This window comes from Dipodomys spectabilis, unplaced genomic scaffold (assembly GCF_019054845.1).
Source record: "Dipodomys spectabilis isolate Male_0828 unplaced genomic scaffold, ASM1905484v1 ptg000573l, whole genome shotgun sequence".
Lineage (NCBI taxonomy): Eukaryota > Metazoa > Chordata > Mammalia > Rodentia > Heteromyidae > Dipodomys > Dipodomys spectabilis.
Window position 1 is genome coordinate 1,080,670 of NW_024871250.1, and position 70,232 is coordinate 1,150,901.

General features: G+C 48.6%; 5 protein-coding genes and 1 pseudogene across 5 annotated transcripts in view; 4 read left to right on the forward strand and 2 right to left on the reverse strand.

Moving 5' to 3' along the window:
- Window positions 1–5,057: 5,057 nt before the first annotated feature.
- Window positions 5,058–5,978, reverse strand: LOC122100288 (olfactory receptor 7A10-like). The gene has a single exon (XM_042670637.1). The coding sequence runs from the start codon at window positions 5,976–5,978 to the stop codon at window positions 5,058–5,060; it is 921 nt and encodes a 306-aa protein (XP_042526571.1).
- A 13,577-nt stretch (window positions 5,979–19,555) lies between these two features.
- On the reverse strand, window positions 19,556–20,500 carry LOC122100289 (olfactory receptor 7A10-like). Its single transcript, XM_042670638.1, has one exon. The coding sequence runs from the start codon at window positions 20,498–20,500 to the stop codon at window positions 19,556–19,558; it is 945 nt and encodes a 314-aa protein (XP_042526572.1).
- A 15,262-nt stretch (window positions 20,501–35,762) lies between these two features.
- LOC122100290 (olfactory receptor 7A10-like) lies at window positions 35,763–36,710 on the forward strand. Its single transcript, XM_042670640.1, has one exon. It carries the CDS (start codon window positions 35,763–35,765, stop codon window positions 36,708–36,710), a length of 948 nt encoding a protein of 315 aa, XP_042526574.1.
- A 5,557-nt stretch (window positions 36,711–42,267) lies between these two features.
- On the forward strand, window positions 42,268–43,218 carry LOC122100291 (olfactory receptor 7A10-like). The gene has a single exon (XM_042670641.1). The coding sequence runs from the start codon at window positions 42,349–42,351 to the stop codon at window positions 43,216–43,218; it is 870 nt and encodes a 289-aa protein (XP_042526575.1). The 5' UTR covers window positions 42,268–42,348.
- Window positions 43,219–50,969: 7,751 nt separating this feature from the next.
- Window positions 50,970–51,980, forward strand: LOC122100292 (annotated as a pseudogene).
- Window positions 51,981–62,456: 10,476 nt separating this feature from the next.
- LOC122100332 (adhesion G protein-coupled receptor E2-like) overlaps window positions 62,457–70,232 on the forward strand; it is a 16,999-nt gene continuing 9,223 nt past the window's right edge. Inside the window, exons 1-9 of the mRNA XM_042670706.1 lie at window positions 62,457–62,534; window positions 65,903–65,953; window positions 66,124–66,240; window positions 66,717–66,872; window positions 67,636–67,782; window positions 68,233–68,361; window positions 68,527–68,573; window positions 68,670–68,756; window positions 69,047–69,224. Coding sequence (XP_042526640.1) covers window positions 62,477–62,534; window positions 65,903–65,953; window positions 66,124–66,240; window positions 66,717–66,872; window positions 67,636–67,782; window positions 68,233–68,361; window positions 68,527–68,573; window positions 68,670–68,756; window positions 69,047–69,224 — 970 coding nt within the window. The 5' untranslated portion in view covers window positions 62,457–62,476. The remainder of the gene's footprint in view (window positions 62,535–65,902; window positions 65,954–66,123; window positions 66,241–66,716; window positions 66,873–67,635; window positions 67,783–68,232; window positions 68,362–68,526; window positions 68,574–68,669; window positions 68,757–69,046; window positions 69,225–70,232) is intronic.

Sequence of the window (70,232 nt, forward strand, 5' to 3'; positions counted from 1 at the left end):
TGTTACTTTCCCCCAATTAATTGAAATACTGTGCTTACAAAATACATCAAAAGGCTGTGTTTAGTCAAGGACTTTTGTGTGTATGTGTGTGTACCCATGTGCTTAGAGCATGGCTCTAATCCCCAGCACTGTGTTGACTGTTGGAATCTCCTGGCCACGGGTCAAGTGTTTGATTCTGGCCTGCTTTTCCAACAGAAGCATCATCCCTGGGAGCTACTGCTGGCCACTAGGAGCTTTACACTCTGTGGGACAAACAGGTTCCCTCCTGCCTCCTGTCCCCTCCATTTGTGTTGCCAGGGAAAACAAGTACTGAAATCGAGGGGCCACTCCCCGATGCATCAGATGGCAAGGGTCCCCCCTAGAGGCTCCCATAATCTTCACCCTTGCGTACCACCCAACTTGTTTACTTGTCAATTTATAGGCTAATTCTAGCTCATTTTTTAATACTAATAATCTACCAGGCAAGTCTGTGCATATTTTTTTCTGGCCAGGGTCCCGCCTGGGCCAAATCAATCCATTCTGAGATGGAGTTTGCATCTGCAGATGAGGACCCTCCTCCAGGATCAGTCAAGGCAGTGACAAGATTCCACTCCTGTGTGGATGAGAGCGGACGTCCTCCCTTATCTAGCCTTGTGGGTTGGGTCATGAGCCACGGACAGAAGGACAAACGTGATCTTCAGGGGAGCACTTTCCAACACATTGCTGTGTTCACCTTCATGACTTTGCCATTCCATCTGAATGCTTCTGTCTCCTCTGAGAGTCATCTGTTGACATCTGGTCTACCAATGGGCCCCCTTCTCTTAGCCATCCTGAACCCATTTGTGCAAACATGGGTTAAGATTCCTCATAGCACTGACTGCAAAGAATGGAAAATAAAACAGAGAATTCTTAGCTGTCATCCTAGCTACTCAGGTGGCTGAGATCTGAGGACTGGGGCTCAAAGTCAGCCCAGGCAGGAAAGTCCGTGAGACTCTTATCTGTATATCAGATTCTGAATTCCAAGCCCCAGGAACAGCACAAGAAAAGAGGGGGAAGATGATAGGTAATGCATATAGAAAAATCTGGTCACTACAGTGAAGGACATAGTGCTGGTCTTTAGTAAGTTAAAGCCAGACATGCTAGTCATAGCATATGACTAGCTAAATATAAGGATTGTGGTCTGAAGCCAGCCCAGACAGAAAAGCCCATGAGACTCTTATCACCAATTAACCACCAAAAAGCCAAAAGTGGAGCTATGGCTCAAGTGATAGAGCACTAGCCTTGAGCAAAAAAAAAAAAAAAAAATTAACAGAACAGTGCCCAGGTCTTGAGTGCAGGCCCAAATATTGGCATGTGCACAGACACAGACACACACACACACACATACACACAACTATATTATGCTTAATTTAATTTCAATTTTTATTAACATGTAATAGTTCTATGTATCAGTGTGATATATCAACACCTGCCTGAAGTGATCAGAACATTGTAATTATCTTTTCCTTTCTTTTCATATTTTTGTGCCAGCCCTGGGGCTGGAACTAAGGATGTGGGCACTGCCCTGAGCTTCTTTTCCTTCAAATCATGATCTTTATATCTCAGCCTCCTGTGTAGCTAGGATTACAAGTGTGAGCCACCAGCATCTGGCTTTTTCTCTTCTTTTTACTGCTCTGTATTTGTCATATTTCAAGACTTCATGTTCTCTATATTCATTATATTCTCATCTTTACATAGGTTGTAAAGATGTATAAACATATAAATACATATATATGTGTATAGAATAAAGAATACATAAAAATATACTAGGCTTAGCATACTATAAAAATATCTTTATATGTAAGGATATATATTGTTTCACATATATAATATAGAGATAATATCATATATCATATATCTATCATATTAGGTGTATATGTACATATATATATATATAAAGGTATTGTGATTATAACATGGATGAGATGTAGTTCAGAATTTCCAGGAAGCCATGCTGTGGATGAATTGAAACACACAGTAAATGAGAGGCACTGAAAGGAAAGCAAATCAAGTACAGAGTTAGGGGAGTTTTGCATGCTATTCCCATTCTTTAGAGATCATCTCCATAAATAAATGTCCACAACAACATCAACAGAAGAAGCCCACACAGCCCCTCTGCTGAGAATTGCCTTCCGTGTGCAAATTTCCATTCCGTAAACAACTTAAAACAAGTTGTAACTGTTGACCACCTTTAAAAAAAAATATACACCACGCTGAATTTGTCCAAAGTGAGCACAGTTGGTTAAAAATAATGAAGGGTTGATCAAATATATAACTTCAGGGACTCTGGGACAGGAATGCCTGAGGGATTACAATAAATAAAAGCAGAAAAACTGAAAATACTGGATGAAGTAAACCAGGCTTACTTAGTTCTTAGTCCCTGGTGCCATGCAATTCATGTGAACCTGACCCCGGCCACCCATCCTAAGAATGTAAATGAAAGAATTCATCAAGTACTGCAGTGCACCTCACCAGCAATGGTCCTAGAGGACAGACTGGCTGCAGAACTAAGGAAAACCCAAGTTCGTTGCTAACATTTAGGTCCTAAATGTCTCCCAGAGGCTCCAGTGCTAATGATTTCATCCCCACATTGGAGATAACCCTTTTGGAGTGTGGTTTGAAAGGTTTGGGGGTCATGTGGGCTCAATTCAAATAGGATATTGGGAAAGCATTGTCTTTCTGTGTTTTTTTTCACTTCCTGGGTCACGAACTTGATCATCTTTCACTTCCTGGGCCATGAACTTACACTGTGTTTCACATCCTGGGTCATTCTCGTAGCAGTTTTTCTTACTTCCTGGGCATACGTGGACTGAGCAGCTTTTCCCTGTCATGTGCTTTCCAGTATTTGTGATGTGCTGTCTCACCACACACACAAGGCCAAGGGAAATAACTGCTCGTGGCCTGAAACTTCCAATACTGTGAGCCTAAATAAACGTCTGCCATTTTGTTACAGTAATGGAAAGCTGAACTCACACGTAGAATGCCATAAAATTGGGTGACCAACACAAAGAGAAATCCACAGGAAGAAAGCACGGTTCTGGCACTTTCCCCAGGCTGATGAAATTCGGAGGAGGAGGAGGGGGGGGGAAGGAGGAGGAGGAGGAGAAGGGGGGGGGAGGAGGAGGAGGAGAGGGGGGGAGGAGGAGGAGGAGGAGGAGGAGAAGGAGGAGGAGGAGGAGGAGGAGGAGGAGGAGGGCTGTGAGTAAGAGAATTGTAGGAAAAGAGAAAAAAAATAATACCACCTAAGATAATGGTCATAGAGGAGGCCTTGGTGTCATTGATAAGCTTTTCAGATCTGGAAGCTTCAGAACTTCGAGGAAAAGACAGAAAGTGTGAGGTTCTTGTGTTTGTGCCACATAGCGGGGAGGAGACATTGGGTTGTGTGAAGTCTCACGTGTAGATCAGATTTCCATCTCTACCTCTCTCTGTGAGCCTCAACCTCTCCGCTGCAGCCCTTCCTAAAGATGCCAACCTTTCCCATCACCCCAAATCTGCTATTTCATGATCCAACCTTCCCACATCAATCTGAAAAACCAACGCCAGAGGAGAAAGCAACTCGCCTGCTTGTCCAGGATGTTGTACAGGCACAGCGCATCTTCCTGCACACTGTACCTGTCATACTTGTGGATTTGTTGCACATGCGTTTGTGTGTTAAAAAAAATCAGAAATCACTAGGCCCTCACTCCACAGCTCAGATCCGTCAGAGTTATAGTGCTGCGTGTGCTTTGCCTCCGGGGATTTTGTTGGGTTTCTCCGATGGTGGTTCCCTTTGGTGCATGTGCTTAAAAATCCCACCGGCTAGTCTGCCTAGGATTGAAGAAATCTTGCCAAGGGAATTCTAAGTAAACGATAGATAATGAAGTTATATGGCTATGTGAGGAAAAGTGAAAAAGGAGTTCAAGAGGAAACGAACAGCTGGGCACCAGTAGCTCACACCCACAATCCTAGCTACTCAGGAGGCTGGGATCTGAGGATCGCAATTTGAAGCCCGTCAGAGCAGGGAAATCTGTTAGACTCTTTTCTCTAACTCATCACCAAAAAAGCTGGAACTGGAGCTGTGGCTCAAGTGGTAGAGTGCCAGCCTCAAGCTGAAAAGCTCATCAAGTCTGCCTGGCCCTGAGTTTAAGCTCCAGAATTGGCACAAAAGTAAGGATAAAAGACAGATGGTTCAACAGATACCTTTGGGTGTTGAATTGCCTGGTGAAATGTGGCACCGTGAGAACACTGAGCCAGGATGGAGGAGAATTTTAAATATGAGAATAAAACTTGCTCCCCAGCCAGGGCACACCACAATCAGAAGACACGGCCCTCCATCGGAAGTCCACTAAAGAAAGCCACAAGTGACAACCCAGGTACTTTCCCAACTAAAAGACTACATGGGGGCCGGGCACCAGTGGCTCCCGCCTGTCATCCTAGCTGCTTGGGAGCCTGAGATCTGAGGATCGCAGTTCAAAGCCAGCCCAGGCAGGAAAGTCCGTGCAACTTATCTCCAGTAAACCACCAGAGAACTGGAAGTGGTGCTGTGGCTCAAAGTGATACAGTGCTTGCCTTGAGTGAAAAAACTCAGGGACAGCACCCAAGCCCTGAGTTCAAGACCCATAACCAACCAACCCAAAAAAAAAAAAAGATTATATGGGGCTTTAGTTTCCAAACTAAATTTCACACATAAATTGGAAAGTTTGATGAGTCTCATTAATTACGTTGTTTTGCATAATCTACCCCATTTGAAATGAAGTTATTTGTAAACACCAAGCTTGCAGGATGAAGAAGGAATTCCAGGTGTATGTGATTCAGAAGAACCTTTGGAAAGATTGGGGAATGGTCCCACGGACAGACTCAGAACCCAGACATGGGATACAGTTTAATTGAGAAAGTGCTGCGGCTGAATTGCAGAAAGAAGCCGAAAACAGAGAAACTCCAGGAACGTCATAGAATGGGGAAACTTCCACCATCAAATGAAAAACCACATGAATGAATGAGAGATCCCACATCCGGCCTACGGCCACCACTGCTCCAGTCCCCGCACAAGGGGTCTTGCTTCAGGTACAGAGTCTTCTCAGGGCGCTCTTGAGGTCTTGGTTCCTCAGGCTGTAGATGAAGGGGTTCAGCATGGGGGTGACCACGCTGTACATCACCGAGGCGATGGCAATGGAGTGAGAATTTTGGGTCACCGCGGAGCTGAGGTACACCCCGAGGACGGTGCAGTAGAATAAAGAGACCACAGAGAGGTGAGACGCGCAGGTGGAAAAGGCCTTGTACTTGCCCTCGGCCGACGAGATGGCCCGGATGGAAGACACGATCTGGGAATAGGAATACAGGATGCCCGCCAGGGGAAAGCACACCAGCAGCAGCACGCCAAAGTAGATCACCACGTCGTTGGGGAAGGTGTCCGAGCAGGCCAGGTGGACCACCTGGTTCAGTTCGCAGAAGAAGTGGGGGATTGCCAAGTGGGTGCAGAAGGTCAGCCGCAGCACCATGAAGCTCTGCAGAAGAGAATCCGTGATGTTGATGAGCCAGGAGCCCAGCACCAGCCCCACACACAGCCGGGGGCTCATGATGGCCGTGTAGCGCAGCGGGTGACAGATGGCCACGAAGCGGTCGTAGGCCATCACCGTCAGCAGGAAGATGTCCAACCCGGAAAAGAGGACAAAAAAATGTGTCTGGGCGATGCACTCTTCGTAGCTGATGGCCTGGCTGTGCGTGTGGAGGTTGAGCAGCATCTTGGGGATGGTGGTGGAGGTGAAGCAGACGTCCACCAGGGACAGGTTGGAGAGGAAGAAGTACATGGGCGTGTGCAGACGGGGGTCGGAGGCGGTGGCCAGGATGATGAGCAGATTCCCGAGCACGGTGATCAGATACATGGATAGAAACAGCCCAAAGAGACCAGGCTGCAACCTGGGGTCTTCTGAAATTCCCAGAAGGAGAAATCCGGAAACACGGGAATCATTCTCTGGTCCCATGTGTTTCGATGTGCCTTCGTGAAGGAAAAAACACGAAGGGGGAAAGAACTGAGTGCAGGGTGTAAACGTACAAGTAAAAGGAAAGAGCTAGGACGAGGTAACTGAGTGATCACGCAACCTTATCAGAGAGAGGCAGGTGCAAGGAGAGGGAAACATAGGAGACGGATGTGAACAGGACAAGTTAACTTGCACTGGGTGTTCTAGAAAGACCAGGGGAGGGAGGGTACAGAGTTATCTACACAAGTTTGTACCTGGAAAGAGCCATGGCCAGTGCAGAGGCCAAAGGAAGGGTCTCCATTCAGACCCCCAAGGCCCAAAGGAAGGTAAGGAGAAGAGAAGACAGCAAGGGATGGAGAGTGGTGGAGATAAAGCCCCACCCGTTACCTCTGAGACCTCAAGACACGAGGGGTCGCTCAGCAGGTCGTGTTGCATTTCCATCCTAGATAACCACGGGGCTCCCTGGGGACGCCGAAGCATCTCTTGGCTATTTCCATCTGTCAGTGTCTGTCCTGGCCACGAGGCCTCCGGTCCCAATAATAAATACGATGCTCCCGAGATGGATAACTCACATCATCAGCAACGACCTAGACACAGAAGGGCATAATAGAGAACATTCTCTAATTTAAGCACCAGAAACAGATTTAACATTTAATACTAACACTAATGGGTGTATAATTCGTACTTAATAGATACTACTAATCTATGACTAAATAAAGTTTGTTTCTATACCCTCGTCTCAGTACATACAGGCATGTACCATGGGTGAGTTTGTATTCTTTGTGTTTTATTTTATTTCTGCTATCTTCGAGGTTTTTTCCCAAAGGGGTTTTGACTCACTATAATGATTTGTGAGTACAAGGCTTTTTTTTTTTTCAGTGCAGGTCCTGGGGCTTGAACTCAGGGCCTGGGCCATGTCTCTGTGGTTTTTTTACTCAAGGCTGGTACTCCACCAATTGAGCCACAGCTCCACTTCCAGCTTTTGGTGGTTCATTGGAAATAAGAGCCTCACAGACTTTCCTGCTCCTGCTGGCTTCAAACATGATCCTCAGAGCTCAGCCTCCTGCGTAGCTAGGATGACAGGGGTGAGCCACCGGCACCCGGCTGTACAATGAATCTTGATCAGTGTCCCCTGTCCCATTGTTCTCACCCATCTCTCCCAGCTTAGAGTTTGTATTCTAATTAAGATGGAAAAGCACCGAGTTAAAAGCTGAGCTGAATGATTCTCCATCCCAGGGAAAATGACATTGGGAATTGATGCACATATTTTAGAAAAACTCCCAGGGTTCCATGCATATATAGACACACAGAAAGGGGGGGGGGCAAGAACTCCAATGGTCTAAATCCTTTGAACAACTAACTTACAGCCTAACCAAACGAATACTAGGAAATTGGAACCTGGGGCATCAGGAGAGATGAGGTCAATGGGAGGAGGGTAGATGAACGAAGAGAGGAAACAATCATAATATTCTGTGTGTATATGTGAAAACAGAATTAGGATGGGTGGAGAAGGGAAGAAGGGAATGAAAGAGAATGAGGGAACAGCTGATCGCAAGCAAAAGGAAGAAATGTGCTCATGATCCAGCATCTGTAAAGGCACCCTGCTGTCTATCACCTCTAAAACAATAAAAAATAGAAGAGAAATAGAATTAGGGAAATTGAGGGGATGGGTGGGGGGAAGATGGGGGAGGAAGAAGTGGTAATATTGGAGATACATTGCACCGGCAAACTGACATGGTGAATTGAAACCCCTTTGTACAACTACTTAAAGATAATTTTTTAACCAGGCCCCGGTGGCTCACACCTATAATCCAACTACTCAGGAGGCTGAGATCTGAGGATCACAGTTCAAAGCCAGCCTGGGTAGGAAAGGCTGTGAAACTCTTATCTCCAATAAACCATCAGAAAACCAGAAGTCTACTGTGGCTCAAGTGGTAGAGCGCTCGCCTTGAGCTGAAGAGCTGAGGGACAGCGCCCAGGCCCAGAGTTCAAGGCCCACGACTGACAAAAAAAAAAAAAATTTTTTTAGAAAAAAAAAAAAGAATCTGAGCTGAAGTGAAGACCTCATTCTGGAAGTTAACTGGCACATTTTAAAGAAGCCATTAAGGAAGCACCAAATTTAAAAATGTGGACCAAAACAATAATAATAATCTTGAGTAAGCAAGACAATACGAAAAGTATTTTGCAATGGGAAATGTTTAATTGCTAGGCACTTTCAATCACCAAGAAACCACTGGAAATTTTCTGATAATAAGCTGGAAAGAATGATCCCTGGAGAAAATGGACCATACGCAAATCAATATGGTCAACCTGTATCAGAAATCACTTCATTCTTTCGCTCTTCACGAGCAGCACCCCTTGGTAACTTCTCTTAATTGGCAGCTAAGGTCCTTGAAGACTTGGATTAGAGGAAAATCACTCTCCTCCTCTCAGTTCTCTCCCACCAGGAGCTGGCTTTGCTGTCTCTTTCCTATCAAACTTGACCTTGCGGAGTTCTAGGTCTACTTCCCTGTCCAACCTGGTGATAAACACATCAACCTATTAATCAAACACTCGAACCAGTCACAGCCGCCTCTCAGCTCTGGAAAGGGTGTTTAAACACATTGTGCTGCCATAGATAAATGTTCCCGGCGTCCATCTCTCAAAACCCCTCCACAGATTCTCACCTGGGTGAGTTGTTTCGGATGAAGTCTCAGCCTGGAAACGCTAATTCCTCCCTGGATTGTCAATGATGGAGACTTAAAAAAAAAAGTGATACAATGAAACAGGCCAGCAAGAAATGCCCACGCATCCGTCCCCTAGCCAGATGTGGACTTCAGAGGAAACAGCTGTGTCCTGTCCAATCCAAGGGGCTGGGGCAAGGGATGTGAATGTGTTCTTTAGATACATCTCTCTCTCTTGGTAATCCACTCTGGAATACAGCCTTTCCCTATGGGACTTTGCTTTGCACACAAAGCAATTTTTTTTTCTTCCTGACATTCTGTTCCCAAGACACCTGGGTGATTTTCAGGCGAGTCAATGTGTATTAATAATTTCCCATGAGCACTTGTAGCTATCAATTCCCAACACCTCATCTCAACCCTCAATTTAAAGTTTTCTCCAAAGTCGAAGGCAGCTGAGCCACTGATAGTTAGCTCTACTCAGTGCCCCCACAAACTCTTTATTTTGTCAGTCATAGGGCTTGAGCTCAGGGCCTGCTTGCTGTCCCTGAGCTCTTTTGCTCAAGGTTAGTGCTCTACCACTTTGAGCCACAGCACCACTTCTGGTTTTTGAGTGGTTAATTGAAGATAAGAGTCTCATGGGGAATTCTCTGCCAGACTGGCTTTGAACCGGTATCCTCAAATCTCAGCCTCTTGAGTAACGAGGATGGCAGGTGGTACCTGGCCCCCAAAACTTTTTATAAATATTGGGGAGATAGCCCCTGTGATCTCCAGAAAACTTAATATTGCTTTCTACTCAAGAAGGGGTGATGTGGGATTCTGTGACATAAAATCACTACTACAATCCTTGACTTCATAGTATTGCCCAAAATAATCCAAAAGTCATGTTTGAAATACAAGATAAGAGTTGTCATGTCATTTGTATTTGTGTGTGTGTGTGCTGGTACTGGGGCTTGAACCCAGGGTCTGGACACTGTCCTTGAGTTTATTCACTCAAGGTTGGTGCTCTACCATTTGAGCCACAGCTACACTCTGGCTTTTCTCTGGTTAACTGAAGATAAGAGTGTCAGGGACTTACTTGCCCGGGTTAGCTTTGAAACATGATCCTCAGATCTCTGACTTCAGAGTAGCTAGGATTATAGGAATGAGTCACTGCTCTGCGGCTATTCAGGTGGGTTTCTTAATTTTTGACAATTCAAAAACATACAAATTCTGTAGATCGTCTTTATACATCATTATAAAAATCCCATGATTTGGGGCTGGAAAGGTGGCTCAGTGGTAGAGTGCTTGCCTGGCATGCATGAAGCCCTGGGTTCGATTCCTCAGTACCACATAAACAGAAAAATCTGGAAGTAGTGCTGTGGCTCAAGTGGTTAGAGCGCTAGTCTTGAGCAAAAGAAGCTCAGGGAATGTGACCAGGCTTTGAGTTCAAGCCCCAGGACTGGTAAGAAGGAAAGGAAGGAAGGAAGGAAGGAAGGAAGGAAGGAAGGAAGGAAGGAAGGAAGGAAGGAAGGAAGGAAGGAAGGAAGGAAAAAGAAAAACAAAAACAAAAAACAGAATTCCATGATTTGGTTTAGTTTGGGGTTTTTTGATCCAAGACCAAGACTCGAACTCACTGACATTTGCTCTCACTCACTGGCTGGCACTCTACCACCTGAACTATGACTCCAGCCGCCATAGTTTTTTTTTCATAAAAGTCTATTCTTTGTGGTCTGTGCAATGGTGACCCTCAATCTACAGTCACACAAATGAGGCTCAGAATTATGTGAGCTTCCCCACTTGGTTCTTTATTAGTAAAGAAGTCAATATAGCCAGGCACCAGTGGCTCACGCCTGTAATCCTAGCTACTTAGGAGGCTGAGATCTGAGGATTGCAGTTCAAAGCCATCCGGAGCAGGAAAGTCTGTGAAACTCTTAAAACTCTTATCTCCAATAAACCACTCAGAAAACCGGAAGTGGCACTGTGGCTCAAGCGGTAGAGTGCTTGCCTTGAGCTGAAGAACTGAGGGACAGCGCCCAGGCCCAGAGTTCAAGCCCCATGACCTACCAAAAAAAAAAAAAAAAAAGAAGAAGAAGAAGTCAATATATAAATTCTAAAAGAAGAGACACAGTGAAAAGCAATAAGGGTAAGGACGTGAAACATAGCTGTTGCTTAATAGATTTTTAAAATACATAAAACATAATTTGACAGGACTCATAGTTTGAGACATCATTGAACCAGTAGCTCACACCTGTAATCCCAGTTACTTAGAAGACTGAGATCTGAGGATCATGACTCAAAGCCAGCAAGGGCTGGAACATCCCTGAGACTCTTGCTTCCAATAATCCACCAAAAATCTGCAAGTGGAGCTGTAGCCCCAGTGGTCAAGCCCTAGCCTTGACTAAAAAAGCTTAAAAGATAGGGCCCAGGCCCTGAGCTCAAGACCCAGTACCAACACACACAACATATTTGGTTGAATTTCCTGAGGTTCATGGGTTGAATGAGAACTGTGTTCACCAATGTGGGGATGAAAGGCTAAAGTCTGAGGCAGTGACCACTTGTTGCTTGTTTCTGTCTAGCAAAGCAACACGTGGTGATAATCAAAACACCTGGTTGATTGTGTGCCTATATAAGACCTGCAAATCCTTAGCTCGGGGCTCTCCTCCTAGGCTCCACTGTGTCGGAGTGTAGGATGAGGCCCGAGCTGCAGCCTGTTTAAATAAAACAGCTGTAGTACAAATTGGAGAGAGACTCGACAAATGGGACTACCTTAAAATAAAAAGCTTCTGCACAGCTAAATCTATCACAACCAAGCTAGAAAGACAACCAACTAATTGGGAAAAAATATTTACCAACAATATATCAGACCAGGGGTTAACATCTAGTATATACAGGGAACTCAAGAAACGAATCCCTCCCAAACCTAACAAACCAATTACTAAATGGGCAAGGGAACTAAAGAGGGACTTCTCAGAAATAAAAATGGCAAAGAAACACATGAGGAAATGTTCATCATCCCTGGTGGTGAAGGAAATGCAAATCAAGACAACCCTGAGATACCACCTTACCCCAGTCAGAAGGTCCCACATCCACAAATCAGCCAATGACAAATGCTGGAGGGGATGTGGAGAAAGAGGAACCCTATTACACTGCTGGTGGGAATGTACACTTATACAACTACTTTGGAAAGCAGTCTGGAGGGTCCTTAGAAAGCTAAAGATTGACCTCCCTTACGACCCAGTCATACCACTTCTAGGCATCTACCCTGAACAACAGGAACCAATATACAAGGACATGTGCACCTCCATGTTTATTGCAGCACTGTTCACAATAGCTAGGATATGGAAATAACCCAGATGCCCCATCACAGATGAATGGATCCAAAAATTGTGGTATCTATACACAATGGAATATTATGCAGCCATTAGAAATGACAAAATAATGGCATTCACAGGGAAATGGATGGAGCTAGAAGGAATCATGTTGAGCGAGGTAAGCCAAGAGCAAAGAGACAAATGGTACATGGTCTCCCTGATAAGTGGATGCTAAAGCCAAAATGTTAGGTGATACGACAAAATTGACAGGACTTAAGAAACAAAGAACTCCCACTCATCTGGTCGAACCACCACTAAATATCCCCATGCTGCTGATCACATGTATGGTGTATAACATGAGAACACTGTTATATGTTATAGACTGTGATAGACAATTTGCTCCAGGAAAGTTAGAATGAACTTGTGACTTTAAATGAGCATCATTATTCCACAATACTGTGAAATTTGGGAAATTATGTAATCACTTAATCACAATTAAAAAAAAAAAAGAACCTCGGGAAAGGTAGGGAGGGAAGGGATGGTAGGGGGAAAACAATGGAGGGGGTAACAATGCTCAATAAGAAGTGTACTCATTACCTTGCTCATGTAACTGTAACCCTCTGTATAGTATCTTTACAATAAAAAATTTTAAAAAAAAGAAAAAAAAACAGCTGTAGAGTCTGACTCTCGGTGGTCTTCTTGTGGGGGGTCCTGCGACCTTGGCATAACATATTAGTGGGGGCTCGTCCGGGATACTCCCAAAGACCCCCGAGACCTCAGACTCCCAAAGTAAAACAGCGCTGTCTTTGTTAATTTGTCTTGTCCTGTTGTTTGTCTATTTTACTTTCGTTTTCTCTTGTGAGGACCACAGCTCCGATTTGTGAGGGGTTGTCGAAGCAGACGCGCTTGCATGACAACCCTGGAGGAACTGGGAGACGTCCCAGATCCTCATGTGGGGCAGGGGTCCTTGTAACCCTGCCATGTGGGGCGGGGGTCCTTGGAACTCTGCCGTGGGGGGGGGGGGTCCTTGGAACCCCCCCGCGTGGGGCGGGGGGGGGGGGGGTCGGTTTGGTGTGGGCTGGAACTGACCAAGAGGGCCTCCTAACCGAGGTCCAATTCGCCCACTGTGGGTCTGCTCCTTCTGCTGTGGGGGAAGGGTGTCCCATTACAGGAGTCAGCGGACCAGTTCGGGCAATCTCCACTTCGTAAGCTTTTTTTTGTAACTGTCAGGCCTGCGTGTGTCTTGTTTGTACTGTTTATTGATTTTTGGACTGTATGACTGACGGGACTGGAAACCATGGGCACCACTCCATCTACCCCCTAGACTTACAAAAAGAAGCTGAGAAAGAGGAAAAGAAAAGGTACCCCTGGTTTTTCAGGGAGATAACTTGGAAGAAGAAATGTTTCCTCCCCCATACTCCCCTTCCCAGGCTCCTTTTGCAGAACCTGAGAATGATCAAGAGGAGGAGGGAACTGTAGATCCCTCGGCACCTGTCCTTAAAGTTTCTGAGGGGCCAGTCACTCGACGCCACCGTGGGATCAACCCCTCTTCTAATGCAGCTGCTTTTCCCTTAGGCGCTGTATGTCCAGTGGATGCGAATAGTCAACAGCAACTCCAGTATTGGCCATTTTCTACCAGTGATCTACACAATTGGCACACCCAAAATGTCCCCTTTTCTGAGAAACCCCAGGATTTAATTCGTTTGCTTGAAACTATTCTCTTTACTCATCAGCCCACTTGGGATGATTGCAGTCAGCTTTTACAGGTCCTTTTTACCCCCAAGGAGAGAGACCGTATCTGAGAGGCGGCCCGGAAACATATCCCTGGCCCCACAGGAGCGCCCATCACGGATCCTGCCCTGATCACTGCCTATTTTCCTGAGATCTGACCAACATGGGACTACAATATGGTTGAAGGTAGGGAGCGACTCCTCGTCTACCGCCAGGCTCTGTTGGCAGGTCTCAAGGCGGCGGCTTGCTGACCTACTAATATTGCCAAAGTTTATAATGTTAGACAGGGAGGAAGTAAAAGTCCGGCAGCATATCTTGAGCGGCTCATGGAAGCTTTTAGTCAATATACCCCGTATGATCTTGAGACCCAGGAGTTGGCTCAGATGATTATGTTTGCCTATATAAATCAAGCTGCACCAGGCATAAAGAGAAAGTTGCAGGCTCTAAACAGACTTGGTGAAAAGTCTATTAGGGATCTAGTAACCGCAGCAGAAAAGGTTTACAATAAGAGAGAGACGGAGGAGCAAAGACAGGAAAGGAAGGACAGAGAACGTGAAATTGAGCATGAAAAGAGAGACCGGACCAAGGAAAAGAGGCCAGACTTGATGGACTCGCCACTATCGCATGCTGAGCATACCTGGTTCACAGGCGGCAAGTTTCATTTGAGATGGAAAAAGGTACGCGGGCGCAGCGGTCACCACGGACACTGAGATAGTGTGGGCAGAAGCACTCCCCCAGGAAACGTATGCACAAAGAGCAGAGCTCGTGGCACTCACAAAAGCCCTACAGATGGGAAAAGGGAAGAGACTAAACATTTACACGGACAGTCGGTATGCTTCTGCCACCGTGCATGTCCATGGAGCCATTTACCAAGAGAGGGGGCTGCTGACAGCTGAGGGAAAGACTATTAAAAACAAACAAGAAATTTTAAGCCTCATCCGGGCCATATGGGAACCAGCAAATATTGCCATTATGCACTGCTCTGGCCATCAAATGGTAACTGATTCTATAACCAAAGGAAATAACTTGGCCGATCAGGCAGCTAAGGAGGCGGCCCTGCAGCCCAGAGCGGAAGTACTGACTCTAGTAGACCCAGGGCCACGAGCTTTGTCTCCTGAGCCTCAGTACTCCCAAGAAGACTTGGAGTGGATAAAGAAAATTCCCATGGCCTATAAACCCCTGGACAGAGGAGGAAACAAAGACTGGTGGAAAACTGGTGAGGGGAAACTTATCTTGCCACAAAGATTGGGCAAGGGGATTCTTAAGAGAATCCATCGGGTCTCTTACATGGGAACCCGAAGAATGCAGGACTTTCTCCGAAGTAAAATCAGGCAAGGAAATCAACTCATTGAGGACATTGATAGAAATTGTAAAGCCTGTCAGCTCACCAATGCCCCCAATCAACCGGTTACAAAAGGAGCTCGCCTCCATGGAGATAGGCCAGGTGTGTATTGGGAAGTAGACTTCACAGAAATTAAAACTGGAAAATTTGGATATAAATATTTGCTAGTTTTTGTAGACACTTTTTCAGGATGGGTTGAAACCTACCCAACAAAGCATGAGACTGTGAACATCGTGGCTAAGAAGATCCAGGAAGAAATCCTACCCAGGTATGGCTTCCCATCCACCATCGGGTCGGACAATGGACCGGCCTTCATTTCAAAAGTAAGTCAGGGAAGAGCTGTGGCACTGGGGATGGATTGGAAATTGCAATGTGCTTATAGACCCCAGAGTTCAGGGCAGGTAGAAAGAATGAATCAGACTCTAAAAGAGACCTTAACTAAATTGGCCTTGGAGACTGGCGCAGACTGGGTATCACTCCTTCCTTTTGCCCTGTTTAGAGTAAGAAATTCACCCTATCGGCTTGGCTTTACTTCTTTTGAAATAATGTATGGACACCCTCCACCCATTATCCCTAGCCTTCAGACTGAATTGCTTGCTGATTGGATGATACTGAATTTCTGTGTAAGCTTGACTATTTACAGCTGGTGCATAAGAGTATGTGGCCCCAGCTTAGAGCATTATATGATTCTGCTTCTATTCCTACCCCCATTTGTTTAAACCAAGGGCCTGGGTGTTTGTTCGAAGGCACAACCTGAGATCTCTGGAACCACGATGGAAGGGACCTTACATGGTGCTATTGGCTACACCCACTGCCTTTAAGGTGGATGGCATTGCTGCTTGGATCCACTGCTCCCACGCCAGACAGCTGACCCCTTTGCCCTGGATGACCGTGGGGAAACATGGGAAGTCTCCAAGCATCCTACCCAACCAATCCACATATGTCTCAAGAAAAGAAAAATGGACTGATTGTTATTGGTATACCCGTTCAAGATCAAGAACTGTTGGAGTTTAGTTTTGGGCCAGAGCCACAAGATTGTGGCTCAGGACCATAAGTCAAGGGGGAGAATGAAAGGTTAAAGTTTGAGGCAGTGACCACCACGTGTTGCTTTGCTAAGCAACACGTGGTGGTAATCAAAACACCTGGTTGATTGTGTGCCTATATAAGACTGAGCTCGGGGCTCTCCTCCTAGACTCTGCTGTATTGGAGTGTAGGACGAGGCCCGAGCTGCAGCCCATTTAAATAAAACATCTGTAGAATCTGACTCTCGGTGGTCTTCTTGTGGGAGATCCTGCGACCTTGGCATAACAGGGAAAGGGTGTTGAAGGCAGCGACTAAAACAAGATTAGATGGATAGAAAGAGGAGACATCTCAGTCTTGTCTAAGAAAGGATTTTTTTTTTTTTGGTCGGTTGTGGGGCTTGAACTCTGGGCCTGGGCGCTGTCCCTCAGTTCTTCAGCTCAAGGCGAGCACTCTACCACTTGAGCCACAGCACCACTTCCAGTTTTCCGAGTGGTTTATTGGAGATAAGAGTCTCATGGACTTTCCCCGCCCAGGCTGGCTTTGAACCATGATCCTCAGATCTCAGCCTCCTGAGTAGCTAGGATGACAGGCGTGAGCCACTGGCACCTGGCTAAGGAAGGATTTCTGCAGCTTACAACCATCCTGCCGGCCTGTGGTAGTGACCGACTCCAGGTGAGCCCCTCACCTGGACAGCTCCTGGTGCTGAAAACAAGCTTCGTCCAACAGCCAACAAGGTGACAGGACCGGAGGCCAACCCACACAAGCGAGCTCTAGCTGGGCCTTGAAGGAGTCAGGTCCGTGAAGGGGCCTAGGGGAGCCCAGAGGTCCCTCCTGCTCTCCAGCTGGAAACGCAGCCTGACCATTGTGAGACACTGCCTGGGAAACGTCAGCCAAAGCATGCTGGGAATTCTAACCCACAGAACAGAAGGACCACAGATAGAAGTTGTTTAGAACAGGTGTGTTATAATAAGCATGTGATACCATGCAATTATTTAGGTCTTCCTTTTCTATTTTTGTTTTGTTGGTCCTGGGGCTTGAACTCAGGGCCTGGGTGTTGTCCCTGAGCTCTTTAGCTCAAGGCTCTACCACTTTGAGCCACAATGCCAGTTGTGGTGGTTCATTGGAGATAGAGTCTTACAGACTTTCTCACCCAGGCTGGCTTTGAACTGTGATCCTCTGATCTCAACCTCCTGAGTAGCTTGGGTTACAGGCGTCAGCCACCAGTGCCTGGCTGCCTTTTTCTTTTTGATGAGCGCTTAGCTGTACATATTCTACACCGTGCTCTATTAGCACAATATAATCCACAGGGGGATTTCATTGCCGTGTTACCATGCATTTATGTACTTTACCATGGTCAAATTCACCATTCCTCCTACTTCTTTCCCTCGGTATCTCCTCTTCTAGTCATATGGACCTTATGCTATTTTCATACATGTATCTTCTCCTTACCCCACAGTGGCCACCTCTGAAAATCTGCCCCTCAGCCTTCATGTCATCTTATCATTGTCACCATGGCTGTTTTTAATTCTCTCTTTGAATGAGAGATCACAACAGGTATTCATCTCTCTGGGGTTAACTTAGATGGCTCAATGTCATCATTTAAGATGTGTCTCTCCGATTGGGCAACATAGATGAGAAAATTGACCAATACAGAGATATCAGGATGGTATGCAGTTGTACAGTGCTGAAATCAACTTGATCAGGAGAGGTAGTTTTAATTGGTGATCTATCAAGGAGTGGTACACACACACACACAAAACACACACACACACACACACACACACGCATGCACATAGTCTCTGATTTTTTTTCTGATAAAAAAAAAATCTCACCAATGTCCCAATTACAATATGATCACCACACACCACAGTAGTACGGCTGATGGCTTTTATTTTGTATGTATGTTGATCCTGGGGCTTGATCACAAGACCTGGGCACTGTCCCTGGGCTTTTTTTTTTTTTAATGTTTTTTTTGGTTTTTTTTTCGTGAAAATACTGTACAGAGGGGTTACAATGACATGGGCAAGATAATGAGTACATTTCTTATCAAGCATTGTAGCCTCCTCCTTTCTTTCCCCTTCCCATCCTCCCCCTGCCCCCCCCCACCCAATCCTCCCCGCTCCCCCCTACCACCACCAAAGTTGTAAAGTTCGTTTTCAACATAACGACTTGTACATCTCATTGTTGCAATGGGTCCACCTGTATCCCTATTTAAACGATTTGTTTTCCCTGGGCTTTTATGTTCAAGGATAATGCTCTACCACTTGAGCCACAGCTCCAGTTCTGGCTTTTTGATGATTTATTGGAGATTAGGATCTCAAAGACTTTTCCATCCAGGATGGCTTTGAATTGTGGTTCCTCTCTATCTTCTAAGTAGCTGGGATTATAGGCATGAGCCACTGGTACCCAACAAAAAGAAAATTCCCCCATGCCTTAGGGTGTTTTGCACTCCAATGATGGCTTGTGATGCCAGAGAGAAGCCTTCAGATTTTGCACAGAGTGGTGAGCATGTGCTTGCTTGGATGTCTTTCTCTTGTTTGTAAAAGTTGTTAGGGGAAGATGAGCAGTAAATAAAAAAAAAAAAAAGCAAGTTTGTGAAAATTCATGAGATAACCTGACATGTTGAATCAAATTCCTTCACACAGCTATTTAAAGATAATAAAGGGATGCGTGAATAGCAGCAGAACAGCGGAAAATGGATGAGGAATTACAAAGGAGGAGGAACACAGCAAGGGGCCAGCAGGAGGGAACACGGGCAGAGCCCGCTGCAGGCGTGCGCCGTAATATCATAGTTAAAACTGTCAGCATATGCAATGTGATACGCCAAAAATCATAAAACAGATTCGTTATTGTTTAGTGTGTCACCTGGTATTTGTGACGGGGGAAAAAAAACCTTAAAATTTTGTTTTTGGCCGGGACTCCAGTGGCTCTCACTGTAATCCTGTCTACCCAGGTAACCGAGAGCTGAGAGTGATGGTTCAAAGCCCACCCATGCAGAAAGCCCGTGAGACGCTCTCCAATTAACGATGAAAAAGCCCACCCATGCAGAAAGCCCATGAGACGCTCTCCAATTAACGATGGAAAAGACAGAAGTGGAGCTGTGACTCGGGTGGTCGAGTGTTAGCTTCGAGTGAAAAAGCTCAGGGATAGCACCCAGGCCCTGAGTTTATCAGGGGCAGTATCCAGAGCCTGAGTTCAAGACCCAGGATCAGGACAAATGTGTGTGTGTGTGTGTGTGTGTGTGTGTGTGTGTGTGTGTGTACGCACACACATACATATGTATAGGAGGAAGAGGGGATCGATAAATGGGAAATTCCAAATATGCTTTATTGGAAAGTTGGAAAATCACTGGAAAGTTAAAGGAAATGGAGCTGAGTAGCTGTGTGGAAAAGTGGAGAACCTAATTTGAATTGTAGCTAAAATCAGAGACAAATAATCCTGAGCAATGACAGAGGATAAAATATGCTGTGCACCCATCATCCGATCAGGTGCAACCTCCCGTACCGACTCCCGTAGTCACGGACATGCATTTCACCTCAGGAGGACGGGCACTTTTCTTAGCTCTTTCTCAAAAAGCCTTTCCAGAGCCCTCTTGAGGTCTTGGTTCCTGAGGCTGTAGATGAAGGGGTTCAGCATGGGCGTGACCACCGTGTACATCACCGAGGCTCTTGCGGTGGAGTGTGAGTTTCGGGTGACAGCAGAGCTGAGGTACACACCCAGGACTGTCCCGTAAAACAGGGAGAGCACGGACAGGTGAGATGCACAGGTGGAGAAGGCCTTGTACCTCCCCTGAGCGGAGGACATGGCCCGGACGGAGGAGACGATCTTGGAGTAAGAATACAGGATGCCGGTGAAAGTAATGCCACCCAGCAAGAAAGCTGCCAGATAGATCAGCACGTCATCGAGAAAGGTGTCGGAGCAGGCGCTGTGGACCACCTGGTTCAGCTCGCAGAAAAAGTGGGGGATTTCACAGTGGGCACAGAAGTTCAGCCGCAGCACCATGGCGCTTTGCATGGTGGAATACAGAACATTCACCATCAGAGACCCCAGCACCAGCAGCACACAGAGCCGGGGGCTCATGATGGCCGCGTAGCGCAGCGGGTGACAGATGGCCACGAAGCGGTCGTAGGCCATCACCGCCAGCAGGAAGTTGTCCAGCCCTGCAAAAATCAAGAAGAAAGACATCTGGGCCACGCAGCCCGCGTAGCTGATGGCCCGGCTGTGCGTGTGGAGGTTGAGCAGCATCTTGGGGATGGTGGTGGAGGTGAAGCAGACGTCATCCAAGGAGAGGACGGAGAGGAAGAAGTACATGGGCGTGTGGAGGTGGGGGTCAGAGCTGACCGCCAGGATGATGAGCAGATTTCCGAGCACAGTGACCAGGTACATGGACAGGAAGAGCCCAAAGAGGATGAGCTGCGTTCTGGGATCTTCTGAAAATCCTAGGAGTATAAACTCTGACATCTGGGTGTCATTCATTCTCTGGCCCCACGTGGCAGATGTCACTAGCAAAAAAGAGAGAGAAAGAATCCAAAGACATGACAAACGGTTACAATGCCAATGTGGAAGAGGCACAGTGCTATAGATCCTCTAAGTCAGTACTTCAGCCCTCCATTTTGTGTATCACTGATTCCCATTCATTCATTCCTTGACTATTTCTGAGTTCAATTTGCAGTCTCCTATTACTCTTTTTCCCATGCTATTAAGTATTCTTTTGTGTGTGTGTCAGTCATGGGCTTGACCTCTGGGCCTGGGCGTTTTCCCTCAGCTCTTCAACTCAAAGCGAATGCTCCACCACTTGAGCCACAGCGCCACTTCTGGCTTCCTGGTGGTTCATTGGAGATAGAGTCTGATGGATTTTCCTGCTGGGCTGGCTTTGAACCGCGATCCTCAGGTCTCAGCTTCCTGAGTAGCTAGGATGACAGGCATGAGCCACAGGCACCCGGCTCAAAAAAATTTTTGTTACTGTTTATTTCCATTGCATTCAAAGAATGCAAAGAGGAACTTAGGGATAACCAGGTGGCAGCTGCTTATCCAGGAAATCTACAGATAGATCTACACTGTAACAAAAAATAAAAAATGGCATTGGTACCCTCAGGTTTTCCAGGCCTAGAGAGTCACACCAAGTAAGAGATCACTACACAGAAATATACACCAAAGCCAGGCGCCATTGACTCACGCCTATAATCCTAACTACTCAGGAGGCTGAGATCTGAGGATCACGGTTAAAAGCCAGCCTGGGCAGAAAAGTCCATGAGACTCATCTCCAATTAGCCACCAGAAAACAGGAAGTGGTACTGGGGCTCAAGGGGTAGAGCGCTCGCCTTGAGCTGAAGAGCTGAGGGACAGCGCCCAGGCCCAGAGTTCAAGCCTCATGACCAACAAAAAAAAAACTCAGATCAAAAAAATGGCAAAGAAACACATGAGGAAATGTTCACCATCCCTGGTTGTGAAGGAAATGTAAATAAAGACAACCCTGAGATACCACCTTACCCCAGTCAGAATGTCCCACATCCTCAAGTCAGCCAACGACAAATGCTGGAGGGGATGTGGAGAAAGAGGAACCCTATTACACTGCTGGTGGGAATGTACACTTATACAACCACTTTGGAAAGCAGTCTGGAGGGTCCTTAGAAAGCTAAAGATTGACCTCCCTTACGACCCAGTCATACCACTTCTAGGCATCTACCCTGAACAACAGGAATCAATATACAAAGACACATGCACCTCCATGTTTATTGCAGCACTGTTTGCAATAGCCAAGGTATGGAAACAACCTAGATGCCCCACCACAGATGAATGGATCCAAAAATTGTGGTATCTATACACAATGGAATATTATGCAGCCATTAGAAAGGACAAAATAATGGCATTTGCAGGGAAATGGATGGAGCTAGAAGGAATCATGTTGAGCGAGGTAAGCCAAGAGCAAAGAGACAAACGGTACATGGTCTCCCTGATAAGTGGATGCTAACTCCAAAATGTTAGGTGATACGACAAAACTAACAGGACTTAAGAAACAAAGAACTTCCACTCATCTGGTCGAACCACTACTAAATAACCCCATGCTGCTGATCACACACATGGTATATATGTGCACACCGGAGGGAAACCAGGAGGATGACACAGAACTAGAGGGAATCAAGGAAAAACATACAACAGTGGGACCCATCAGCTGCACTGGACATTGACCAAAATGATCTAAGCATCTCAATGGCAGTGATGGGAGGGAGGGAGCAAGTAGGAAAGAGGGAACAGCTGATGCTATGCAAAACAAAAGAAATGTACAGATCACCCTATGTGGAAGAAATAACTGTATCGCAAAGCTCATAGAACTCATAAATGTTATAGACCATGATAGACAATTTGCCCCATGAAAGTTAGAATGTGTTTGTGACTTTAACTAAGCATCACTATCCCACAATACTGTGAAATTTGGGAAATTATGTAACCCTTAAGCACAATAAAAAATTGGAAAAAATGCAGATGGAAACAACTCTGAGATTCTACCTTATCCCAGGTAGACAGTCCATTATCAAGCGAACAAATGATAAGGGATGCTGGTCAGGATGGGCCAGAACTCTAAGACACTGTGGTGGTAATGTAAGCTGGTCAGGATGGGCCAGAACTCTAAGACACTGTGGTGGTAATGTAAGCTGGTCAGGATGGGCCAGAACTCTAAGACACTGTGGTGGTAATGTAAGCTGGTCAGGATGGGCCAGAACTCTAAGACACTGTGGTGGTAATGTAAACTGGTCAGGATGGGCCAGAACTCTAAGACACTGTGGTGGTAATGTAAGCTGGTCAGGATGGGCCAGAACTCTAAGACACTGTGGTGGTAATGTAAGCTGGTCAGGATGGGCCAGAACTCTAAGACACTGTGGTGGTAATGTAAGCTGGTCAGGATGGGCCAGAACTCTAAGACATTGTGGTGGTAATGTAAACTTTTTCAACCACTCTGGAAAGCAGTGTGGGGCTTCCTCAGCATAGGAAACATAGGAGCTGGGAAGGTGGCTCAGTGGTAGAGCGCTTGCCTCGCATGCATGAGGCCCTGAGTTCGATTCGAGTCCTCAGCACCACAGAAGCAGAAAAAGCTGGAAGTGGCTCTGTGGCTCAAGGGGTAGAGCGCTAGCCTTGAGCTGAAGAGCTGAGGGACAGCACCCAGGCCCAGAGTTCAGGCCCCAGGACTGGCTATATATTAAACATAGAACTTCCCTATGATCCAGCCATTCCACTCCTGGACATTTGTTCAGAAGACCACAAAGAAGGATTCAACAAAGCTCCATGTTTCCGGCAGCATGATTTACCATCATCAAAAAATGGAACCAGCCCAGATGCCCCTCAATGGATGAATGGATCAATAACCACACACACACACACACACACACACACACGTGCGTGGAATTCTCCTCACCCATCAGAAAGAATGATAGTGTATCATTTCTGAAGAAATGGGAAAACCCAGAAAAAAAAATTGTATTAAGTGAAGCAAGTCAAGCCCAAAGAGACAGCAGATGCAGGTTTCCCTGGTGTGTGGAAGCTGGATTCAGCTCATCCGTTTATAAGTAACCCCCTTGGGTGGTGTGCAAGTGTACACAAATGTATTGACTGAAATACGGTAGATTCAAGGGAGAACTCAAATAGAGTAATTCCTTAGAAAGACAAGAGATAACGTTCAACGAAATAAAACACTAGGAAAACTGCAGTAGGGAGATGGGGTCAAGGGGAAAGGGGTAGACGAATGAAGAGGAGAAGAAGGGAGAGAATGGAGTAAAGAATTCAATGCATAGGAAGAGTGAGGGAAGGGGAGGGAGGGGAGGGGAGGGAGGGGTCAGAATGCGGAATGGGCAGCTCTGACCAACATGCATTGTGTTCACAAACTGCTTCATTCAATAGCAAGTCCTTCACACAACTACTTAAAAGTAAAGATGAAAATAAATAGCCGGGCACTGGCAGCTCACGCCTGTCATCCTCAGGAAACTGAGATCTGAGGATGGTGGCTCAAAGCCAGCCAGGGCAGGAAAGTCCGTGAGACTCTTCAATTAATCAGAGAAAAAGCTGGAATGGGCACTGTGGCTCAAGTGTTAGAGTCCTAGCACAGTGTCCAGGCCCTGAGTTCAAATCCCAGGACTGGCAAAAAAATAATAATAAAATAAAATAAAAATAAAAGATAATTCATTTTTAAAGAAATACATTTAAAAATCAAGAGAGATTAAATATCCTGAGGGAAGATTTTAAACGTTCTACGGTCCCTGGACAGGTGGTGGGGAAGGGAATCTTTCCGTATCCTGGCTGCCTTCCAAGTCTAAGCACATCTCCCGGGAGCGCTCACAAACGCTGAGCCATCCAGAACAATCCCTGGGAAGACAGAGGGGAGGGAATCTTGTTTTGGTAGCCTGCCGCAAGCAGAACCTCCCTCGTATGAAAAGTCCAGCACAAAACGAAGAACACAGTTTGGGCAGTTCTTGAATGAAGCATTCCAAGACATTTCTCTTGAGAAACTCAGTATTGAGTTGGTTTCCATGACTTATTGCCTTTTGATGGATGCATTTCTCTAACTGTCCATTTAGATGGGTATGCACATAATAACCAGATCTTTCTCCTTTGCCTCAAACAGTTATCATTTGTGGTTGCTAAGAATATTAAAAATGTCTCTCCTCCTTATTTTTAATGAGTTTTATTATTATCTGTTAGTATTGCGGTTGTACCAAGGGGCTTCTGCTGAGCAAAGCAGGTTGTAAATGTATCTTGATCAATGTCATCCTCAATATTCTCACCCTTCCCTCCCCTACCCAGCCCTTCCCCCATTCGTCTGAGTTTTGTAGGAGATACATTGAATTCTTGACCACACTCCCTCCATCTTCTCTTCATTCATCTACCCCTCTGCCCCTGATCCCAGCCTACCCCTTTCAGTACCCACTTCCTGATCGCCTAGCTATTGTTTTTGCCAGTCCTGGGGCTTGAACTCAGGGCCTGGGCGCTGTCCTTCAGCTTCTTTTGCTTAAGGGTAGCGTTCTACCACTTGAGCCACAGCACCACCTCCAGCTTTTTCTGTGTCTGTGGTGCTGAGGAATGGAACCCAGGGCTTCATGCATGCTAGGTAAGCACTCTACCACTGAGCCACCTTCCCAGCCCCAATCCTAGCTATGTTTAATATGTTTTATTATTATCAGTGGCAGTCACTGTACCCTGCAACAGAACACCAAACCCCTTCCCTCCCGTGTAAGGGAAGCTTTGGCCATCCAGGCCTCCCTTCTTGTGACAAGATTGTACTTAACTATTTTGGAGCAGCTTAAACATTAAAAGCGGAGGGCTGGGAGGTTGGCTCAGTGGTAGAGTGCTTGCCTCGCATGCATGAGGCCATGGGTTCAATTCCTCAGCACCACATAAGCAGAAAAAAAGCCGGAAGTGGCGCTGTGGCTCAAGTGGTAGAGCACTAGCCTAGAGCTGAAGAGCTGAGGGACAACACCCAGGCCCAGAGTTCAGGGCCCACGACCAACAAAAAAAAAAAATGGATATAAGTCCAGTGCTGGTGGCTCATGCCTGTAATCCTAAATACTCAGGAGACTGAGATCTGAGGAATGTGGTTCAAAGCCAGGCTGGGGAAGGAAAAGTGCATGAGACTCTAATCTCTAATATAACACCAAAAAGCTAGAAGTAGAGCTGTGGCTCAAGGGGTAGAGCACCAGCCTGAGTGAAGAAAAAAAAAGCTAAGGAACAGCAACTAGGCCACGAATTCAAGGCCCAGGATGGGCACACACACACACACACACACACACACACACACACACACAAGAATTATGGGCATGGGCTGGCAAGGTGGCTCAGTGGTAGAGCGCTTGCCTTGCATGCATGAGGCCCTGGGCTCGATTCCTCAGCACCACATAAGCAGAGAGAGCTTGGAAGTGGCACTGTGGCTCAAGTGGTAGAACGCTCACTTTAAGCTGAAGAGCTGAGGGACAGCGCCCAGGCCCAGAGTTCAGGCCCCACGACCGCCATCCCAAAAAAAATAGGGGCACAATATTACTCCACAAGTCTGTAGAAAACAGGAGATTTCCACTGAATGGGACTGGTGGAGGAATGTGGGTGTGAGGAGGTCATGAACAGGTGGAAAATGGCTCCATCACGGAAACAGACACCCTGGCTTCCCGGCTCCCCTGTGGCACGCAGCAGGCTCTCAGACTCACTGGATGGGTTTTGTGAGCAGAGGCGCTCAGCCTGGAAGTCCACACATCCTTCCCGGCTGGTGGTGGTGGAGTCAGTAGCTGTGCAGACCTGGGACCGTGGGCAGAAGCGGACGTCAGCCTCGCAGCCAGATGTTAACGCCACAGCTGACAACGGCCCGTGCAGGCCAGCTGCACCAGCCCGCAAACACAGAACGAACGGCGCAGCTGTGTCTCTTTGTCCCTCAGAACGGCGCAGCTGTGTCTCCTGGCCCCTCAGCACGTTCTTCTGTTTTATTCCAGCACAAAGCACCCGCTTTCCCTGTGGGACATCGCTCTGAGAGCCATTGTTTCCCTGCTGATTCTCCGCTTCTGAGACCCCTGCAGAAATGCCCAGCGCGCCCCTCTCCTCCTTCTCCACAAAATCCCTCTGCGCTCCAGAGATCTGTACTCCTGACACCAGACCCTGAGCCTCTTGAAAGATCCCTGAGTTCCCAGACTAATAAACCTGTCTGAAAACGGAAACAAAAGGTTGTTTTTGGTTTTGTTTTTGTTTTTTTGTCAGTCGTGGGGCCTGAACTCTGGGCCTGGGCGCTGTCCCTCAGCTCTTCAGCTCAAGGCGAGCACTCTACCATTTGAGCCACAGCGCCACTTCCAGCTTTTTCTGTGTATGTGGTGCTGAGGAATTGAACCCAGGGCCTCATGCATGCAAGGCAAGCGCTCTACCCCTGAGCCACCTTCCCAGCCCGTTTTTTCTTTTTTCCTTTGTTGCTGTTTTTGTTTTCTTTTCCTTTTGTCCTGTTTGTTAGTTTGTCTGTCTTCGGGAGGGTAAGAAGGGGACCACAGATACAGAGGACAAAGGGGGAACCAACGCAGCAGTGATGCTCACTAGACATTACATTGAAAATGAACTACGCAACTTGTGGGTAGGGATGGGAGGGAAAAACTGGGAAACAGCTGGGAAAGGGTGACATTGCCCAAAAAGAAATGTGTTGGTGCTGGGCACTCACACTTGTAATCCTAGCTACTTGGGAGGCTGAGATCTGAGGATCATGATTCAAAGTCAGCCCAGGCAGGAAAGTGCATGAAACTCTTATCTCCAATGAACCACCAGAAAACCGGAAGCGGTGCTGTGGCTCAAAGGGGTAGAGCACTAGCCTTGCAGCAAAAAGCTCAGGGGCAGTGTCCAGGCCCTGAGTTCAAGCCCCATGACCAAAAATAAAGAAAAAAGGATAAAAGAAATGTACTCATTCCCTGTCCTATGTTACTGTGATCTCTCTATGCATCGCCTTTGTAATAACAATTTAAAAAATTTTTAAACAAATACCCTCATGAGCATCTCACATCTAAACATGCTAAAACTCAAGTTAACAGCTAGGGCAGTGTGTGAATTAATACACCGAAGAATAACAAACACATGCAAGCAAACAACTTGATTCGTTGATTTATTTGTAGTATAAAAAGCTTAGAAATCGGGCTGAGAAGGTGGCTGAGTGGTAGAGTGCTTGCCTTGCATGCATGAGGCCCTGGGTTCGATTCCTTAGCGCCACATAAGCAGAAAAAGCCAGAAGTGGTGCTGTAGCTCAAGTGCTAAAGCGCTCACCTTGAGCTGAAGAGCTGAGGGACAGCATCCAGGACAGAGTTCAGGCCCCACGACCGACAAAAAAAAAAAAAATCTTAGAAATGGCCTGGGTTTTCGAATGCATTCCCTATCATTGGATACTTGCTATGACTATTTTTAGTACAAGAATTTTTTTAATTATTTAGTGTAATCACTAAATAAATGTCATCTAAGGTGAGATCACCTCAGATTTTATACAAAAAAAAAGTATAAAATAAATAAATTTCTAAATGTTTTGGATCCAAAACTGGGGGGCGGGAATTGCCTAAATTGGGGGGGGAGGATGATAAAATTAAGATGGTTGGATCACATACAGAGCAGGAAATTTTAATCGATGTTTAATAAATAGTTTATTAATAGGTCATTAATATTAAAATACATTTTAATTAATAGTTCTAATAGATTTTCACTTAGAGAAGTTAGAATCAGAAAAACAGAAACTCCAGGAATAAAATGTAAATGAAAAAATTCTATGTTGCATTTACCAGCTGACAAAATAACCCAGGACTCAGACTTTGAGTCTGGGCAGCCATGGGCATTTCTTTAGACTCAGTACAACATACCTCTTATTGTTTCTGACTCATAAAGCCTTTGTGCTTTTCGTTGTTGTTATGTTTTGCTGGTCCTAGGATTTAAATGTAGAGCCTGAGTGCTTTCCAGGGCCTGGGCACTGTCCCTGAGCCTTTTTGCTCAAGGCTAGCTCTCTACCACTTGAGCCACAGCGCCACTTCCTCATGAAGTCTTTTTTTTCCGGGCTCTGGATATCTTTGTCCCTCAGGATGTAGATAAAGGGGTTCAGCATGGGGTGACCACAGTGTAGTACCCAGCACATGGGCAGTTGCCGTTGCGTGTGAGTTTGGGGGTCACGGCAAGAACCGAGGAGCACACCTAACTGTACGACTCAAACGAAGAGGCAGCGGAGAGGCGGCGAACGCAGTGTCCTTGCCCTGAGCTGAGGGGGTGGCCCGGGTGGAGGGAGCGATCGTGGAGAGCACAGGATGGCCGTGGAGGGGCCACAGACCGCAGCAGAGCTGCGAGACACTGCCACTAACACGGGCGCCAGAGCGCACGTGGCAGGCCGCTTCACAGTGGGGGGTCTGAGTGCGCACCGGAGGACAGGCACAGCACCCCAACACTCACCATCAAGGACCCCAGAAACAGCAGCACACAAAACCGGGGGTTCGTGTTGGCTACGTAATGCAGGAGGTGACCGATGGCCACAAAGAGGCCCTAAGCCCTCACGGTCAATGGAAGGATGCCCAACACTAAGGAATATGAAAAAGTTCATCTGGGCCACGCAGCCCGCGTAGCTGATGGCCTGGCTGTGCGTGTGGAGGCTGAGCAGCATCTTGGGGACGGTGGCAGAGGTGAAGCAGACATCCACGAGGGACAGGTTGGTAAGGAAGAAGCACATGGGCGTGTGCAGATGGCGGTCTGCCATGATGGCCAGGATGATGAGTGGATTCCCGAGCACAGCGATCAGGTGCCTAGACAGGAAAAATCCAAAAGAAGATGCAATCTGGAAGCAGTGCAGCAATGAACTTGGGTGTGCGAGTGTCTTCGCTGTATCCTGACCTGCAGGAGTACATGATCTAAAATTTTTTACTTCAGACAAATTAAGAATGGTATGAGGTAGTTGGGTAGACAGGGGACAAAGGACCTGAATGCACAGTTCTATCTTAGCTATAAATTCAAGGAAGTTACTGTACAAGGTGGTTATTTCAGTTGCTGATACATTGTCTTCTTTAAAAATATTAAAAGCTGGGTGCCAGTGGCTCATGCCTGTCATCCTAGCTACTCAGGAGGCTGAGATCTGAGGATTGTGGTTCAAAGCCAGCCCGGGCAGAAAAGTCCCCATGAGACTCTTATCTCCAGTTTAAGAAACTGGAAGTGGCACTGTGGCTCAAGTGGTTGAGCACAAAGAAGCTCAGGGACAGTGCCCAGACCCTGAGTTCAAACCCCACTAGATAGATAGATAGATAGATAGATAGATAGATAGATAGATAGATAGATAGATAGATAGATAGATAGATAGATAGATAGATAGATAGAAAGATAGATAGAAAGATAGATAGATGATAGATAGATAGATAGACAACATGATGCCAAGTGCCCTCACCACAAAATGGGAGTGCACAGGATATTAGCTATAATTAGTCCTTCCGCAAAGTGTACAAATTATGTAAAAAGGAGGAAACACAAAAAGATCAATGGTTATAATAATGTCCCCATGGTTTCAAGACAAGTGAATACAAACTGGGTTCCAGTAGCTCCTGCTTGTCACTCTAGTTACTCAGGAAACTGAGAAATGAGGACCATGTTTCAAAGCCAGCCAGAGCAAGAAAGCCCATAAGATTCTTATCGCCAATTAACCAGCAAAAATTTTAAAAAAAGCCAGAAAGGGAGCTGTGCCTCGGTTGGTAGAGTGCCACACCAAAACATAAAATAAAATAACATAGTGAGTCCAGTTGTATAGATGGATGAAGGTATCATCGATTGCTTTTCTGAAGCTAACAGAACTCACATCCCTCTACACGTCAGGCTTTTGGGCTTCCAGGGAACCTAGCAAAGTGCCTCTGAATTGGAAGCAAATTCAGATAAAGACGGGCAAATGCTCTACGGAGATGAGACTTCCAGAAGGAAGGGGAATTCATGAAGGAGATGTAACAAAGACGCATTGCCAAGCTGGTCTCGTGAGAACACAGAGACACTGTGGAAATTTTTCCTTCCTGTTCTCACCAATGTCCCCAGTGGGAACTCGGGGCTCAGGGGCTGGAGAAAGAAGAGGAAAGGAACCTCATTAGCAGATGGGAACTATAAGTGCCTCCATCCTCTGGTGTCCGTCCTCACAGGACACAATTGTGGGTTGCACCCCGCAGGGCTGGTTCCTCTCACGCCTGAAAATCTATTTGAGAGACCAATGCTTCAGTCCTGTCTGGGAAGGGATTCCAGAACCATCCAGGGGAGCAGCAAGACCGCCACATGGACAACCTCATCTCAGACCCTCTGCCGGGGTGAGCGGTGGCCCTGCTTAGGGATGCCGAAATGATTGGGGTTAAAGGGGAAAATGCAAATGGAGGTGGACAGAATATACTCAGTGTTTTCAAAGGACCAGGTCAGCCCCAGACTGAGGAACAGATGGACCTGAGGGGGAAAATGTACATCAAGTGAAGTAAGGCAGGCTCTGAGCCACAAAGAACATGTGTCCTTTCTCACAGGTGGAAGTTAGGTCTAAATTATGAGTGTGTGTGTGTGTGTGTGTGTGTGTGTGTGTGAATAGAAACGGGTTCTATGGAGACATGCACAAACGTGTTGACTCAAGCGGAGGGGAGGATTGCAGTGGTTGTAACTCCTTTGAGCAGCTAACTGAACAGGTGAGCAAAATGAATGAAGGCTGGAGTGTGCTTGTAGGGTTGGGGTGGGAGGCGGGGAGGACGGGAAGGGGAGGAGGGGAGAGGAAGGAGGAGAGGAAGGGGGGGAGAATCTAGTCCTGACATTCAATGTCCATACGGGAAAAATGGGACCAGGGAAGCTGAGGAGATGGGTGGGGCTGGGGAGACGATGGGGTGGGGTGGGGATGGTGGCAGGAGTGACATGATTGTAAGCCGGGTGCCGGGGGCTCACGCCTGCCGTGCTAGCAACCCAGGAGGCTGAAATCTGAGGGTCGAGGGTCGAAGCCAGCCCAGACAGGGAAGTCCATGAGACTCTTTTCTCCAATTAAACAGCAGTAAAACTGGAAGTGGAGCTGTGGCTCCAGTGGAAGAACACCAGCCTGGAGCACAAAAGCTCGTGGACAGCGCCCAGGCCCAGAGTTCGAGCCCCAGGACCAGCGCCAGAAAAGAAGACACATTGTACTCCCAAACTGACGTATTGACCTGAAACGCCTTTGTACAGCTACAGAAAGTAAGAAAGAAAGAGAAAGTAAGAAAGCAAGAAAAGAAGGAAGGAAGGAAGGAAGGAAGGAGGAAGGAAGGAAGGAAGAAGGAAAGAAGGAAGGAAGGAAGAAGGAAAGAAGGAAGGAAGAAGGAAGAAGGAAGGAAGGAAGGAAGGAAGGAAGGAAGGAAGAAGGAAGGAAGGAAGAAGGAAGGAAGGAAGGAAGGAAGGAAGGAAGAAGGAAGGAAGGAAGGAAGGAAGGCAGGCAGGCAGACAATTGGTCTTAGTGAGATCTGAAGATTTGTGCCAGTCCTGGGCTTGAACTCAGTCCCCGCACGCGTGCACAGTTGGGGGGCAGCAGGCGCGGGCGGCCGTTCTTCACTCCTGGACAGTGGATGCGTTTGGGAGCTTGTCGGCCTCCTCCTCTTTTCTGTCTCGGTGTTACATGGTGTGCAGGGGCGGGGCCGCGCGTGCGCACGTCCGTGCGTGTGTCCAGCGCGTCAGGGGCGGGGCTGCGCGTGCGCACGCATGCACCTGTGTGTGCTTATGGGGCAGCTGTGCTTTGGGTCTAAGACCCACACAGGAGAGAAAACACGCGTGCTGTGTGTCTCTGGGTGGTATTTTCCAGATCCATCCATTCTCCTGCAACTGACAGGATTTCATTCTTCCTGGTGAACATAGAAAATTCTACATGGTTGGCCTTTTCCCGTCTCTTTGTAATTCCAGATTACTTCTGCAGATACCTTGCTTTTAGGAGGACTGCGTGTGTTTAGCTTCTGATTTTCTAGCTTCAATGGAAGATTTGGAGGGTTTTTCTACTGTTATCTTGGTCACTTAGTTCTACAGATATAAGATAGATAGGTAGATAGACTGATTGATTGATAAGAATGATGAGAAAGACAGAAGAAAGGAAAGGAGAGAGAGAAAGGAAGGAGGGAAAGGAGAAGGAAAGAGGGAGGGAGCAGAATGAGGGAAGAAAGATGTGTAGAATGATATAGAGAGAGAATAACAAAATGCTGATATAAGGATACACATTGACCCATTGTAGCAATGAGATGTACAAGAAACTATGTTGGAAACAGACTTTACAGCTTGGAGTTGGGGAGGTGAGGCTGGAAGGGATGGTAGGGGAAAAACAAAGGAGGGGGTAACAATGCTCGATAGGAAATGGACTCATTGCCTTACTCATGTAACTGTACAGCATCTTTAAAATAAAAAAATACATATTTAATAAAAGAAAGAAGGAAGAGAGGGAAAGAAGGAGGGAGGGGAATTAGAAGAAAGATCTGTAGAATGATAGAATGATGACGAAGAAAGAAGGAAAGGAGAGAGAGAAAGGAAGGAAGGAAAGAAAGGAGAAGGAAAGAGGGAGGGAGGAGAATGAGGGAAGAAAGATATGTAGAATGATATATATATAGAGAGAGATAGTTCCAGAAAACTGATTTTTAATGTGTCTTTATTCTTTTTTAAATAGATGTTTACTGGTATGGTGTACAGAGGGGTGACACTGACATGAGTCAGGTGACGAGCACATTTCCTTTCACCCAGTGTCTTCTGTTCCCTCGTTCTCTCCCACTCCCTCCCTCCCGTCTCCACCGACAAATTCACTTCACCAATGTCCAGTGAGCTCGACCCTTTTTCCCTGGAGTTCTATGCCCTCCCCCGCCCTCCTGAATATATACACGCGAATACACCATACATAGGGTAAAGAAGACAGAGCCATCAAAAACTAAAAACTTTTTTGGAAGAACTCTTTTGTTTCCGTATCTTTGGAGTTGGTTTATATACCTGTGAAGAGGCGCTTGGGTATTGCACCTTTGTGGTTTTCTCCTAAGGCCATCCTCTTCTGGTCTTGCTGTGTGTGAGGATCTAGAATCCTGTGTAATTTGTCATATCCCAGTGCGTTTTAGATCTAACTTCTGGATATCACAGAGAACACGCATCGTTTGTCTCTCTGAACTTGGCTTACCTCACTTAACATAATTTGTTCTAGTTCTGTCCATTTCCCCTGCCAATGACATCATTTTATCCTTTCTAAGGGCTGTGTAAATTTCCACTGGGTGTAGGTTTTTTGGATCTGTTCATCTATTGTGGGGCCTCTGGGCTGTTTCCATATCTTGGCTGTTGTGAACAGTGCAGCAATGAACATGGGTGTGCAGGTGTCCTTACTGTATCCTGGAGCATGATGTTCAGGGTAGATTCCCAGGAGTGCTTTGGCTGGGTCGTAGGCAAGGTCTGTGTTTAGTTTTTTGAGGAGCCTCCAGACTGCTGTTCAGAGTGGTTGCAGGAGTTCACATTCCCACCAGCAGTGCAGTAGGGATCCTTTTTCTCCACATCCCTGCCAACATTTGTTGTTGTTTGAATTCACAATGTTGGCCAGTCTAACTGGGGTGAGATGGAATCTCAGGGTTGTTTTGATTTGCATTTCCTTTGTGGCCAGAGATAATGAGCATTTCCTCCTGTGTTTCTTTGCCGTTTGCCTCGGACCGGCTCTGTCGGGAAGACGGAGGACACCTAGTGGAGGAACTGGAATAGGTGGGGAGATGGCAAACAGACAACTCACACACAAGAGGAGTGGATGCTGAGCGCGATTTAATGCAGAGGATGACAAGCTTTTATAGCAAGAGTCTCCATGAGAAAGGGCAAAAGGTTACACAATCTTGCTGCAGGGCTTCATTCTTGGGTGGTCACCAGCTGGTCGCCTGATAGGCACTTGTTTCCGGCTTATCTCTATTTTTAAGAAATAGCAGAAACAGTAAAAGATTCATAGGCACTCTTATACAGTGAAGAAAAGAAAAAACAAGAACAGAAACACATCTTTCCCAGGGGCTTGCCAGCCTTTCCAGGAGGTAGGCCTCTGTGAAGCCCCATTCTCTGAGGTAGACTTCGGTGAAGTCCCATTCTCAGAGATAGGTCTCTGTGAAGCCCCATTCTCAGGTCTGAAAGCAGGTTTCCCATGCTAAGCAGACTCCACCGGAGTAGGCGTGGCAGCCATTCTCACCTCTTCTTCTGAGAAGTCTCTCCTTAGCTCCCTTGCCCATTTAGTGACTGGTTTATGAGGTGTGGGAGGGTTGGTTTCTTGAGCTCCTTGTATATATTGGATATTAGGCCTTTGTCTGATGTATTGCTGGTAAAGATCTTTTCCCAGTCTGTTGGCTGTCTTTCTAGTTTGGTATCTGTGCCGAAACTTTTTATTTTGATGTAGTCCTATCTGTCAAGTCTCTCTTCTATCTGTTATGCCCTGGAAACTCTGTTCAACATGTGTCTACCTATGCCTATGAGTTCTAATGTTTTTCCTACTCTCTTAGTAGTTTCAAAGTTTTTGGATCGGATGTTGAGGTCTTTGATCCACTTTGGGAGATTTGTGGGATTCTTTTTGGGGGTGAAGGGGTTGGTCCTGGGGCTTGAACTCAGGGCCTGGATGCTGTTATTGAGTTCTTTCACTCAAGGCTAGCCCTCTACCACTTGGAGCCACAGTCCTACTTTCAGTTTTTGGGTGGTTTATTGGAGATAAGAGCCTCACAGTGACTTTTCTTCCCAGGCTGGCTTCAAACTGTGATCCTCAGATATCAGCCTCCTGAGTAGCTGGGATTACAGGTGTGAGCCACCAGTGCCCAGCCTTTGATATACTTTGACTTGATATTAGTGCACGGTGACAAACAGGGATCCACTTTGAGTTTTCTGCATATGGCTGTCCAGTTTGTTCAGGCTACTTCTTCTCCTCGCCATAGGTCTTTGGGTCTAGGGTTTTATTTTCTGCGTCTTGTCATCTATTCCATTGGTCTAGTTTTGTGTCAGTGCCAAGCTGGTTTTGTTATTATGGCTCTGTGGGAGAGTTTCGAGTCTGCTGTGGTGATGTGCTTTTATTCTTAAAGTACAGAAGGCATTGGTAATAATGCTGTAAACTATTCAATGCATTGAAGACGTGCGCATATGCATTCACATAGGCGTTCATACTCATAGACATACGTGGGGGTGGAGGGCAATCCAAGACGAGTCTGAGGACATTCTGAAGAGCACTGTGCGCGTGCTCATTCACTCATCTGGTGATTGTTTCCCTCTTCCTGGTAGTCTCCTACGACACATGGAATCGCACAATGACACACGGGTTTCAGAATTCCTTCTTCTGGGATTTTCACAACTGCCCCAACTGCAGCCCCTCCTCTACGGGCTCTTCCTGTCCATGTACCTGCTCACCGTGCTCGGCAATCTGCTCATCATCCTGGCAGCCATCTCCGACCCCCGTCTGCACACGCCCATGTACTTCTTCCTCTCCAACCTGTCCCTGGTGGACATTGGCTTCACCTCCACCACCATCCCCAAGATGCTGCTCAACCTCCACACGCACAGCCGGGCCGTCAGCTACGCGGGCTGCGTGGCCCAGATGTTCTTCTTCTTGCTCTTTGCAGGGCTGGACAACTTCCTGCTGGTGGTGATGGCCTACGACCGCTTCGTGGCCATCTGTCACCCGCTGCGCTATGCGGCCATCGTGGGCCCCTGGCGCTGCAGCTTGCTGGTGCTGGGCTCCTGGGTCACCAGTGCCCTGAATTCCTCGTTACAAAGCTTTGTTTTCGCACACCTGTCCTTCTGCTCCGACGTGGAAGTCCCGCACTTCTTCTGCGAACCGAATCAGGTGGTGCACCTGGCCTGCTCGGACACCTTCCTTATTAACGTGCTCATGGACTGCGCGGCTGGGCTGCTGGGTGGCAGCTCGCTGGCCGGCATCCTGTACTCTTACTCCAGGATCGTGTCCTCCATCCGGGCCATGTCCTCCGCCCAGGGGAGGTACAAGGCCTTCTCCACCTGCGCGTCGCACCTCTCCGTGGTCTCCTTGTTTTACGGCACGATCCTGGGTGTGTACCTCAGCTCCACTGTGGCCCAAGACCCCCACTCGACGGCCACGGCCTCAGTGATGTACAGCGTGGTCACCCCCATGCTGAACCCCTTCATCTACAGCCTGAGGAACAAGGACCTCAAGAGGGCTCTGAGGACACTCCTGCAGAGAAACACCAAAAGGGCAGCATTGCCCTAGGCCAAACACAAAAGAGCTGCCACAGACACGGGTGGCTCACACCTGTCATCCCGGCTTCTCGGGAGGCTGAGAGCTGAGGATCACAGTTCGAAGCCAGCCCAAGCAGGAAAGCTTGTGAGACCCTTCTCTCCAAAGAACCATGGAAAAACCCAGAAGTGGAGCTGTGGCTCAAGTGATAGAGCACCAGCCTTCCAGCCTTGAGTGAAAAGGCTCAGGGACAGAACCTGGGTCCTGAGTTCAAACCCCAGGACCTGCACAGATGATAGATAGATAGATAGATGGATGGATGGATGGATGGATGGATGGATGGATGGATGGATAGATAGATAGATAGATAGATAGATAGATAGATAGATAGATAGATAGCTTACATTGAAAGAGTTTAGATAACTGATTGATTAGTGCTCCAACTCACACAGTAGCTTCTGTACAACAGGGAACATCAACTTTCCATGTTGTATTTCAATTTGAAAGATTGTGTGTGTGTGTGTGTGTGTGTGTGTGTGTGTGTGTGTGTGTGTGTGTGTGTGTGTGTTGTGGGGTTTGAATTCAGGGCCTTGACACTGTCCCTGAAGTTTTTCTGCTCAAGGCTTGAGCTCTACCACTCAAGACACAGCTCCACTTCCAACATCTTGGTGGTTCACTGGCGATAAGAGTCTCATGGACTTTCCTGCCTTGTCTGGCTTTGAACCACGATCCTCAGATCTCAGCCTCCTGAGTAGTTTGGCATCATTACAGGCATAAGTCTCCAGCATGCAGAAGTATCTGGTTTCTTTTCTTTCAATCCTTCAGATACTTATTTTCAACTGATTTGAAATATTTCCTAAAGACTACAATTAGGCAAGAGTTCAAAATTATTACTTTAGTTTTTTTGTTGTTTCTTTTTTTTTTTTCCCTTGTCCTCAGAGAAAATACATTTGGCTAGAGAAGTGATTTCCTCATTAATGATTTGGTCCAGTATTTTTTTTATTATTTTCTACTTTAATTTTATTTTCTTTCATTGTGATGCACAGCGGGGTCACAGTTACATAAGGAAGGTCATGAGTATGTTTTTTGTCGAATATTGTTACCCCCATCCCTCGGTTACTCTCATTTCCTCTCCCCCCTCAGTATTTTTTTTGTCGGACATGGGGCCTGAACTCTGGGCCTGGGAGCTGTCCCTCAGCTCTTCAGCTCAAGGCTAGCACTCTAGCACTTGAGCCACAGCGCCACTTCTGGCTTTTTCTGTTTATGTGGTGCTGAGGAATTGAACCCAGGGCCTCATGTATGCAAGGCAAGCACTCTACCACTGAGCCACCTTCCCAGCTCCCTCAGTATTCTTTTTTAATTAAAAAGTTAATCAAGGTATTGCAGCACTATTCACAATAGCCAGGATATGGAAACAACCCAGATGGCCCACCACAGATGAATGGATCCAAAAATTGTGGTATCTATACACAATGGAATATTATGCAGCCATTAGAAATGACAAAATAATGGCATTTGCAGGGAAATGGATGGAGCTAGAAGAAATCGTGTTGAGCGAGGTAAGCCAAGAGCAAAGAGACAAACGGTACATGGTCTCCCTGATAAGTGGATGCTAAATCCAAAATGTTAGGTGATACGACAAAACTAACAGGACTTAAGAAACAAAGAACTCCCATTCATCTGGCCGAACCACTACTAAATATCCCCATGCTGCTGATCACATGTATGGTGTATATGTGTACACGGTTATATGTTATAGACCGTGATAGACAATGTGCTCCAGGAAAGTTAGAATGAGCTTGTGACTTTAAATGAGCATCATTATTCCACAATACTGTGAAATTTGGGAAATTATGTAATCACTTAATCACAATTTAAAAAAAAAAGAACCTCGGGGAAGGTAGGGAGGGAAAGGATAGTAGGGGGAAAACAATGGAGGGGGTAACAATGCTCAGTAGGAAGTGTACTCATTACCTTGCTCATGTAACTGTAACCCTCTGTATAATATCTTTTTTTGGGGGGGGTCCGGTTGTGGGGCCTGAACTCTGGGCCTGGGCGCTGTCCCTCAGCTCTTCAGCTCAAGGCTAGCGCTCTACCACTTGAGCCACAGCACCACTTCCGGCTTTTTTCTTTTTGCTTATGTGGTGCTGAGGAATCGAACCCAGGGCCTCAGGCATGCAAGGCAAGCACTCTACCACTGAGCCACCTTCCCAGCCCCTCTGTATAGTATCTTTATGATAAAAAATTAAAAATAAAAAAATTAAAAATTAAAAATAAGTTAATCAAGGGCTGGGAAGGTGGCTCAGTGGTAGAGTGCTTGCCTAGCATACATGAAGCCCTGGGTTTGATTCTTCAGCACCATATAAGCAGAAAAAGCCGGAAGTGGCGCTGTGGCTCAAGTGATAGAACACTTGAACAAAAGAAGCTCAGAGACAGACAGAACTGGCAAAAAAAAAAAAAGCTAACCAAATGTCTAGAAAAGAGGTCTGTCCTCTTGGCTTGGGGAAATCGTGGAGACCTTCAATCTTTTGAAAATTGTCTTTAAATTAAGATTCTCATTGTTGTCCTTTACAAGGAAGAGGAGAAGCCATGGAAGGAATCTGAGATCTAAACAAGGCTACCAGAAATTTTTTAAGGGAAAAAAAAAAACAAGCCTGCCAGGCTCTGGTGGCTCACATCTGTAACCCTACCTCCTCAGGAGGCTGAGAGCTGAAGGTCATAGTTCAAGGCCAGCTCAAGCAGGAAAATGTGTGAGACCCTCATCTTCAATTAACCAGCAAAAGCTGTCCGTGAAACTGTGGCTCAAGTGATAGAGCACTAGCCTTGAGCAAAAAAAATACCTCAGGGACGACATCCAGGCTTTGCGTTCAAGTCCAGAGCCAGTAAAAAAATAAAGAATAAAAATTGTGTAAGATCTATCTTCAGTCTATGGGGCGTTCAACACCTACAAATACCTGTGGAAATTATCATGCATTTCATAAATGAAAAAAAACACTTCTTAAATTGTGCCCCAAGATTTTACCCTCCTACCTGCTGGGAAGCAAGGGCAGTAGTAATGGTGATGTGGCTTTCTACAAAATGGTGTCTGTTTATCTGTCTCCATGAGGAGGGAGTGACCGTTTTGGGAAGTTTCCAGGCCCCCCAACTCAGACTTTGGACAAAGTTGGAACTAACATTTGGAGGCGGGGTGGGGGGAAGCTCGGTGCAATGCCCATGTGCCTCTGGTCCTAGAAAGCAATATTTATCCAACGAAACTCCAGGATCCTTTTCTTTTTCTCTCGTTTGTTCATTTTCCTGTCCTTGTGGGGGGGAGGAGGGCACAGAATGGGGGGACAGAGGGTGAACAAATGCAGCAGGGGTTCTCACTCCACGCTGTGGGGACAATGATCTCTACAGCTTGTGGGTGGGGACAGGAGGGGGAAACTGGGAGAGAGCGCGGGAAGAGGCGACATTGTCTGAAGTGACTCGACCTGACTGGTGTAACTGTCACCTCTCTCCCCCCATCGCCTTTGTAATAACAATGGTTTTAGAAGAGGGGGAAAGCAAGAAGAATAAACAAGCCTGAATTCCCCTCACTTCTAATCTCGTCTCTCGGGGAAATAAAATGAGCATGACTTTTTTTTAATTCTGCCCAGACCAGCGTCCCTGGGGTGGGGGGGGATGAGGAGCTTAGGGTCTGGAGTAAGGAGAGGGAGCATCCCTCGTGAGCGGCGTGGAGGGAGAAGCCCGCTGCCTGGCTGTGTCCCTCGCGGGCTGGGCATGGGGGCTCCCCGGCAGGGTCTGCAGCGAGGCTAGGGAAGCCCTGCGTCCACTCCCTCGTCCATCCTGTCAGAGCCGGACTCCAGATCCTCTCTGCCGTCCAGAGAGAGATGCGATTCCCACGTCGAGACGGTTTTCTCACCCACCCCCGGCCGGTGGGACTGAGAAGCAGCCGAAGAGGAGCTGACCGTTCCCCACCTTCCTGTCTGGAGCCGAGGCCTGACTCCTTCCCGCCTACCAGGTTCATTTTCTTCTGTTTATTTTTTAATTGTTATTACGAAGGTGATGAGCAGAGGGGTTACAGATGTGCGATTCAGGGAATGGGCGCATTTCCTTTAGAACAGTGTCGCCCCCTCCCTCCTTCTCTCCCTGGTTTCCCCTCCTGACCTCCCCCCCCCCTCCCCCCTTGCAGGAGAGTTCATTCCCGGCCCAGTCCGTGAGTCTGGCTGTGAGCTGGCTCACCCTCTGTCCCTCCGTTCCCACGCCCCCCTCCCCTCCCCCAATCAGATTCATTTATGTACAAGACGAAGGTGCACAAATCACAAGCAGAGACAGAGCAAAGCAGAATGGAGAGAAGGAACGAGAAAAGGAAAAGGAACTGCACACAGTACAAAAAAAATCTCTCGTTTCCATTCCTTGGAGCTCATTTCGAGAAGCATCATCTACTGGGCTCACGTGCTGGCGATCCATCTCACGTTCGGAAGCTGACGTGTCCTTTGAACCCTGCAAGGCTCGCATCTGGACGGACCATTGTGGGATGGGAACGGAGCCAGCTGAGCAAAGGGAACAAAAGTCTATCAAATTAGAGCCCAAGCAAAACTTAAAAAAACAAAAAAACTTTTGCAATCAGGAGGCCAGAAAATTGGATATGAGATGTGGAGGGAAGTGCTCTGTATGTGTGTAGGTGTGTGTGTGCGTGTGTGTGTGTGTGTGTGTGTGTGTGTGTGTGTGTTCCTATCCTGGAGCTTGAGCTCAGAGCCTGTGTGCTGTCCTTGAGCTGTTTTGCTCAAGGCTAGTGCTCTACCACTTGTGCCACATCCCCACTTCTAGCTTTTTGCTGATTCACTGGAGATGAGTCTCACAGACTTTCCTGCCAAGGCTGGCTTCAAACTCTGTCCTTAGCTCTCAGCCTCCTGAATAGCTAAGAATCCGAGTGTAAGCCACCAGTGCCCAGCTCCTATGAATACTTTAATTAGCTATTGTTTCATTTTGTTGTCTTGAATTAGGATCAGCATCCTATATGTAGGATGAAACTATAAGTTTCAATGTGATTTCTTCCTCAGTGCCCAAAAATGTATCCTTCCAACTGGGCACCGGTGGCTCACACCTGTCATCCTAGCTACTCAGGAGGCTGAGATCTGAGGATCACGGTTCAAAGCCAGCCCAGGCAGGAAAGTCCATGAAACTCTTACTTTCAATTAATTAGAAAAGGCAAGTGGAACTGTGGCTCAAGTGGGTAGAGCACCAGCTTTGAGCAAAAAAGTTCAAGGACAGTGCCCAGGTCCTGAGTTCAAGCCATGAGACCAGCACAGATCCACAAAACAAAAACAAAACATGTTGAATGCGTCATCTCCAGGGAAGATACTAAGTGGTGGGCAGAAAACTCCAATCATCGTGACAGGGATCCCAAGGGGAGGAGCAGATTCACACACAAAACCGCAGAATTCAGGTCTTGGCTGTAGAATAGACACAGCAGTATCTTGGTCAAGTGTGCATGGTTTTATTGTGCTATATACTCTCTTTTCTCTCTCTCTCTCTTCTTTTTAGCATTTTCATGAGCATATACTAACCATAGAAGGGGGGTCTTCAACCACATTGAACAATGAATGACTCGCAAATCGTAGAATTCCTTCTTCTGGAAATTTCAGAAGACCCCAGACTGCAGCCCCTCCTCTACGGGCTCTTCCTGTCCATGTACCTGCTCACCGTGCTCGGCAATCTGCTCGTCATCCTGGCAGCCACCTCCGACCCCCGTCTGCACACGCCCATGTGCTTCTTCCTCTCCAACCTGTCCCTGGTGGACGTCGGCTTCACCTCCACCACCATCCCCAAGATGCTGCTCAGCCTCCACACGCACAGCCGGGCTGTCAGCTACGCAGGCTGCGTCATCCAAATTTACTTCTTTACATTATTCATAGGGTTAGATGACTTCCTGCTGGCGGTGATGGCCTACGACCGTTTCGGGGCCATCTGTCACCCGCTGCGCTACGCGATCATCATGAGCCCCCGGCTCTGTGTGCTGCTGGTGCTGGGCTCCTGGGTCACGAGCGCCCTGAACTCCTTGTTACAAAGCCTCCTGGTGCAGCAGCTGTCCTTCTGCGAGGCTCTGGAAATCCCACACTTCTTCTGTGAACCTAACCAGCTGGCCCACGTGTCCTGTTCTGACACTTCTCTGAACCGAATAGCGCTGTACTGTGCCGCTGGGCTGCTGGGTGGGAGTGCCCTGGTTGGTATTCTTTATTCCCATTATAAAATCGTCTCCTCCATCCGGGCCATGTCCACGGCCCAGGGGAGGTACAAGGCCTTCTCCACCTGCGCGTCTCACCTGTCCGTGGTCTCCTTGTCTTATGGCACGCTCCTGGGTGTGTACTTCAGTTCTGAGGTGATCCAAAACCCGCACTCGAGTACCACGGCCTCGGTGATGTACACAGTGGTCACCCCCATGCTGAACCCCTTCATCTACAGCCTGAGGAACAAGGACCTCAAGAGGGCTCTGGCAATGTTCCTTGAGAAGGAAACGAGGCAGGTGCTCACGGTCCTGGATGTGAGAAAGGGCATCTGACTACAAGGGGAAAAGAAAGCCCTCAGTGGACACATGGATGAAGAAAATGTGGCTTATATGCACAATGGAATGCTACGCTTCTCTCAGAAAGAATGGCATCACCCACTCCTAAGGCAATGGAAAGGCTTGGAAAACAAGTAAGCCAAACCCAAAGAAGCATAGGCTGCAGGGCTCCCCTCATGTGTAACAACTGCAATGTGCCTATACATCTGTGAGTAAACCCAACGGATAGTAAAAGACAAAAAAACTACACTTGGACAGGATAAATTAAACAGGAGTCTAACCATTCACACAGTGAGACCAAAGGAGGATGTTCTTAGGAGGGGATCAAAAGGGCTCAGTAGCTATCTACATATAATCGTACAAAATGATGCTTATTGAAATGAACTCCAAGAAATGGAAACAAGGAGTTTTTAATTTTCCATTTTAGGGCCCTGTTTCCCCTCCCCCCCCAACACACACACTTTGTCACTGTTAGTGATTTCTGTATCTTTTGACTTGGATGTAAGTTTATCTGATTCGGGGAGGGGAAGGGGAAGCTCAGCAGTGGTGGGACAGAGGCTGAACCGATTCAGCGATGATACCACCAGACACTAGAAATGAACCATACAGCCTGTGGGGCAAGGGAGGAGTGGGAGGGAAAACTGGGAGAAAACAAGGGAAGGGTTCTGTTCAAAGAGAAGTATTCTCATTACCTGACTTACATAACTATAACCCCTCTGTATGTCAGTCACCTTTACAATTAAAAAAAAAACTTCTAAGCAAGAAATTACAATCTTTTGTTGAAGTTATGGGAGAACTTGCTGTGCCTGTGGTTTTTTGTCCATTTTTAATTTTTATTTGAATGAGCACGTGTACTGTAGTTTACTTTAAAAATATTTCATTCACAGGAGCTGTGTTGGGAATATTTTTCTCCATGTACCTTAAGAATATTATGCACTCAACAGTTGGGTGGGGTGCAGTGGCTCACACCTATAACCCCAGTTACTTGGGGCCGAGGGAGATTGGGGGAATCATGGTCAGAGGCTTATCTATCTCAGACAAAAAAAAAAAAAAAAAGTTCATGAGACTCCGTCTTGATCAGCTGCTGGGTATGGTAGTTCATGCCTGTCATCCTGGTGACACGGGGAAGCACAAATAGGAGGCTGACAATCCAGGCTAGCTTGGGCATACGGTGAAATCCTATCTCAAAAAGAAAAAAATAACCAAGACAAAAAGATTAAAAGGGGCTGGTGGAATGACTCAAATGGGAGAGCATGTGTCTAGCAAGCGTGGAGCCCTGCGTTCAACATCTAGTTCTTTTGAGAAAGAGGGGAGAGGGAGGGAAGGAGAGAGGGAGAGAGAGGGAAAGAGGGGGGAAGAAAGAGAGGGACAAAGGGAGAAAAGAGAGGGAGAGGGAGAGAGGGGAGAAGAGCGAAAGGAGGAGGAAGGGAGAGAGAGGAGAGAGGCAGAGAGGAAGGTGATGGGAGGGAGGGGAAAGAGAGAAAGAATCACATGTGTAATAGCAAGAAGGGAGAGAAGTTAGGGAGGAGGAAGAAGTCAAGGGAGAAAGGAGAGAAGAGGAGAGAGGGAGGGAGGGAGGGAGGGAAGGAGGGAGGGAGGGAGGGACAAGCACCGTGTGCAGTGTGTTCATAGTGCATGACACAGAGTTGAGCAGAGAACTGGATGTCGCACGCCTGGCCTTGCCCAGGGGAGCAGGGCTCAAAGGACACGCACTGCTGGGAACAGAGTAAGGGAAAATAGCAGGTGTGGTGAGCGGCTGGCTGGGGAGCGGAGGGCTGCAGGGCTGGGGGCGTGGCCACGTGTCTCCCTACCCCAGCCCCGCCCAGCGAGGACACCACCCACCCCAGCCTCAGCCTGAACAGAATCCTGCTGTCCCCAGCACTGTGCCCGTCTGTCCTGAGAACACAGCCGCTCACCAGCACCCAGGTGAGGAGCATCCGCCGCGGCAGCCGGACCCTGCTTCACAGCTTGGGAAATGGGAGCTGGTGCTTGGTGAGATTTTATTGTATTGTGCTGTAGAGGTGATGCACAGGTGCACATTTCTTTTTGAACGGTGTCCCCCCTCCCTTGTTTTCTCCCTCCCTCCCCTTGCCCCCCCCCCGGCCCCTCAAGTTGTAAAGTTCATTTCCAAGAGAGTATCTAGCAAGTCTCACTGATGAATCTGTTCACACTTTGTCCCATGGCTTCTGTGATTTCCCCTTCCCTTCCCCAAGTCAGATAAACTTACATACGAGACAAAGGGTACGGGAACCATGAACAGTAACAACAGGGCATACATCAAAGGAGGAAAAAAGAACTTCAAACAGCACAATTAAAAAACCTCTTGTTTCCATTTCTTGTTCATTTTGATAAGCATCATTTTGCATGGTCATAGGGTATGGAGCCCTTGTGATCTTCTGCTAGGAATATCCTAGACATAGTCTAGTTATCACAAATGAGGGAGACCAAGCAGCCTGTGTTCCTTTGGGTCTGGCTTACTTTGCTTAATATAATTTTTTCCAAGTCTATCCATTTCCTTATGAATGGGGCAATGTCATTCTGATGGAAGCACAGAATTCCATATATGTGTGCATGTGTGTGTATGTCGTCTGGGTTGATTCCATAGCTTAGCTATATGGTTTACAAGGCAGCAATGAGCATGGTTGTGCTGCTGGCTTTAGTGTGACCTGGTTTGTGGTCCTTTGGGTAGATGCCCAGGAGTGGAATTGCTGGGTCATAAGGAGCTCTATGTTTAATCTTTTGAGGAGCCTCCATACTGTTCTCCAGAGTAGTTGAACAAGATGACATTCCTGCTTGGTGAGATTTTCTCCTGGGGAGACAGGAGGGGACAGACCTCAGATAATGAGAATGGCCGTCTTGCCTGTCTGGGCACTTGTGTGTGTCTCTCACTTCACAAAGTCTTAGCCTCCTTGGCACCAAGCCTCCAGCACCTCTGACCTACTCTCACCCAGGGAAGAAATCAGTCCTTCTTCAAACCAGATGGCTGCTGCACAGCACTCTTGTAGGTTTGGGTCTGCATGAATATGAGTGTATTTGCTATTTTTTTTTTTTTTTTTTTGCCAATACTAGGGCTTGAACTCGGGGCCTGGGAGCTGTCCCTAGGCTTTTTCACTCAAGGCTAGCATTCTATCTTTTTCACTCAAGGCTAGTATTCTATCATTTGGGCCATAGCTCCACTTCCAGGTTTTTGGTGATTACCTGAAGATAAGAATCCACAGATGTTCCTGCCCAGGCTGGCTTTGAAGCCTCAATCCTCAGACCTCAGCCTCCTGAGTAGCTAGGATGACAGGTGTGAGCCACCAGTGCCCAGCCTCAAATCTCTTCTTGTAAAGACACCAGACACCATATTTCAGTGCTCACATTCTAATCTGATTATCTTTTTGGAGAATCTTCTCCTCATACAGTCAAGCTCTGGGGTGTTGGAGATTAAGATTTCAGCATATGAATTTGGGAGTGGGGGAGGAGGGGTTGATGGACATCAGTCAGTCCCTAACAGTCCGTTCCTCCTCCTATTTCCCTTGTGAGTTCTGGATTTGTGGCTATACAAAAAGCTTTTGTTCTGTCACTTTCCAAAAGGGAATTATGAGAGGACTCTGGGGAAGGAGACAGAGCTACAGTGAGCCTTGCCCTAGAGCTCCCTAGTCCTTATCTTTGACTTCCTAAATCTACCAAGTATATTTTTTTTGGTCAGTCGTGGGGCTTGAGCTTTGGGCCTGGGCGCTGTTCCTCGGCTCTTCAGCATCATTTTCTGGTGGTTCATTGGAGAGAAAAGTCTCACGGACTTTCCTGCTCGGGCTGGCTTTGAACCATGATCCTCGGATCTCAGCCTCCTGAGTAGCTAGGATACAGACGTGAGCCACCAGCTCTGGGTTTCCAAGTATTTTTTTTAACCAGCACCAACACAGAGATTACAATTAATAAGGGCACATGACCCTCCCTCATCTCTCTGACAATTAACCAAGGTTCCAAGTCTTTTATAAATCAAACAGTAAAGTAAAAGACAGAATTCTCCACCTTGACAAGGCCCTGCCCTTCCCCTTCTGCTCATCCCTAACCTGACCTACTTGACAGCCTCAAAAAAACAGGTGGTCCTTGGAGTCACCAATACTTACAGAATGGTAATAAATCGAGAGGATTTTGATGTTGTTGTTTGGAGGTTGGTTGTTTGGGGTTTATGTGTGTGTGTGTGAGCACACGCGCGTGTGTGTTGGTCTTGGAGATTGAACTGGGCCTCAGAGCTGTCCCTGAACTTTATCCTCAAGACTAATGCTCTGCCACTTGAGCCACAGCTCCACTTCTGGCTTTCGGTGATCAAACAGAGATAAGAGTTTCACGGATTTCTTTGCCTGGACTGACACTCAGCTAATAAAGAAATAAACCACCAGCCATCCAGCACCAGTGGCTCATGCCTGTAATCCTAACTACTCAAGAGGCTGAGATCTGAGGATCTGCTGGAACGGGAGAGTCCATAGAACTTATTGCCAACAAACAATAAAAAAAAAACAAAAGAGCTGGAAGTGGACCTATGACTCCAGTGGTAGAGCACTGGCTTTGAGCAAAAAGAAGCTCAGGGAAAGGACCCAGGCCCTGAGTTCAAGCTCCAGAACCAGCACCAGAAAATAAAGATAAAGATAAAAAAGAGTAATCACCAGGCACCGGTGGCACACACCTATAATCCTAGCTACTCTGGAGGCTGAGATCTGAGGACTGTTGTTCAAAGCCAGCCTGGGCAGGAAAGGCCAGGAAACTCTTATCTCTAATAAACCACTAGAAAACTGGAAATGGAGCTGTGGCTCAAGTGGTAGAGCACTCACCTGGAGCTGAAGAGCTGAGAGACAGGGCCCAGGCCCAGAGTTCAGGCCCCATGATCAAAACAAAACAGAAATAACCTGATCAAATCCATGGTGAGTGAGTGAGTCCAACATGACATCAAATGATCATCGCTGACACACATTCTCTCTCTTCCCCCAGGAGAGGAAGACCGTTCCCCCCAGGGACACCTGGTAAAACACCTGTTTATCTGAGTCTGTATTACCTGAGAAGCCTCTCCCTTCTGAAAACCCACAGCTTACTTTAATGTCTCTGTGTTCATAGGAACCATGCACTTAGCCATCTGTGTAGTGTTCATTGCTTGTACATTGCCTCTTTCCTTCAAGGGAAAATTTCCCATGAAGATCTGAGCTATTTCACTCAAGGCTAGCACTCTACCACTTCAGCCACAGCTCCCCTTCCAAGGTTTTGGTAGTTAATTGGAGATAAGAGTCTCATGGACTTTCCTGCTTGGACTGGCTTTGAACAGCGATCCTCCGGTCTCAGACTCCCGAGTAGCTAGGATTACAGGTGTGAGTAATCATGCCCAGCTTCTGGGCCGAATTTTCTAATGGTCACTCACATCCACTTGGAAATCTTCACCTGCTTCTGTTAACTGAATGGGCAGAGGTGGATATACCTGAAGTTAGGACCCCTAGGAACTTCCAGAAGAGATTTCCCAAGGGAAACTATGGGACCATATTCAAGAAGAAACTGTAAGGGAATTAAGAGACCCCATGGTCGTTTAGGAAGCTTGGTTCTGTAGTGTCTTGAGACATTAGGGGAGATTAGTCAGAGAAGCAAGACAGAAGCTAGATGACTAGTTCTTTTTGCGTGGATGCCGGTCCTGGGGCTTGAACTCAGCGCCTGGGTGCTGTCCCCTGACCATTTTTGCTCAAGGCTGACGCTCTATCACTTGAGCCACAGCTCCATTTTCTGTGTTTATTGGTTCACTGTAGATAAGAGTATCACAGAGTTTCCTGCCCTGCCTGGCTTTGAACTAAGATCCTCAGATCTCAGCCTCGTGGGTGCTCAGATCTTTTGAGGAATGTTCTCACGACCTTTCTGAGCATGCCTGGGGATATATCTGAAGGAAGGTGACATCACTGTGCGAGAAAGCGATCTCCACATCTGCCTATGTCAAGGCAGACTGTGGATCAGCCACGTCCCTCCCAACCAAGAGTGGCTGAAGAAGACTCTAGCCTATAGATGGTGGCTCAGTCACAGAGAGATGGAATTATGCCATTTTCAGGGACATGATGGCTCTGGAGACCATGCTGTGAAGTCTGAGCACACGAAGACACATCTCACCCGTTCTCATCCATTTATACAGTGTAAACCCAAAGTAGTCATGATGGTGGTGATGATGTTGACACAGTAATGGGATATGGATATAAAAGGGGACTAAGAAGGAGTTAGAAGGAAGAGGAGGATAAAAGGAAGAGGCACCACGAGACAAAGGGAATTGAAGGATATTTTATAGAAAGACATATATGAATACAGTGGAATGAACCTCAACAAAATGCTGTTTCCAAAAAAATGAGAGGCTGAGCCAGGCACCAGTGGCTCACATCTATAATCCTAGCTACTTGGAGGCTGAGCTCTGAGGATCACGGTTCAAAGCCAGCCTGCGCAGGAAAACCCATGAGACTCTTATCTCCAATAAACCACCCCCTAAAAAGCCAGAAGTGGAGCTGTGGCTCAAGTGGTAGAGTGCTAGCCTTGACCAAAAAGAAGCCCAAGGTCAGGAGTTCAAGCCCCAGGACAGGGGGGAAAGAAGTGGAGAAAGCAAAGAAGTTACTTTGTGGGGCTGGGAAGGTGGCTCAGTGGTAGAGTGCTTGCCTTGCATGCTCGAGGCCCTGGGTTCGATTCCTCATCACCACATAAGAAAAAAGAAAAAAGCCGGAAGTGGTGCTGTGGCTCAAGTGGTAGAGCGCTAGCCTTGAGCTGAAGAGCTGAGGGACAGCGCCCAGGCCCAGAGTTCAAGCCCCACGACCAACCCAAAAGAAAAAAGAAAGAAAAAAAAAAGTTCCTTTGTGTCTGTACTCGTCCTCTTGAGCCGTCGGTGCTGATAGGAGGCACTCGTTCACCTGGGGTCTGGGGACTCTTCATGTGGCTGTGGGGCAGCTCCAGTTGTTTTCAGAAGACAGGTGAGATGAGTCCTTTCTCCTCTGAAGATAGGCACTCATTCTGAAGGGCAATCGCACATGCCTTCTGGCTGCAATCCCCTCCCTGGCCACAGGGTGCGCACAAGCGCTGCCGTTGGGGCACGGGAAGGCATGTGGAGGCGGGATGGAGGATGGAGGGGGGTGGAGGGGGGTGGAGGGGGGTGGAGGGGGGTGGAGGAGGGTGGAGGGGGGTGGAGGAGGGTGGAGGGGGGTGGAGGGGGGTGGAGGAGGGTGGAGGGAGGTGGAGGGGGGTGGAGGAGGGTGGAGGGGGGTGGAAGATGGAGGGGGGTGGAGGAGGGTGGAGGGGGGTGGAGGGAGGTGGAGGGGGGTGGAGGAGGGTGGAGGGAGGTGGAGGGGGGTGGAGGGGGGTGGAGGAGGGTGGAGGGGGGTGGAGGGGGGTGGAGGAGGGTGGAGGGGGGTGGAGGGGGGTGGAGGAGGGTGGAGGGAGGTGGAGGGGGGTGGAGGGGGGTGGAGGGGGGTGGAGGGGGTGGAGGAAGATGGAGGAGGGTGGACCAGGCTGCAAAGGTCCGGGTGTGGCCGCAGCATCTCTGTGGAAACGTGTCCATTCTCCTGAGGACAACTGGTCCCCAGGAGTGTTTGCTGAAGCCCCTCGCTGCTCCTCACCCCAGAACTCGGTGCCATCCAAGTCCAAAATGGCACCCACTGCTCACACCCACACCTCCCGCGTGCAACACCACCTTTGCACGGGAGGAAACGTGTGTTTCGATCCATTCACCTCTCCTTTTCTTCCTCCTATGATTCTGCTGTGGTATGGAAGCCACAAACCAAACAGGCGTTCCCAGATTCCTCCTGCTGGGCCTGACCGAGGACCCAGCACTGCAGCCCTTGGTCTTCAGCCTCTTCCTGTCCGCGTACCTGGTCACCGTGCTGGGGAGCCTGCTCATCATCCTGGCCGTCGGCTCCCACGCCCACCTCCACACCGCCATGTGCTTCTTCCTCTCCACCCTCTCCATCACAGACCTCTGCATCAGCACCACACCATCCCCAAGATGCTGCGGACATCCAAGCCCGGGACCACAGCGCCTCCTACCCCGGGTGCCTCTCCCAGCTCGGCTTTGTCTTGGTGTTTGGCGGGCTAGAGAACTGTCTCCTGGCGGCGACGGCCTATGACCGCTACGTGGCCATTTGTCAGCCCCCGAGGTCTCCCATCGTCATGAGCACGCGCGTCTGCGTCCTCCTGGCCCTGCTCTGCCTGGGCATCGCCTCGGGCAACGCCCTGCTCCACACGCTGATGCTGCCCCGGCTGGCTTTCGGCCCGGATGTGGAAATAGCCCATTTCTTCTGCGAACTCGTCCAGGTCATCGGCCTCTCCTGCTCCGACGCGTCCATCCACACCCTGCTGGTGCATTCGGGGACCAGCCTGCTCGCCGGTGTGCCTCTCTTAGGGATCATCTTCTCCTACAGTCACATCGTCCCCTCCGCGCTGAGGATCCCAAGCGGGAGGGGAAGGCGCAGAGCTTCCTCCACCTGTGGCTCTCACCGCTCCGTGGTGTGCTTATTCTATGCGACAGGCATCGGGGTGTACATGAGCTCCAAGGTCACCGCGTCCCCCACTAAAAATGCCATGGCTTCCGTGATGTATATCGTGGTCCCTCAAATGCTGAACCCCTTGTGTACAGTTGGAGGAACAGGGAAATGACGGGAGCCCTGAGACAGCTCATCACTGGGTGCCACCTGCGCGGTGAGCGCGTCAATCTCCATCAACTGTGGTTGTTCAGAATCGGAGAAATACCGGGGAGACGGAATACTGAGCTCTTCTAGCCTTGTTCTTGGGGGGGGGGAGGCTAGGCACCAGTGGCTCAGGAGGCTGAGATGTGAGGATCACTGTTTGAAGCCAGCCCAGACAGAAAAGTCCCCATTAGACTCTTATTTCCCAGAAGCAGAAGCAGAAGAGGAAGAGGAAGAGGGGAGTAGGTGGAGGAGGAGGAGGCGGCAGCAGCATTGTGGCTCAAAATAGTTGAGAGCTAACCTTGAGCAAAATGGCTCAGGGACTGTTCCCAGGCCCAGGCCCAGGCCCTGAATTCAAGCCCCAAAACTGGCATCATAAGGAAAGAAAGAGAGAGAGAAAGAAAAAAAGGAAGGAAAGAAGGAAGGAAGGGAGGGAGGGAGGAAGGGAGGGAGGGAGGGAGGGAGGGAGGAAGGAAGGAAGGAAGGAAGGAAAGAAGAAAGGAAGGAAGGAAGGGAGGAAGGGAGGAAAGAAAGAGAGAGAGAAAGAAAAAAAGGAAGGAAAGAAGGAAGGAAGGGAGGGAGGGAGGGAGGGAGGGAGGGAGGAAGGAAGGAAGGAAGGAAGGAAGGAAGGAAGGAAGGGAGGAAGGGAGGGAAGGAGAGAAAGGAAAGAAAGCAAGAAAGAAGGAAGGAAGGAAGGAAGGGAGGGAGGGAGGGCGGGAGGGAAGGAGATCATAAGGAGAAACTAGATTCAGCCGGTTCCCGTGGTTGGAACTTCCTGCCTTGCAACCCGCAGCTTGCTGATAGACATCGACTGTAATTCAAATGAGCACATAACTAGATAAACCACTGACGTGTCCCTGGAAAATGGCAGCCTCAGGAAATCATGTTCATCTCCTCCTTACTCAGTTCGATCACTCAATTTTTTTTTTCTTTCTGTTGGTCATGGGGTTTGAACTCTGGGCCTGGGCGCTGTCCCTCAGCTCTTCAGCTCAAGGCTAGCGCTCTACCACTTGAGCCACAGCGCCACTTACGGTTTTCTGGTGGTTTTATTGGAGATAAGATTTACAGCCTTTCCTGCCTCGGCTGGCTTTGAACCGTGATCCTCAGATCTCAGCCTCCTGAGTAGCTAGGTTGACAAGCATGAGCCATGGGCTCATCACACAATTTGACATCTCAGTGCCAAGGGGATGGTTTGGAAATTAACTGCTTTTGTTTTTGTGTTTGTGTGTTTGTCCTGTGGCTTGAACTCAGGGCCCATGCTCTGTTCCTGAGATTTTATGCTCAAGGCTAACTCTTTAACACTTGAGTCACACCTCCACTTCTGGCTTTTTGGTTGTTCCTTGGAGATAAGGATCAAATGAATTTTTCTGTCCAGGCTGGCTCCAAACTGTGATCCTCAGATCTCAGCCTCCCGAGTAGCTGGGATTACAGGCATGAGCCACCAGTGGCCAGAAAAATCTTAGACTTTGGAGAAAGCTTAAATGGAGAGTTGGGATAAAACAAGACTAGTAATAACTCCTGATTCAACTGACATTTAACTAGGTATCTTGGGAATAATCCAAAAGTAAGTAAATATGCTTTCTTGGTAAATTCCCCCAGGAGGGAAACGAACCTAAAGTGCAGATTCACAGTTCTGTGAACACCTCTGCCATTGCCATTGTCCGTGTGTGTGTGTGTGTGTGTGTGTGTGTGTCCCTGGCTGGGCCACACAAGCTGGCTAGCTTTGGGGTACCCCATCTTAGCTCCAAACCCAATGCTAATCCACTCCCTGCCATCTTCCATCCTTCACTGGTATTGGGGAGAATTCTTCCCACACAGGACCTTCCACTCATGAAATCCCACCCAGGGGAGTCTGAGAGCCCAGCTGGTGCCGAGGAAGAGCTGCGGACAGACAGAAGCCTCCGACGTTTACCTAAGGTCGAGAGAGAGCCACCGCAGCCGGGCCCAGGGCTGAGAGGCGGCTGTAGCCACTGCTAGCTTGGTTAATTCACTCGCTGATGCTGAGTGCAGCCGTGGAGGTCGTCCTGGGCTGGGAACGGACAGCAATGGCAGCCCAATTAGATCGAGATGTATAAAACCATCTCCCACAGGTAGAGCGGGGGCCACGGACTTTGCAGATATTTAGGGAAAAGAGAGGAGAACCTTGCGGTGAGCTGAGGGCGTTTATGATTTGTGAGATGGAGAACCACTGAAATGCCTTTTCTTGCTGTGATCATTTGCCTATTTTCTATACTCAGCGGCATTTGGAGGACATTTTCTAGATTTGTTGTAGATATAACTGGATTCTTTCTAGATAGACCCCCCTTTTAAATGTTACCCCGAGGAATATTTCTGTCTTTGTGCATTCAGAGTGATTCTGTCCAGCCAGGAACTTTATGTGGAGTTTTCTCAATATGTCCTTAAAGCTCGTTATTTACTCATAGCAAGGTCTTTTCTCCTTTGAGTTTTTAAAAAGTCTGTGAAGCAGGTGACTTACTGTATTTCCCTTCGGATAAACAGCAATGTATGTTGTCACCTAACCCATCAAAAGTGTCCCCAACTCAATACAAAGACAACCTTGTCAGAAGTGAAATGGCATGCTAAAGACTTGGGTGTGTGTGTGTGTGTGTGTGTGTGTGTGTGTGTGTGTGTGTGTGTGTGTGTGTGTGTGTGTGTGTGTGTGTGTGTGTGTCCTGGAGCTTGAACACAGGGCCAGGGTGCTGTTCCTGAGCTTTTTCACTCTAGGGCTCTACCACTTGAGCCACAGCTCCACAGCTAGATTTATTTTGGTATTTAACTGGAGATAGTCTCACAGAATTTCCTGATTCGGCTGGCTTTGAACCACAATCCTCAGATCTCAGCCTCCTGAATAGCTAGGATGACAGATATAAGCCACTGGTGCCTGGTGAGACCTGGTTTGTTGTTTTTTTTTTTTTTTTTTTGCTGGATGTGGGGCTTGAACTCTGGGCCTGGGCGCTGTCCCTCAGCTCTTCAGCTCAAGGCTAGCGCTCTACCACTTGAGCCACGGCGCCACTTCCAGCTTTTTCTGCTTATGTGGTGTTGAGGAATCGAACCCAGGGCCTCATGCATGCAAGGCAAGCACTCTGCCACTGAGCCACCTTCCCAGCCCATATCTGGTATTTTTTTTATTGTTTCAGAAAAATGACACACACTAGCTGGACATTTACAATGGGCCACATTTTAGGGAAGCATTCTTTATACATTCTTTCATTTCTAGGCCAGCACCAATGAGATTAGGAACTCTTGATTGCATTACATTATCGGTATAATATGTGCATATGCTTAGTTATTAATACCACTATTAATGCTTAATACAGTTGTTGTACACTTAGTTTCACCTTCCCGTTACTGCCATTTTCTGTATGGCAGAATCTGTCCTTTTCTTTCATTTTACTCCATATTTGACTATACTCGTAGAGGAGTACATTCGCATACCTCTGTGGAAATGCAAAGGAGAACAGAGAAAGTGATTTGCTGCTCATTTGGTTTTACATAACAGACACAAAAAAGCAAGATGTGCACCAAAAATAACGTGCAATATGTTGGGTTTTGTGAGCTGGGCCTGTCATGATCAACAGCATGTCTTCCTAATGCATCCATTTCCTGAGGACAGGATCTCATTCTTTTTGTGAGTGTGCCCATCCCTGAGCTTTTCTGCTCAAGGCTAATGCTCTGCCATTTGAGCCACAGCTCCACTCCAGTTTTCTTTTTGGTGTTTATTGGAGATGAGTCTCACAGACTTTTGTGACCCGGCTGGCTTCAAACTACGATCCTCAGATCTCAGCTTCCTGAGTAGCTGGGATGCCTGGCCTCTGAGTACTTATTTCATTCTTATTCATCCATTCATGTGTTGTTGGGAACTACTACAACAAATACGGTGATGCAGGGGTCTTTCTGGTCCAGACCTTCCCCACAAGCTCTCTTCTTTTCACCTGCTTGAAAACATCTCCCTCTTCCTATAGAAGACAGGTTCCAGTTCATCCCCTGGGAAGGAAGTCACCTGAAAACGTGGCCCGAAGCAGCCACCACACAGTCACCCCTACCCGCCTACCGGGCTTTGTGGTGCTTTCTGAGCTGAGTGATTCGGTCTTCATGGCTTAGGTTCCAATTTTGGCTCCGCTCTTTGCTTCCTATTTGACGTCAACATCCCTTCCCTATCTCCCCAAACCCTCCCACGCATGCTCCATAGTATCCCGCAGAGATCTCCCTAGAGTTCACCCTCTTCCCACTGTCCTGCAATACAAGGCTGACATCACAGGCTGCAACACACTCACAAACACACACATCACACACATGCTCACACACACTCCACACACACACTCACACACTCACACACGCTCACAGACACACACTCACATTCTCACACACTCACATTCTCACACACACTCACACACACTCACACACTCACACACACATTCTCACACACACTATCACTCACACACACTCACACTCACACACACACTCACACACACACTCACACTCACTCACACACTCACACACACTCACACACACATCACACACACGCTCACACACACTCCACACACACTCACACACACATCACACACACACACGCTCACAGAAACACACTCACATTCTCACACACACTCACATTCTCACACACACACACACACACTCACACACACATCACACACATTCTCACACACACTCACATTCTCACACACACACACACACATCACACACACATTCTCACACACTATCACTCACACACACACACTCACACACACTCTCTCACACACACACTCACACTCACACATCACACATTCTCACACACTCACACTCTCACACTCACACACTCACACACACACACACATTCTCACACACTCACATTCTCACACACACACTCACACACACTCTCTCACACACACTCACACTCACACACACTCACACACTCACTCACACACACATCACACACTCTCTCACACACACTCACACTCTCACTCACATTCTCACTCACACACTCACACACACTCACTCACTCTTTGGTGATCTCTCTGACCGAATCGTCCTCCCTCTCCCCTCCAGTGTCTGACCACAGCTCACGTCCAGCCTCAGCCTTCTTTCAATTGCTCACAGGTTCTGATTTTTTTTTAATGCTATTTTCTGGGCATTCAGGGTTTCTGGAAGAAAAAAAAAAACAAATCCTTAGCTCTGGATTCCCGAGATCTCTCCCCATTTTCCTGGCGATCGCGCACACGGAGATTCCAGCTCGGTCTCTCTGGCTTCTGGGGCCGTAACTCAGAACTTCCGGTTCCGAAGGGACGCCACTCGCCGACTTCCGGTTTCCGGATTCTGGGGCGATTCACTTCCGGCGTAGGCCTCTACCAGGGGCTGCCTCAGAAGCGCTCAGTCTCCCCATCCCAGAGCTCGGGGCTGGCAGAGCTGGGTGGATTGCTGATCTTTCAAAGAATCAAGAGTAGGGAAGCCAAGAAGGCTGTCTGCAAGTTGAAACAATGCGAGAGGGAACAAAAGAAGAAAAGAAAAACAGAAACAACACAAAAACAAATCCCCCAGCAGCCAGGAACGAGGCTTCTGTGTGGGGTGGCCCGGGCCAGCCTTGCCTTCCTTTCTCTCCTGTCATGCGTGTGACACACACAATCCCCAATTTACAGACAGGAAAACTGCAGCAGAGTGTTAGGTTTTTAAAAAGAGGTAGCCGAGTAAGAACAGCACCAGCACGCACATGGTATTCAGGTAAGGGGTAGGTTTATTCAGTAGACCTGCTGGGACCAGGCAAGGTTGGCACTCCACGTGGCTGGGAAAGAGAGAGGAAAGAGCTAGAGCAGAGAGAGAGCCGAGAGAGCTAGAAAAGAAGAGCAAGAGAGAGAGAGCTAGAAAAGAACAGCAAGAGGGATAGAGAGTTAGAAACGAACAGAGAGAGAGAAAGAGTCTGGGCCTGGGCTAGGCCTTATCTAGGGTATGGGCGGGGAAAGGTGTGGCCACATCAAATTCAGATGTGACCTCAGCGGATGCAGATGTGACCTCTTCCAGGTGTCCCAGTTGCCTAGGTAACGCAGGTAATGGGTGGAGACTTTGATGCGAGGAGGGTGGAGTCTGCTTGCCATCCAGGAGCGGACCTTACATTCCAGCCTTTTAATAATCATGAAATAGGGCGAGGATTCTCTCTGGCTACTTCCTGCTGGCAAGGGGCGTCGACAATAGGGGTAAGAGGCTGGAATTTGGTCCCCTCCCAGAGAAGGCAGTGAGCAGCAGCTGTCCCTTGGTGGCGTTGAATTCTTAGATGAAGTCAGGAGAAGTCTCATGAGCATTGAGGGGCTGGAAAAAAAATACTAGACAGCAAATAAATGGCAAGAGGAAAGATTTGGAGCTGAAAATGTTGGTAGAAATGTCCCTAGCTACTTCTGACATCTGGCAACTAGGTAGAGAAGTCAGGTGACAAAGGCAAGAATATAAATTCCTGTTCCATTAATAGGTAGACAGGTATGGACATTGGATGGGCAGGCTTCTTCTACCTCCCGGCTCTGGTTAATTTTGAAAGGGCAGGCACAAAGTAGCTGATGTGACATCATCTCTTACTCTTCTCCATGTTTCCTTGTTCCCCAGACTGGCTGAGTCTAGGTGCTCGTTGCTGAGATGGCTTGTCCCAGTTGGTATTCAAGATTTGAACTCAAGGCCTGGGCACTGTCCCTGAGCACTTCTGCTCAAGGCTAGCACTGAACCACTTTGAGTTATAGTACCACTTGCAGAGTTTAGCTGGGAGATGGAGTCTTAGGGATTTTTCATCCCAGGCTGGCTTTGAACTGCAATCTTTGCCACAAAAGCCCTTTATTATTTCCAATTAAGGCAACAAGGAGATCAAGTAGAATAAGTAGAGCTTACCTGGTTCTTATCAAGAATTGACCAACAAATATTCTGAAATGACAAAACTCATTAGATGTGATGAGAATTTTAGCATAGATATGCCCAGTATTTTAGAACCATTTATTCAGTAGTAGAATACACAACACAAAACAAAAAAGGCAAAACTTAAAACCTAAAATTTCAACAATGTTTAGACATCTTTGCTAACAAAGCACATCAGATGGTTGGGCCTCCGTTACCAGGGCCTGTGAAAAGAGCAACTTGTTAGCAAGGCACCTTAGAATAGATGGATGGAGTAGTAAGCTTGGTGGAAGGTTAAGGGATGAAAGACCCCCGGCGGCGTGGGGTGTCCTTCAATCTGAAGAGACCCTTCCCCAAGGAACAACGAGACCACTTGTGCGGATGCAAACAGCAAGAGGTTTATTCGGGCAAGCCCTCGGCTCCCAGGTGCACTCAACCTCGAGATCCACAAGGTTCGGGTTGAGTGTCTGAGAACCGGTTACACGGGTACCCGGGGCGACAAAGTCTATCGGGAGACTTGCGCCCCGAGTGCTTGAAAGCACCCTCTTTTTATGGACAGCAGAAGCGAGGTTACAGAAGCGAGATGCGTGGTTACAGGGGGATGATTGGTTAAGTTCAAATTACGCTCAGGGTGAGGATTGGTCAGGTTAAGCTGGCCAGATGGGGTAGGTGGGGTTGGGGGAAGGCTGACGTGTCGGTACTTGCCCTGACATGCCCGTGCTGGTCGTTATGCACCGAAACTGTTCGTCCCCTAGTTTTGACAAGTGATTTATCACATCCTGCCTCACCCTAGCATTAAGGCTAAGTTTTACAGGAAGGAATGTGGTGGTCGGCTATTTTACCGGAATGCCTGGTTTTAAGGCATGTACTAGGGTCATGCAGGCGGTGACTCAGAGGCTCGTGGTTTCGTTTCCTGGTTAGCGGCCTGCACGTATCCTGCCCCACCACCCCCTTAGGTAAGTAGGGTAAGGGGCAGCAATTTTCTTGGGGTACCTAATGGGCAAGCACAGGCTGGGGTTTTTCAGGTCAGATGGGGCTAAACCCTTAACCCACCACGTGGCCAAGATGGCGAATTCAAGATGGCGAACTTCTGAAAGAATGCAAAGAAAGCCTGAACAAATAGACCAAGCCTACATTGGCTAGCCTTTGAGAGGGAACCTAGAGGGGGGTCCCCGGGACCCAGCCTGTGTTGCACTCTTCAAGGCACAAGCCAAAAAGTTGTAGAAAAAAGGGTAGAAAGTTGGACATGAATGGCAGAGAGAGAGCAAAGACAGCCTGAAATTAAACTTCTGACCATTTACCATTGCAGTGGTAAAAACTGTGTACTTCTGAGAATGGCATAAAATTAGGCTCTCTGGCTTTCCAGGGAGCACAGGAGGCATTTCAAAGGGGTTTCACGGCTCAGGCGTGATTCGTAGCACCCCATTAAATAAATGAGTAGAGTCAGTCTGGTGAGTGAAGGAGAGCTGACCAGGCAGAAGCGGCGTCCCGACTTCCCCCAGAGCCCTCTAGAGAGAAATGGCCAAGCCCCCAAAGCCAAGCGTCCTCGGCTTCAGAGGTGACCAGCCTTTCAGCTAAAGGCTGTAGGAGCTCTCTGGCGTGGCGCCACATCTGGACAGAGACTGAGCAACAGAGAGCCGTAGAGAGTAGCTTCACTCACCAGAGTAGAGAAGTGGTGTGGACATGGATGTGAAGGCAGCAATGGTATCCATGCGTTGATTCCGCCGCAGACAGACTGGTTTGCAAAAGGCCGTCAGAACTGCGGGTATTCCTCAGAGCAAAAAGGGAAGAACAAAAAAAAGAAAAAAGAGGAAAAAAACAGAGAAATCCCAGCTTTCCTGACTTTAAGCCTTTATCCGAGTCACGGCACCATTTATGTTAGGTTTTTAAAAAGAGGTAGCCGAGTAAGAACAGCACCAGCACGCACGTGGTATTCAGGTAAGGGGTAGGTTTATTCAGTAGACCTGCTGGGACCAGGCAAGGTTGGCACTCCACGTGGCTGGGAAAGAGAGGAAAGAGAGAGGAAAGAGCTAGAGCAGAGAGAGAGCCGAGAGAGCTAGAAAAGAAGAGCAAGAGAGAGAGAGAGAGCTAGAAAAGAACAGCAAGAGGGATAGAGAGTTAGAAATGAACAGAGAGAGAGAAAGAGTCTGGGCCTGAGCTAGCCCTTATCTAGGGTATGGGCGGGGAAAGGTGTGGCCACATCAAATTCAGATGTGACCTCAGCGGATGCAGATGTGACCTCTTCCAGGTGTCCCAGTTGCCTAGGTAAAGCAGGTACTGGGTGGAGACTTTGCTGCGAGGAGGGTGGAGTCTGCTTGCCATCCAGGAGCAGACCTTACACAGAGGAGAAACATCTCAGTCACCAGAGCTCAGTGATCAAGATAGACTTGAACTGCAAGTAGATCAGCTCTACCATGGAAATTTCCAACATTTTCATCAAAGTCCCTTTGCCCACTCCCCCTCACCACCACCAAAAGGGAAGGGAGCTCGAGGAGCATGAAGAGTTCTCTATGGGGATGGTGCCTCTTCCATAAAGAGACATGTAATGGTATAAAAGCTGGGGGGGGGGGGGGGGGGAAGGGCAGGAATGGTAAGGGGAAACAAAGGAGGAGGCAACCATGCTTGATAAGAAATGTACTCATTACTTTGCTCATGTAATTGTAACCCCTCTGTATGGTATTTGCACAATAAAAAAAATAGTCAAAATAAAAAGAGAATTAAAGGCCAGGCCCAGCAACTCACACCTGTAATCCCAGCTACTCAAGAGGCTGAGATCTGAAGAGCATGGTTCAAAGCCAACCCAGGCAGGGGAAGTCCATGAGACCCTTATCTCCAAAAAAACCACCAGAAAACCAAAAGTGGGGCTGTGGCTCAAGTGGTAAAGTGACAGCCTTGACTGAGAAAAGCTCAGGGACACTGCCCAGGTCCTGAGTTCCAGCACTGGTACCATTACCGACAAAGAATGCCACAAAATGAATGCACTATACCAATTTCTTGACAATGGACTGTTCTCATCTAAGTGTAACCTTGGGCAATACTGAGTGAAGGCTACCCATAACTTCTTGGTGCTGTGTTTGCAACTTTCTGTGGATCTGTATTTCAGAATCAATTGGGTTTAAAAAAAAAAATTTAACCTCCAGGCACTGGTGGTTCACACCTGTCACCCTAGCTACTCAAAAGGCTGAGATCTGAGGATTGTGGTTCAAAGCCACTCTGGGCAGCAAAGTCTATGAGACTCTTATCTCCAGTAAACCACCAGAAAATCAAAGGGGCTCTGTGGACCAAGTGGTAGAGCGCTAGCTTTGAGCTGAAGATCTGAGGGACAATGCCCAGGCCCAGAGTTCAAGCCCCATGACTGACAAAAAGAAAAGCAGCTAACTATGTTAATCAGCAATACACACACACACACACACACACACACACAGATGCTGGAATCCAGTAGGATGGTTCTACATGTTGAGATGTATTCTAATATGTAACTTCACACTCCCTGTAACAAAGTATTTTAGGAGCCATCCCCAAAAGGCGTTTTTGCAGAGTTTCTTCTAATGTAAAGCAAATACTTGAAAACGGAACTGTGAGTTCCGGAAACATGAACATCATACAGATAAGGGGGTTTCAAAACAAAACATTCAGATCAGTGGCTTCCTAAACCATCTTGGTCACGAGTTCTCCTTAAAACAGGAAGCATTTTTTAGCTCATTCAGACAAGAATCAAGTATTTCTCCATGACCAACCTTGCCAGTTTCTGGACCATGAGGCACGGGTATTTAAGACTGCTCCCAGGTAAGTTGAATTATGACAATCACAAGAGACAGGTAATGGTAGCTGGGGACCGTGTACCCAGCCTGCAAATCTTCTCGGCCTTTAACTTGATTTCTGGCTTCTCTATAACAGCAGGGATGATATTTTTTTGAGATGTTCACTCTTTTTTTTTCTTTTTTCTGTCGGTTGTGGGCCTTGAACTCTGGGCCTGGGCGCTGTCCCTCAGCGCTTCAGCTCAAGACGAGTGCTCTACCACCTGAGCCACAACACCACTTCTGGTTTTCTGGTGGTTCATTGGAGATGAGTCTCATGGGGACTTTCCTGCCTGGAAGTCTTTGAACTGTGATCCTCAGATCTCAGCCTCCTGAGTAGCTAGGATGACAAAAATGAGCCACAGGTGCTGGGCAGATGTTCATTCTCTTACGTTAAGTTCTCCAACAAGAAAGTCATTTTTTTTCCAGTATCTATGGTCATCTTGCTGATGACATATGCTGGAATTCCTCAAGGTGTGTCAAGATGTCGAGCCAGACAGAAGCTGATACTTGACCTCTAATACTCTAACCCAAAAGCCATCTGAAGGCAGATGCCAGTGGCTCACGCCTGACATTCCAACTATTCTGGAGGCTGATTACTGAGGATCGTGGTTCAAACCCAACCCAGGTGGGAAAGTCCATGAGACTCTTTTATCTCCAACTGGCCAACAAAAATCCAGAAATGGAGCTGTGTGGAAAAGTTCAAGTGGAAGTGAGAGGCTCTGAGTTCAAATCCTAGCACTAGCATAAAAAATGTACTTTGAAATATTGATGGGCTGGGAAGGTGGCTCAGTGGTAGAGTGCCTGCCTTGCATGCATGAGGCCCTGGGTTCAATTCTTCAGCACCACATAAGCAGGAAAAAAAGCCGGAAGTGGCGCTGTGGCTCAAGTGGTAGAGCGCTAGCCTTGAGCTGAAGAGCTGAGGGACAGCGCCTCAGTGGCCCAGAGTTCACGCCAGAACCAACCAAAAACAGTTTTTTTTAATGAGGTATTGATATGCATTGTGCTCTGGGGGAAAAAAAATCTCATCAATATGCAGCGAATTCTGATTAGTATTCATTTCCTTTAATAGTGAGAATAATAATTTCATAATGAGGAGACTGTCAGTAGTTGAGACATCTATCTTAGGCCCTTGTCTCTTTGGCTGTAACTTGTTTCTTGGTATTTATGAATATATTTGGTTTTTATGAATATAACTTGGTATAAATATAACTTCCTGTCTGATGTGTATATTATGAATATAACTTGGTATTTATGAATATAACTTCCTATCTGATGTGTAAAACATGACTTTTTTTCCAAAGCTGGGAACACTTTGAACAGCACTGAATAGTGTAGAAAAAAAAATTTTATTGGTCCTGGGGCCTGAACTCTGGGTCTGGGCGCTGTCTCTCAGCTTTTCAGCTCAAGGCTGGTGCTCCACCACTCAAACCGAGCCACTTCTGGTTTTCTGAGTGGTGTATTGGAGATAAGAGTCTCATGGACTTTGCTGCCCGGCCTGGCTTTGAACCTTGATCCTCAGATCTCAGCCTCCTGAGTAGCCTCCTGAGTAGCTAGGATTAAAGGCCTGAGACACCAGCTTCAGGTTTTAAATAGTGTAAAAATGTAAAACAAATTCAGTGCTGTCAACTTCTCCAAGAGGGGTGTGTGTGTGTGTGTGTGTGTGTGTGTTTGCTTTAGTTTGCTGTTGAGACAGCTCAAGCAATCCTTGTGGCTCAGCCTCCCAAACAGCAGGGACTAGAGGCACACCCTGCCACACCCAACTAGGGCACATGCTAAGTGTGTGTGCGCACCGTACACAAGGGACAAAGGAACTTGACTGTACATGTGGACATAGACATTGGAATTCACTTTTTCCTGTAACTCAGCCACCATCCCAGAGAGCCAAATGGTATGGAGAGCAATGGTAGAATCTGGGTCCAGATTCCTAGGTTCAAATCCTGGCTTTGTCTCTTATCAGTGACATTGATACTCATGAGCTCTCCTGTCCTTGAGCTTTGGTTTTCCCTTATGTAAAATAGGGGTGATGGGGCTGGGAAGGCGGCTCAGTGGTAGAGCGCTTGCCTTGCATGCATGAGGCCCTGGGTTCAATTCCCTAGCACCACATAAGCAAAAAGAAAAAAAGCCGGAAGTGGCGCTGTGGCTCAAGTGGTAGAGCGCTCGCCTTGAGCTGAAGAGCTGAGGACCAGCACCCAGGCCCAGAGTTCAGGCCCCACGACTGGACCAAAAAAAAAAGAAGAAAAAAAAAAACTTTGTAAAATAGGGGTGATAATAAGCCGGGCGCTGGTGGCTCACGCCTGTAATCCTAGCTACTCAGGAGGCTGAGATCTGAGGATCGCGGTTCAAAGCCAGCCCGGGCAAGAAAGACCGTGAGACTCCTATCTCCAATAAACCACCAGAAAACCGGGAGTGGCGCTGTAGCTCAAGTGGTAGAGCGCTCGCCTTGAGCTGAAGAGCTGAGGGACAGCGCCCAGGCCCAGAGTTCAAGCCCCACGACTGACAAAAAAAAAAAAAAAAAATAGGGGTGATAATAGCACTATTATCTTATTTCTTATTTCTTCTGGCAGGGACTAGGGACCAAGAGAGGGGCCATAAATTAATTCATATGTTCCAAAGCTTGGCATAGTTGTATATTACATGTCCCTTAGTGTTTAAAACATGATTATGTGTCCTGCTGCAATGATTCATGCTGCCTGTCAGAGGAGGCAGAGAACAGGAGGATCGTAATTTGAGGCCACATCAGGCAAGAAGTTTGTGAGGTCGTAAGGCGACCAGTCCCAGTTGCCTATACAGTGTACCCATCCTTCTGTCCTCCTACTCCATCTGTCTGTCTGTCTGTCTGTCTGTCTCTGTCTCTCTCTCTGTTTTCTCACCTGCTCAGCCCCTTTCCTGCATCTCTCTGTTGAATGGAGACTAAACAGGACCTGCCCTGGGCAGGGGCCAACCACCCCCAGGCCCAGCATCAGGAACAGAGGGGCACAAGGTCCCCTCCGCAGCCCATCACGTCAACTTCCCCTCTGCAGTCTGAAGGCACCGAGAGCTGGGCTGGTGGAGATTTGAGGAAATGCCCGGTCCAGGGCCTCTGTTCTTCCCTGAAGACCAGGCACTGCCTTGGCCCTGGCTGCTCCTGCCCTGGTACAGGAAGGAGATAGACCTGCTCCTTGCCCGAGGCGCAGAATGAGGATGGGGTGGCCAGGCCCCCTGTCTGTGTCCTGAAGGGACCCCAAGTGTGCCGTGGCCATGGGCTCGCAGAGGCGCCCATGGGACAAATCCTGGAGCTGACATAATGCAAGCCTCGGAGCGTGGTCCGCACCCCACCCCTCAAAGGCACCCTGACCCCTCCCCGCTCCGTTGCAGTGCTGTGCACGGTGTTGAGTCTGTGTGGAGCTGCAGCCCAGAAGGCAGGAGGTGAGTCTGCAGGGAGCACTCGGTCCCCACCTGGAGGCTGGGGGCAGCGTCCTCCCCGCACCCCTCACAGGGCCGCCCCCTCTTCCCCCCCCTCCCCTGGGCTCTCCCCCGGGATGGCGCTGGCCCCGCCCCAGCCCCGGCTCCTCACCTGGTCCCCATCCCTGCCTCAGACTGTGCCAGGTGGTGTCCTCCGAACTCCAAGTGTCTCAGTGCCGACACCTGCCGCTGTGATGCGGGATTCAGTTCAGTCGAGGAGCTCATCACCAGCCCTGACGGCAGCTGTGACGGTACAGAGGCCTGGGGTGCAGGGCACACTGGAGGGGGGGTCTAGTCCTATGAGAGTGGGGGACTCGGGTCACAGTTGGGGTCCATCACTGAAGGAGAGAAAAGAAGGGGAGAAACAAGAAATCAATGTGCATGGCTTCCTGTGGAGAAAGGACCTGGGTGGCCAGGAGTCTGTGTGTCCATCTTCCCTCAGGACTAGGAGAGGGAGGTGCTGAGCCTCCAGCCCATCCCCTACCCTGTCACTGTCCACTGTGCCTAAATCCTGCATGTCACCCTGAGAATTCAGAGGAGCAGAGCTGACTGATCAGCCTTCAGGAATGGCCTGCTCCCGGTGCAGCCCAGCTTCAGAGTGCAGCCCAAGATTCTTTTCAAAAGCGAGATCAGCCCCAGTGCTGGGGGTCGGGTTTGGGGGTGGGGGAGTCTCCCTCCTGAGAGAACTCACACCTTTGGAAGGTGACCTTTGGCCTGTGTGTTGCAGACATCAACGAGTGTGCACCACCTCTGAGGACGTACTGTGGGAAGTTTGCAGACTGCGAGAACACGGAAGGGAGCTATTACTGTGTGTGCAGCCCAGGATATGCACTCGAGTCTGGGGACAAAATATTCAGCAACGAGAGTGAGAACACGTGTCAAGGTGAGACCCCGCCCTCCTCCCCATCACCAAGGAATGGTTGTTAAGAGGCCTAGAGCGTGAGACGGGCTGGACAGGTGCGCGCGCACCTGTGCACAAACGTCTAGCTGCAAGGTGGTGCCACGGTCAGGAGCAAACGTGGGGACCAGTTGCAGGCAGGACCCCACTCTCTGAAACACCGTGGACATGTGAGACGTGTTAAGATCCTTGGATGGTGTGCTGAGACGCAGAGACAAAAACAATGGAGAAAACACCTATCTTGTCAAGATCTTAAAACTACAGTATTAAGCTGGTAGAGCTTGGCTAGTGCTGGGCGCGTGGGGAGTGGGCGTGGATGGGTTGTGGGCGTGGTTTTCAGTGGGCGTGGTTGGAGGGGCGGAGCTACATTGTGGGGGCGTGGCTCCATCTTGGAGCACCTGTCTGGAAGGCACAATGTCTTTTGCTTTGTCTGGCCTCTTTTGTGCGAGGGAGTTGAGGGTGATCGCTGGGGCCTTGTGCGAGGGAGGCAAGCGCTCCCGCTAATGAGTCATGATGAGTCACACCTCAGCCAATGAGCTGCGACCGTCACCAGGCCACACCCCCACCGCTGAGCCACGCCCCAGCTCCGGCCACGCCCCACCTCCGGCCACGCCCCACCGCCGGCCACGCCCCGGGGTTCTTAGTCTGTAGACCAGGTGGGCACCGTTGAGGCTGAGAGAGGCAGACTGCCTGGCTGTGGCGGTGCCAGAGGGTCGGGCAGGCTCTGACTCTCACGCCTTGTCCTCAGACGTGAACGAATGCACCTCCGGCCACCACAGCTGCCACAGCTCCGCCCATTGCCTCAACAAAGCCGGAGGGTACCAGTGCCGCTGCCGACGCGGCTGGAGGCCGATTCAGGGATCCCCAGAAGGCCCAAGGCACACCCAGTGTGAAGGTCGGCAGCCTGCAGACTCTGCCACTCCCAGGCACCGGAACGGGCCACGCCCACCGCTTAGCCACACCCTGAATGGCCACACCCACTGGCTAGATACCACTGTCTGGCCACGCCCACTGTTGGGCGCGCCTATACTTTGCCACGCCCCTCTTCATCTCGCCTCTGACTTTCCCGCCCACGTTTAGCCACGCCCACGGGTGGAGAGTCCACGGTTGGCCACGCCCCCTCGCTTTGCCGCGCCCGCTTGGCCACGCCCCGCGCGCCCTGGCTGGACCTGGAGTCCCAGTCCGCTGATGACTGACATGGGACGCGATTCCAGACGGCCCACGGCCCGGCGCACGCGCACCGGCGCCCGCGCCCGCCCGAGCCCCGCGCCCTCCGCCGCCGCGGCTGACCACCTTGAATCACCGCGGGGCGGGGACGGGGTCTGAGCCGTTCCTGTCTCCGCAGACGTGGACGAGTGCCGCTCCGGACAGCACCAGTGCCACAGCTCCGCCGACTGCGTCAACACCGTGGGGTCCTACAGGTGCCGCTGCCCCCCGGGCTGGCGGCCGCTGCCGGGGAGGACCGCGTGCGCAGGTGCCGGAGCCGAGCCCCGCCCCGCCCCGCCCGCCCCGCGCCCCGCGCCCCGCCCCGCCCCGCCCCGCCCTCTCCCCACGCCCCGCCCCGCCCGCCCCGCGCCCCGCCCACCCCGCGCCCCGCCCCGCCCCGCCCCGCCCACCGAGACCCGCTCTGTCCCCGCAGAGGTCGTCTTCCCCGCCTGGACGGCGCCCCCCGGAGTCCACAGCCCGGTGAGGGGCGCAGCGGGGTCGGGGTGGGGTGAGGCCCCTCGGCCGCCCCACGCACCCCACGCGGGGCCGGGCTCTGAGCGCCCCCTCTGCCCCCAGGCTCTGGCCGCCTTCTTGGAGGAGATGCAGAATCTGACCAGAGACTTCCAGCCACACACAGCCCGGGACACAGCGGACGCCATCCGGGTGAGCAGGGCGCGGGGGAGGCCAGGGCAGCTGCGATCTGACAGAGGAGAGGCCGCGGGGCGGCGGGGTCCTGCCGCCTGTGGAAGGACAGACAGACACACACACACACAGACACACACACGCACATACACCAAGTGCACTCACTAGTTTTCTCTTGCTCTCAACCTGGGCACAACTTCCACCCGCTCTGGATTATCTTCGGGCCTCTGGGCCCCGTGGCCGGGTGGTTTACTTTCTCCATGCCGTCTCTCTGGCCTGTGGTCACGTTGTCTCTGTCCTCCATCCTCCAGAGTGTCCTGGAGAGTCTGGATGAGCTGCTGGAGACCCCTGGGGACCTGCAGACCCTGCCTCGCTCACAGCAGCACTGTGTGGCCACTCAGCTGCTCCTGGACCTGGAAAACACACTGAGAGTCCTGGGCCAGACCCTGCCGGAGGGGTCACTCACCTTCCTCCGTCCTGCAGACACAGGTGCGGGCCCCACCCCCACCACAGACAAGTGCCTGACCGCCCTCAAGTCTCTCTAACAAATGCAGGGTGTTTGTTGAAGGTTTTGGTGCATGATTAAGGTTGTTTTGTTGTTGATGTTGTTGTTTGGTTGTGGGGCTTGTACTCTGGGCCTGGGCGCTGTTGCTCAGCTCTTCAGCTCAAGGTGAGCGCTCTACCACTTGAGCCACAGTGCCATTTCTTGTTTTCTGAGTGGTTAACTGAAGATAAGAGTCTCACGGACTTCCTTGCCCAGGCTGGCTTTGAGCCATGATCCTCAGATCTCAGCCTCCTGAGTAGCTGGGATGACAGGCGTGAGCCACTGGCGCCTGGCTGAACTCAGAGCTCTAAGCTCACAGGTGCTCTCCCCCTAAGCCATGCTCCAGCCCTTTTATTCTGCAGTAGCTTCTCACTTTTTGCCTGGACTGTGATCCTCCAATTATGGGTTTCTCACCATAACTAGGATGACAGGCTCAGCTTTTTCTATTGAGAATCTGGGTTTCTCTGGCACTGTTCTTACAACCTCACAAACTTCTTGTCTGAGGTGGCCTCAAATTATGATCCTCCTGTTCTCTGCCACCAGCTGCATGATTAAGTTTACATGAATTAGTGCTCTTGTGACATCTTATAGAATCGTTAAAATACTTTTCCCTCCTGCTGTCTTTTGTGAAGAAACAAAGTTAGAAAGGATTCAGGTCAGTGTATGTGTGTGTGTTTGCACCAGTCTTGACATTTGAACTCAGGGCCTGGGCACTGTCACAGACTTCCAGCTTTTTGGTGGATATTTAGAAATAAGAGTCTCACAAATTTTCCTGCCTGAGCTGGCTTCCAACTTCAGATCCTCAGATTCTCAGATCCCAACTTCCTGAGTAGCTGGGGTTACTCCTGTGTCAGTTCTGGAAGCGTGTGTGTCCTGAGGAATTTGTCTGTTGCACCTGAGATTGTCAAACACTTGCTGTGCAATTGCTATTATTATTTTAAGCCTCTGCAAAT

What these genes read in the sequence shown, in the direction of transcription:
- LOC122100288 (XM_042670637.1), bottom strand. Translation starts at nt 5,978, where the DNA reads ATGGGACCAGAGAATGATTCCCGTGTTTCCGGATTTCTCCTTCTGGGA.
- LOC122100289 (XM_042670638.1), bottom strand. Translation starts at nt 20,500, where the DNA reads ATGAATGACACCCAGATGTCAGAGTTTATACTCCTAGGATTTTCAGAA.
- LOC122100290 (XM_042670640.1), top strand. Translation starts at nt 35,763, where the DNA reads ATGGAATCGCACAATGACACACGGGTTTCAGAATTCCTTCTTCTGGGA.
- LOC122100291 (XM_042670641.1), top strand. Translation starts at nt 42,349, where the DNA reads ATGTACCTGCTCACCGTGCTCGGCAATCTGCTCGTCATCCTGGCAGCC.